Source organism: Hordeum vulgare, chromosome 7H (assembly GCF_904849725.1).
Source record: "Hordeum vulgare subsp. vulgare chromosome 7H, MorexV3_pseudomolecules_assembly, whole genome shotgun sequence".
In the NCBI taxonomy this organism is placed as follows: Eukaryota; Viridiplantae; Streptophyta; class Magnoliopsida; order Poales; family Poaceae; genus Hordeum; species Hordeum vulgare.
This window is the reverse complement of record NC_058524.1, coordinates 573,267,296-573,339,384: the sequence shown is the minus strand read 5'-3', so window position 1 is coordinate 573,339,384 and position 72,089 is coordinate 573,267,296. Positions and strand designations below refer to the sequence as shown.

The window sequence follows — 72,089 nt, the reverse complement described above, 5'->3', positions numbered from 1 at the left end:
CATTCGTCATTCCTAGTACATTACCGGTAATGCCCGAAAACCTTCCGGTAACCAAATGAAGTCATCCTATATATCAATCTTCGTTTCCGGACCATTCTGGAAACCCTCATGACGTCCGTGATCTCATCCTGGACTCCGAACAACATTCGTTAACCAACCATATAACTCAAATACGCATAAAACAACGTCGAACCTTAAGTGTGCAGACCCTACGGGTTCGAGAACTATGTAGACATGACCCGAGTGACTCCTCGGTCAATATCCAATAGCGGGACCTGGATGCCCATATTGGATCCTACATATTCTACGAAGATCTTATCGTTTGAACCTCAGTGCCAAGGATTCATATAATCCCGTATGTCATTCCCTTTGTCCTTCGGTATGTTACTTACCCGAGATTCGATCGTTAGTATCCGCATACCTATTTCAATCTCGTTTATCGGCAAGTCTCTTTACTCGTTCCGTAATACAAGATCCCGCAACTTACACTAAGTCACATTTCTTGCAAGGCTTGTGTGTGATGTTGTATTACCGAGTGGGCCCCGAGATACCTCTCCGTCACACGGAGTGACAAATCCCAGTCTCGATCCATACTAACTCAGCGAACACCTTCGGAGATACCTGTAGAGCATCTTTATAGTCACCCAGTTACGTTGCAATGTTTGATACACACAAAGCATTCCTCCGGTGTCAGTGAGTTATATGATCTCATGGTCATAGGAACAAATACTTGACACGCAGAAAAGAGTAGCAACAAAATGACACGATCAACATGCTACGTTTATTAGTTTGGGTCTAGTCCATCACATGATTCTCCTAATGATGTGATCCCGTTATCAAGTGACAACACTTGCCTATGGTCAGGAAACCTTGACCATCTTTGATCAACGAGCTAGTCAACTAGAGGCTTACTAGGGAGAGTGTTTTGTCAATGTATCCACACATGCACTGTGTTTCCAATCAATACAATTATAGAATGGATAATAAACGATTATCATGAACAAAGAAATATAATAATAACTAATTTATTATTGCCTCTAGGGCATATTTCCAACAGTCTCCCACTTACACTAGAGTCAATAATGTAGTTCACATCACCATGTGATTCCAACGAATCCAACACCCATATAGTTATGGGGTCTGATCACGTCTTGCTCGTGAGAGAGGTTTTAGTCAACGGTTCTGAAACTTTCATATCCGTGTGTTCTTTACAAATCTTTATGTCATCTTATAGATGCTGCTACTATGTGCTATTCGGAAGTACTCCAAATATATACTCTACTATACGAATCCGTTTCACTACTCATAGTTATTCGGATTAGTGTCAAAGCTTGCATCGACGTAACCCTTTACGACGAACTCTTTAACCACCTCCATAATCGAGAAAAATTCCTTAGTCCATCAGTTACTAAGGATAAATTTTGACCGCTGCTAGTGATTCAATCATGGATCACTCTCTGTACCTCTCAACAAACTTTGAGTCAAGGCACACATCAGGTGCGGTACCCAGCATGGCATACTTCAGATTCTACGGCCAAGGCATAGAAGACGACCTTCGTATATTCTCTTTATTCTGCCGGGGTCGGGTTTTGAGTCTTACTCAAATTCACACCTCACAACGCAACCAAGAACTCCTTCTTTGCTGATCTATTTTGAACTCCTTCAAAACTTGTCAAGGCATGCATCTTGTTGAAACTTCTATTAAGCGCTTTCGATCTATCTCCATAGATATTTGATGCTCAACGTTCAAGTAGCGCAATCCAGGTATTCCTTTGAAAAACTCCTTTCAAACAACCTTGTATGCTTTACAGAAATTCTACATCACTTCTGATCCACAATATGTCAACCACATATACTTATCAGAAATTCTATAGTGCTCCCACTCACTTCTTTGGAAATACAAGTTTCTCATAAACCTTGTACAAACCCAAAATCTTTGATCATCTCATCAAAGTGTATATTCCAACTCCGAGATGCTTGCACCAGTCCATTGAAGGATCGCTGGAGCTTTCATACTTGCTAGTATCTTTAGGATCGACAAAACCTCCTGGTTGTATCACATACAATGTTTGCTCAAGGAAACCGTCGAGGAAACAATGTTTTGACATCCTATGTGCAATATTTCATAAATAATGCAGCAACTACTAACATAATTCTAACCGACTTTTAGCATCGCTACGAGTGAGAAAGTCTCATCAAAGTCAACTGTTTGATCTTGTCGGAAACATCTTTGCGACAAGTCGAGCTTTTCTTAATAGTGACTTATCACCATCATCGTCTGTCTTCCTTTTAAAGATCCATCGTTACTCAATAGTCCTATGACCATCAAGTAGTTCTTCAAAAGTCTACACTTTGTTTTCATACATGGATCCTCTCTCGGATTTCATGGCCTCCAGCCATTTGTCGGAATCCGGGCCCACCATTGCTTTCTTCATAACTCGTAGGTTCACTGTTGCTCAACAACATGACCTCCAAGACATGGTTACCATACCACTCTGCAGTAGTACACGACCTTGTCAACCTACGAGGTTTGTAGTAACTTGATCCGATGCTCGATGATCACCATCATCAGCTTTCACTTCAATTGGTGTAGGCGCCACAGGAACAACTTCCTGCGCCCTGCTACACACTGGTTGAAGTGATGGTTCAATAACCTCATCAAGTTCTACCACCCTCCCACTCAATTCTTTCGATAGAAACCTTTCCTCGAGAAAGGATCCGTTTCTAGAAACAAACACTTTGCTTTCGGATCTGAGATAGGAGATGTACCCAACTGTTTTGGATAACCTATGAAGATGCATTTATCCGCTTTGGGTTCGAGCTTATCAGACTGAAACTTTTTCACATAAGTGTCGAAGCCCCAAACTTTCAAGAAACGACAGTTTAGATTTCTCTAAACCTCAGTCTATACTGTGTCATCTCAACGGAAATACGCGGTGCCCTATTTAAAGTGAATGTGGTTGTCTCTAATGCATAACCCATAAAAGATAGTGGTAATTCGATAAGAGACATCATAGCATGCACCATACCAAATAGTGTGTGGCTATGACGTTCAGACACATCATCACACTATGATGTTCCAGGTGGCATGAACTGCGAAACAATTTCCACATTGTCTTAACTGCGTACCAAAACTCGTAACTCAGATATTCATTTCTATGATCATATCGTAGATCGTTTATCCTCTTGTTACGACGAACTTCAGTGTGAAACAGAATTGAACTTTTCAATATTTCAGACTTGTGATTCATTAAGTAAATACTCTTGTATCTACTCAAATCGTCATTGAAGTAAGAACATAATGATATCCACTGCGTGCCTCAGCACCCATTGGACTGCATACATCAAAATGTATCACTTCCAACAAGTTACTATCTTGTTTCATCTCAATGAAAACAAGGCTTTGCTCATGTGGTATGATTTGCATGTTACTAGTGATTCAAAATCAAGTGAGTATAAAGATCCATCAGCATGGAGCCTCTTCATGCAATTTATACCAACATGACTCAAGCGGCAGTGCCACAAGTAAGTGGTACTATCATCATTACATCGTATCTTTTGGCACCAATATCATGAACATGTGTAACACTACAATCGAGATTCAATAAACCATTGAAGGTGATTATTCAAGCAAATAGAGTAACCATTATTCTCTTTAAATGAATAATCGTATTGCAATAAACACGATCCAATCATGTTCATGCTTAACGCAAGCACTAAATAACAATTATTTAGGTTTAACACCAATCCCGATGGTAGAGGGAGCGTGCGACGTTTGATCATATCAACCTTGGAAACACTTCCAACACGTATCGTCACCTCGCCTTTAGCTAGTCTCCGTTTATGCCGTAGCTTTCATTTCGTGTTACTAATCACTTAGCAACCGAACCGGTATCCAATACCCTCGTGCTACTAGGAGTACTAGTAAAGTACACATCAATATCATGTATATCAAATACACTTCTTTTGACTTTTTCCAGCATTCTTATCTACCAAGTATCTAGAGTTGCTCCGCCTCAGTGACTGTTCCCCTCATTACAGAAGCACTTAGTCTCGGGCTTGGGTTTAATCTGGGGTCTCTTCATTAGTGCAGCAATTGTTTTGCCGTTTCACGAAGTATCCCTTCTAGCCCTTGCATTTCTTGAAACTTAGTGGTTTTACTAACCATCAACTATTGATGCTCCTTCTTGATTTCTACTTTTGCTGTGTCAAACATCGTGAATTGCTCAAGGATCATTGTGTCTATCCTTGATATGTTATAGTTCATCACGAAGCTCTCACAGCTTGGTGGCAGTGACTTTGAAGAACCATCACTATCTCATCTGGAAGATTAACTCCCACTTGATTCAAGCGATTGTCGTACTCAGACAATGTGAGCACATGCTCAACGATTGAGCTTTTCTCCTTTACTTTGTGGACAAAGAATCTTGTCGGAGGTCTCGTACCTCTTAACAAGGGCACAAGCATGAAATCACAATTTCATCTCTTTAGAACATCACTTATGTTCCGTGACGTTTCAAAACGTCTTCGGCGCCTTGCTTCTAAGCCATTAAGCATTTTGCACTGAACTATCGTGTAGTCATCAGAAACGTGTATGTCGGATGTTCACAACATCCACAGACGACGCTCGAGGTGCAGCACACCAAGTGGTGCATTAAGGACATAAGCCTTCTGCGCAGCAACGAGGACAATCCTCTGCAAAGTTTGCTACTATCAACTTTCAACTAAATTTTCTCTAGGAACATATAAAAAACAGTAGAGCTATAGCACAATCTACATCGTAATTCGCAAAGACCATTAGACTATGTTCATGACAATTAGTTCAATTAATCATATTACTTAAGAACTCCCACTCAAAAAGTATATCTCTCTAGTCATTTGAGTGGTACATGATCCAAATCCACTATCTCAAGTCCGATCATCACGTGAGTCGAGAATAGTTTCAGTATTAAGCATCTCTATGCTAATCATATCTACTATACGATTCATGCTCGACCTTTCGGTCTCATGTGTTCTGAGGCCATGTCTGCACATGCTAGGCTCGTCAAGCTTAACCCGAGTGTTCCGCGTGTGCAACTGTTTTGCACCCATTGTATGTGAACGTTGAGTCTATCACACCCGATCATCACGTGGTGTCTCGAAACGAAGAACTATCGCAACGGTGCACAGTCGGGGAGAACACAATTTCGTCTTGAAATTTTAGTGAGAGATCACCTCATAATGCTACCGTCGTTCTAAGCAAGATAAGGTGCATAAAGGATTAACATCACATGCAATTCATAAGTGACATGATATGGCCATCATCATGTGCTTCTGGATCTCCATCACCAAAGCACCGGCACGATCTTCTTGTCACCGGCGTCACACCATGATCTCCATCATCATGATCTCCATCAACGTGTCGCCATCGGGGTTGTCGTGCTACTCATGCTATTACTACTAAAGCTACGTCCTAGCAATATAGTAAACGCATATGCAAGCACAAACGTTAGTTTAAAGACAACCCTATGGCTCCTGCCGGTTGCCGTACCATCGACGTGCAAGTCGATATTAACTATTACAACATGATCATGTCATACATCCAATATATCACATCACATCGTTGGCCATATCACATCACAAGCATACCCTGCAAAAACAAGTTAGACGTCCTCTAATTGTTGTTGCATGTTTTACGTGGTGACCATGGGTATCTAGTAGGATCGCATCTTACTTACGCAAACACCACAACGGAGATATATGAATTGCTATTTAACCTCATCCAAGGACCTCCTCGGTCAAATCCGATTCAACTAAAGTTGGAGAAACCGACACTCGCCGGTCATCTTTGAGCAACGGAGTTACTCGTAGCGACGAAACCAGTCTCTCGTAAGCGTACGAGTAATGTCGGTCTGAGCCGCTTCGATCCAACAATACCGCGGAGTCAAGAAAAGACTAAGGAGGGCAGCAAAACGCACATCACTGCCCACAAAAACTTTTGTGTTCTGCTCGAGAAGACATCTAAGCATGAACCTAGCTCATGATGCCACTGTTGGGGAACTTCGCATGGGAAACAAAAAATTTCCTACGCGCACGAAGACCTATCATGGTGATGTCCATCTACGAGAGGGGATTTTCGATCTACGTACCCTTGTAGATCGCACAGCAGAAGCGTTAGTGAACGAGGTTGATGTAGTGGAACGTCCTCACGTCCCTCGATCCGCCCCGCGAACCGTCCCACGAACCGTCCCGCGATTCGTCCCACGATCTAGTGCCGAACGGACGGCACCTCCGCGTTCAGCACACGTACAGCTCGACGATGATCTCGGCCTTCTTGATCCAGCAAGAGAGACGGAGAGGTAGATGAGTTCTCCGGCAGCGTGACGGTGCTCCGGAGGTTGGTGGTGATCTAATCTCGGCAGGGCTCCGCCTGAGCTCCGCAGAAACGCGATCTAGAGGTAAACCCGTGGAGGTATGTGGTCGGGCTGCCTTGAAAAAGTTGTCTCAAATCAGCCCTAATTGCTCCACATATATAGGAGGAGGGAGGGGAGGCTTGCCTTGAGGCTCAAGGAGCCCCAAGGGCTCCGTCACCAAGGGGAGGAGGAGTCCTCCTCCAATCCTAGTCCAACTAGGATTGGAAGGTGGAGTCCTTCTCTCTTTTCCCACCTTTCCTTTTTTTCTTTCTCTTCTTTTGGATTTTCTTTATCTTGCGCAAGACAGCCTTGGGCTGACCCCACCTACTTGGTGCGCCACCCCCAAGGTCCTTGGGCCCTCCCGGGTGGGTGGTCCCCCCTCCCGGTGAAGATCCGGAACCCATTCGTCATTCCCGGTACATTACCGGTAATGCCCGAAAACCTTCGGGTAACCAAATGAAGTCATCCTATATATCAATCTTCGTTTCCGGACCATTCCGGAAACCCTCGTGACGTCTGTGATCTCATCCGGGACTCCGAACAACATTCCGTAACCAACCATATAACTCAAATACGCATAAAACAACGTTGAACCTTAAGTGTGCAGACCCTGCGGGTTCGAGAACTATGTAGACATGACCCGAGTGACTCCTCGGTCAATATCCAATAGCGGGACCTGGATGCCCATATTGGATCCTACATATTCTACGAAGATCTTATCGTTTGAACCTCAGTGCCAAGGATTCATATAATCCCGTATGTCATTCCCTTTGTCCTTCGGTATGTTACTTGCCCGAGATTTGATCGTCAGTATCCGCATACCTATTTCAATCTCGTTTATCGGCAAGTCTCTTTACTCGTTTCGTAATACAAGATCCCGCAACTTACACTAAGTCACATTGCTTGCAAGGCTTGTGTGTGATGTTGTATTACCGAGTGGGCCCCGAGATACCTCTCCGTCACACGGAGTGACAAATCCCAGTCTCGATCCATACTAACTCAACGAACACCTTCGGAGATACCTGTAGAGCATCTTTATAGTCACCCAGTTACGTTGCGACGTTTGATACACACAAAGCATTCCTCCGGTGTCAGTGAGTTATATGATCTCATGGTCATAGGAACAAATACTTGACACGCAGAAAACAGTAGCAACAAAATGACACGATCAACATGCTACGTCTATTAGTTTGGGTCTAGTCCATCACATGATTCTCCTAATGATGTGATCCCGTTATCAAGTGACAACACTTGCCTATGGTCAGGAAACCTTGACCATCTTTGATCAACGAGCTAGTCAACTAGAGGCTTACTAGGGAGAGTGTTTTGTCTATGTATCCACACATGCACTGTGTTTCCAATCAATACAATTATAGAATGGATAATAAACGATTATCATGAACAAAGAAATATAATAATAACTAATTTATTATTGCCTCTAGGGCATATTTCCAACAGTTGTCGCCACCGTCACCATAGCTAGGTGCTCCGGTGCGCCACCGTCGTGGGCCTCCTCCTGTTGCGGTTGGCACGGTTCCCCATTCCTCCCGCGTCCCGCGCCATAGCCGCCATTCAGATTAGATTGCCGGAGCATCGCCGGAGAACCTCCCCTGTTCAGGCCGTCGTGGGTGTGTGCAGTAGGATCAGAGGGGGCTGTTCAAAAGAGCATCTCCCCCTCTATGTTAAGATTCGAATGCGTAGTGCAGTGGTTTGGGTTTGTTGTTGCATCGGGCAGGTCTGGGGTTCGAGACCCAGCGTCGCCCTTTTTAATCTAGGGTTTTCTTGTTTTAGTTTGTCTGGCAGAGACTGCATAAGAGGGTTTACCCCTGTGATAGTGCAGCTACACCGCGGTAGCCCAATGGTGCGTGTGTGGAGCAGTGCTGCAAGGGGTGTGGGTTCGAAACCCAGGGCCTCCCCTTGTATTTTATTTCATTTATGTTATTTTTTTCTTTTTCTTTTCTTTTGTTGCAAGTAATGATGTTTTGTTTCTTTTAACAAAACCAGGGGATGTTTTATTTCTTTTAGGGCCTAGAGTGCATGTGTGAGCATATGAGTGCATGTGTATGTGTATGAGAGTGTGTATGTGCATATGAGTGTGTGTATGTACATGTCAGTGTGTGTGTGTGTGTGCATGAGGTTGCACATGCACATATGCAAGAGGGCCTAGCCTCTCATGTTGCACATATTCTTGTAGTGTTTGTGTGAGTGTATGCACTTGAGTGTGTGTGAGCACATGTATGTGTGTGTCTGTGCTCATGTAGGTGTACGTGTGTGCATGGGTGCATATGCACTTGTGCATGAGGGCCTAACCCCTCATGCTTGCCACTATGAAAGTGATGTAGTTGTGTATGGTGCTTGTGTGTGTGCATGTGTAGGTGTAGATGTTGCAATATGTGCTATTTTTACATGTGATGTTATTCTTTTTTAGCTTATTGGATTCTAGGTGGTATTTTTCGAGCTAGCTTTGTGCCTTGATGTTACATGCAAGTACCCAGGTATTACATATGATTTTGGGGTAGAATCATCCGAGGAGTCCATTGGTGCAATCAGATTTCACTTTAGAGCAACTTCATAAAATTGTTATTTTCTGTCGTGATGCCATGTTTAGTGCTTTGTATTAGGTGGTGCCTTGACCCTTTGAGGATGAATCCTTGATGTGGTGGTCGTGGGTGAACCCTTCTACAACATGGGGTCTTTGTTTTGTTCTTAGGAATTTGTATGCACTATTGTGCCTTGTCAAAGTTGACACTTGGCTGAAACTTACAGATTTGTGAAACCTTGTGATTTTCACCAAGTCTGGGAATCTGATGTTATTTTCTTGTCCTGTTGTCTTGGATGAATTACCTCATGTGTTGGGAATCAGCCCATGCAACAAACTAAAGTTTGTGAGCTTTTATGTTTGTCTAGATCCCTGTTAAATTTCATGCTTTTACACTTCCTGTAGATATCATTTTGGAGGCTGCCAAAATGCTTCAGAGCATAAGCAGCTGGTGAAAATCTGTGATTTTCACTAAGTCCCAGACTCTGTGATATTTTGTCCAAGTTAGGGCCTATAGATCTGCTCATGGGTGATTACTTTGCATTAGCTTCTTGCACAGGGTTGTAGAGATTTTGGATGGCTTTTGCCTCATATCTTGATTGATTCATTTAGATGGTTGTAGCTACTTTAAATATTGTAGACAAACTGCTATGATGTTGTTGAAAACAGATTGCATGTTTATGATGATTTGAAGCTTGTGTGGGCATTGTTGATGGTGTGGTGTGTTCCCATGCACCACCCCACTTATATGTTGTTGCTTGATCATGTGGCAACCTGGTAACACCAGGGGAGTGCGATTGGAGTGTGTTTGTGGCTGATTTGAACCGTAGGTCTCCATAACTTGTTTCATAGTTTCTGGTTGATCCGTAACTCCGTTCTCTATGTTCCTTATATGTTTTTGCATCATTTTCTCGTGATGCACATGTTCATACCATATTCATGCATGTCAAGATAACTTAATATGAGGTTCTGTCCAGAATTCAATTAACTCAACTAATGCATATGGAAGTGACTAGAATAGTGATGCATGTTTCCTTCTTCACACATGCATCATATTGCTTGTTGCATCATGTTGTGTTGGTGTTCATTGGCTGTTATCTTATCTTGGGTAGCATCGGGATCGGATAGCGAGTACGTGGATTTTGGAGAGTACGTGCAGGAAGATCAAGAGCAGTTCCAAGCTGAAGACATCACAGGCAAGATGACCGTGACCTTGATACCATATCTAGCTTTGTTACGCTTAGAATCGCGTTTCCTTCGATACATGCTCGCTGCCTACCACTTGATATAAATGCCACCTGTCTTTGCCATGAACCCCAAACACCTCCCTCTCCTAGCAAATGTTGTCCGGCTAAGTAGGCTTGCTAAACCTCTAATGAGTAGCTTTGCTAGTTGCAGGTGCCAGCTGTCTCATGTGATAACATGAGTATATTGATATCATTATGTTTAAACTGTTATTTAATTAATGCACCTACATACTTGGTAAATGACGGAAGGCCTAGCCTTTTGCCGGGTGATTTGTTCCGTTGTTGCCGCCTTAGTTTCGGTTACCGGTGTTTGATTCCATAACTGATCGCTCGTAACACGGTCGGGGTTGTTATGGGGACCCCCTTGATAAATCGTGTAGTGTTAAGGCTTGTCTGGCAGGACCAAACATTGGTTTTAATCTGCTAATCACCTAATAATAATTTGCATAGGGAATAGCTACCCCAAGGATTTAATCAACAACCCGGGCCAGTGCTCCTCACGAGTGTTGGTCCAAACTAGAGCACTGTGCGGGGCCAACTCAGGGCAACTTGAGTGATTTCTATCAGGACACTGTACGCGTCGCTTATCCATCGTGTCCTGAGAACGGGATACGTGGCTCCTATCGGGTTCGTCGACACATCGGGAGGTCTTGCCAGATGTGTCTTACCTTAGCGATATATCTTGCGTATAGGGATTCCGATGAAACTTTGGGTCTCCTCAAAGTTGAGGTTTTCCTCTAAGGAATCTGGCGAGATCACGAGTTTCGTGATACAGGATGACTTTGCGGCCCGTGGCAGTTTGTGATGGACTAGTTGGAGCACCCCTGCAGGGTTAAATCTTTCGGAAAGCCGTGCCCGCGGTTAGTTGGCAAATGTGGATATTTTGTTAACATCCGGTTCTAGACAACTTGAATTAACTCTAATAAAACTGCCAACTGTGTGTAACCGTGACTGTCTCCTTCGGAGATTGCTCTTCGATCGAGAACATGGTGGGGTTATGTTTGACGTAAGTAGGTGTTCAGGATCACTTAGTGATCAATTGAGTCTTCGATCGCTTGCGTAGACCACCATATGATACTCTGATCAACGTAAGTTAGCCACCATATATGCTTAGGTTGCTGCAAACCCATACACTAAACCTTCCTCACCTAATAACTTGACTAGATTCAGTACCAAGGTCATTAGATTGATGAGTCCCTGTGGCTCACAGATTACTACAAACCCCAACAGGTACAGGTACACCCGACGCGGGAGATCCTGACGACAACCAGCTGAAGTGGGAGTTCGATGAGGACTCAGGCCGTCTGTATGTGAACTATCCGGAAGACTGAGGCCGTGGTCGTGATCGTGGGCTAGCATACGGGATGTGTTAGGTCATCTATTTTCTATTTAAGTCCGTAGCTGGACCTGCTGCTACGCTGAATAATGTGTGTCTGTAAGCTATATGATATGTTCTTAACAGATGGCAATTGTATGCCCTACTTGTTGATCTTAATTATATACTGTGATGCTTATCCCGTTTGCGAAATGCATAGATGCGCCCCTTTCCCCTTTTGAGGCCTCGCCCCCAAATAAGGAAAGGGACGCATCTTAGTTGTTACAGACTCTTTGCTTGGAACTGCACCAGCTTACCGCCCCCCGTTAAGAATAAATACGTATCCGGTTTGTGACTTAGAGTCACCCGGATCAGTGTCGAAGCTTGCATCGATGCCACCCTTTACGACGAGCTCTTCGTCACCCCCATAAACGAGAAACATTTCCTTAGTCCTTTTTAGATACTTCAGAATATTCTTGACTGCCGCCCAGTGCTCCACTCCTGGATCACTCTGAAACCTGCCTGTCGTACTTATGGCCAGGCTGACATCTGGTCTTGTGCACAACATTGCATACATGATAGACCCTATAGCTGAAGCATAGGGGACGACACTCATCTTTTCTCTATCTTCTGCAGTTACTGGACATTGAGTCTTACTCAACTTTATACCTTGTAACCCAGGTAGCGAGGCACAAGATTGGGCGGAGGGAAGGTGGCGCTGAGAGGGCGCCGATTAGAAGAGGAAGATAATGCTAACAAGTGGGAAGATCTAGAAGAAAAATGAAGACAAAGACGCGAGAGGAAGAATAGTTGGTTGCGCACTTGCCCTACATGCGTTGGATTCCGTATTGATTCAACTAAAATAGTAAAAGTAAAGAACAACTCGCCCTAATTGACGTTCAAATATACGTTTTCTATTGTTAAGTGATAATAAACCAAATAAGATAACAATCAATTATACAAAACTCTCTACTAGGTGCTCTTACAGCGGGAAAGTGGACTAGAGTCCACGAAATGATGGAGAGGAGAAGGTAACAATGTGGAAGAGTAGGAAAATAGATGGTGGGGCAAGGACGTTGAGCAGAGAAGCTCACAAGTATAACGGACGGGGAGCTAGCAGAAAGACATAGATAAAGAGGATGAGGGAAGAATAGCAGGTTACAAGGTAGCCATTTTTATAAAGGATGAATTTTATTAGCTAAAATGAAACACACACTCAGCCTATGCATGGTTAGAATGCACACAACCAACGTCAAAACACAGAGAAACACACCAACAACTAGAAAGTCATGTATAAGACCAAAGTCATGCGTAGGCAGGAAAAAAACAGGCCCAAGACGGTTAGATCTGCAGTTGGTAAAATATAGAAATGACCATATCCACGCCAACCATTTCAATTTTTTTGATAAAGAATGTATATTAATATCACGAAGATACCAATTACACCCAGCCTCTGCAACAACGCAATGCCTTAATGGCATGGGATGCACACAACCTAAAAAACGAAGAAGCTAAAAAAGAAAAGTCCCGCTACAAAGATTCAGTAGTTGCAGCAGCAGCACAACCACCACCAAGACAACACCTGACGTCCAAGTACTTCAAAAACGACGCCTCCAAGAAGAAAACAGTGCACTAGCACCGTCGTCGCCCGATCGTAAATCTTGGGCTTTCACCCTGGAGATAATCCCCACTCTCAAAACAATGTCTTCAACAAGGCCAATGCGAGACCTTAGATTTTCACCATGAAAAGTAGGACCTTGAACTTCACGAGTGATGTCGCCCCCACTTACATACCACTCTTACAAATTCCGAAACTCCAAGCAAATTCCTCAATGGCGTAGGCTACAATCACCATTACTAGTCCTTCAATCTCGTTTTTTCTGACATTCTCCGCCTTTGACATCACCATAGAGGAAAGTATCTCTTGATAGAAACAAATAGCAGAGCTTCGTGCCTCTTTCTCCTTAATGGAGAATCAATGGGCACGATCGAATTCCACCCAATCCAGCAATCTCGAGGCATAACACACACATCGCCGACGGAGAGTTCCGAAACCCGCCACTCCGGCTAGATCAGAAGTACGGGCATCTTGCAGATCTTCGTCTTGGCGCAAGAGGAACCTAGGACCTTCTTCGGTGGATAGACCTTGCGACGGATATCCCCAACCATTTCATAATAGACCACACGAACAACGACGTTCATCAACAACAACGCCTTCGGAAAAGAGATGACGTCCACGCGCCACTGTCACCAGATCCAACCATAAAGGTCGGAATCCAGATCTTACCCTGAAAAATCAGTCTAAGCATATTTCATACACTAAAAAAACATCCTCGTTGTGAGGTATAACAAACTCGAATCGGACATAGGTTCTCACCATGAAGCCCGGAACCGGGTGCCCTACGCCGTGTACATCACGCACATCCTTTCTTGAATTTTGTATTGAACCAGCTAAATTAGCGAAAGCAAAGAAAATGGCTCACCATAATTAACCTTCCTTCCAACATACGTTTTGCACTACTAAATGCTAATAAACCAGATGAGATAGCAGCACATTAACATACCCGATCAAAACCAATCGTCCAGAACCCCCATGTCATCCTTTTGTTGAAGATACAATACACAGGAGCTCAGTTTTCCTTTCACAAAAACCGGCGGCGCCAGCCCCCGTGCGCGCAGGTCAAGCACGCACGCGCACCACGACGCAGACGCACCCGCACCCGGTTCCGTTCCGCGTGCGCGCCACCACTGACCCGCGCACGGGTCGTCGCGCCACGTGGCCGCGACGGGGCTCCGCTAAAGGCCACCGCGCGCCCGACCCGCTACGGCCAGCTGCTAAATAAATGGCCTCGGATCTGACCAAATCCTCCCCGTCCGGACCGCACGCCGTCTCCTCCGTTTCCATTCCGCGTCGGGAGGAGGAAACCAGGACAAAGAAAAGAAAAGAAAGGGGTCGCCGCCGCCGCCGCCGGTCCGAGGAGGAGGAGGAGGTACGAAATGGATATGGATGCGCGCTCCGCGTGCGTGCCTTCGATTAGATAGAGGGGGGAAGCGGACGGGCTCGGAAACCTCCGTTCCCTCGATCGTTTCCTTCCCTGCCTTCGTTTCGTTTCTGTTAGTGTTAGCGTGGGGATTTTGTTTAGGAGGAGATGAGATGAGAGGGTCTCCAGCCTGCGACGTTCACCTCCTTCGATGTGGGCGCTGTCGATCGTTTGGACTTCGGATTCGTTGATTCCCCCGTCGATTTCGTTTCCCCGCCCTCCATCTGTAGCCTCCCGCTGCTAGTACATGGTTGCGTCGATGATCGTTGTAGTTCCAGAGGTTATGCATATTGTGCAGCAATCTGTGTGCGTTTATGATCCAGAAGGCAGAGGAAACTTGGTTGCTTTTGGTTTTCTCTATGTGATTTGGGTTTTCTGCAAGCATTTCTCTGTTTCTGTAAATCGATCGGCAGTTTTTTCCTGTTTGTGTATCTATCTTGGAATAAATTACTATGTGGTAGAAATGATGTTTGCGCATGATATAGTTATCCAGGACCCCCAAGTGTTTTTATATTGTATGGGTGGTCCCAAACTGTCCCTTCTTTGTTTGAAGCAGGAAATTCGGCATCACTGTATCACAATCTAAACTGTTATATGGAGCTTTCGATCAAGTCATTGTCATTCAACTGCTAATTCCAATTGGTTTCGCGATAATGAACAGATGATGGCCAAGATGCAGATAGGATAATGAACAGGGTGTCTTATTTTGTTCCAGTTCTGTTGCAAAAATCTATTGATTACGTTTTAGGAAATATTTTCCAATATATTTTTTGTGAGCTTTGCTTAAAATGAAAAAACTGAAGAGCGGCCGGTTAACTTGTAGAGCCGCTGCAACGTAGTCATTTGATGTAATTTCATAAACATAGGTGGATATAGCTTCCTTGGAGTGGAGTTAAATGTTCTTAACTAACAGTAGGTGCAAAGTTGGATTGTTTGGTGCTATTGGAGATTGGTATCATTACCTTCTTCCCGTTTTCTTGCGTGAACTGTACCATTTCTACACGCGGATTTACATATTTGAGGTTACCTTTCTGACTGTTTGTCTCAACATTAGTTCGTAACTTCCATTGCATTGTGGCTGCAGAAGTGTAACACGAGTTTTCCATGGAGGAGAACGCTAGTAGATCCACCACAACAGTTGGCCTTCTAAGAAGGGGTTCTGGTGTCTCCTTGAGAAATCAAAGCAATGAGGAGAGACCGAATCAGTTCCAGAATAAGCCAGGGAACACCACAAAGCTCAACCCCGCAAAAGCAACATGGGCTGGCAATAAGGAAAAGCCGGGATATTTGCGTGAATCTTTCAATTCATCAGGATCGAAGTCCGTATCTGCAAGCTCTTCAAAAGCTCATGTCAGAAAGAATTACGAGGAAAAGCTAAGGCGCCCATTGTCGGCACAGTTTAACAATGCTGAAAGTAGTAACAGAAGAACTGTTGTCAACCGTCTGCAGAGTAGCAAGAAAGCTATTGCTGATGAGGAGGATGGGCATCCATGTGCTCAGCAGGTTGAGTCGGAAGAATCATCGTCCACATCAACCACTGGGGATCAGCCAACAGGGCTAGATCCTGAAGTTTTAGATTCGTCTGTTTCTTCAGGGAGTTCTCCACATGCAGTTGATTCCGCGGGCAGAAATACTGCACCGAGGACTAAACCACCCAGGCAGAAGGATAAAGAGGAAATCTTTTTGGGTAAAACTCAAACTGCATCTACTTCTGTTCATCAACCTACTGGACCTCGCAATTTGGCCATTGGTGTGAAATCATCAAATGGTGCTGGTCCTGGGGTACAAAGGCGTGGTATAAAAAACCTTGGTTGCACATCAATCTCTGATGTTTTGCAGTCAGGCTGTTCTTCATCTAATTCTGTCAGTGGTAAGAGGACTGAGATTGCGAGAAAGAGGATTTCTGATGGACAGACTTCTTCAAGACCAAGCGGCTTAAGTGGGCAGTCCAGTTTAGGTCATTCACCTTCCTTGTATCCTGGCATTACTGGTCCTAGAGTCAGAGACTCTGAACAATCAGCTTCTCAACAAACAACAAGGACTAGCAACAGAACTATTCGGAATTCTGCAGATTCAGTAAGGATGAGACGTCCTTCTACTCAGCAGGCTAGGATGAGGATGCCAGATGAAACAGAGCAGGGCGTGTTTGCTATGCGTGAGACTGTTTCGGGGGCTCGTCAACCAGATTGGGCCCGATTTTCGTTGGACGAAGTTCCCCCACAGAGGTCAGCTAGGCCTTTTCCTATGGAACTTCCTCATGCAATTTACTCTTCTAGTCGTCAAGGCTCTAGTAACCGTACATCAAGGAGCAGAGCGAGTTCTCGTCCCGAGGATAGCTCATCACAAATGTTTAGAGATGTCTACAGACGCATGAACATGGACGGAATTGCAGAGGTAAAAAAAATCCATGTACTGTCTGAGTTGTTTGATTTTGTGCTTGGTTCTGTTTGGGATTAAACTGATCAAATTATCATAGTTTACAGTGCAGTGCTTTTTATTAGCTGCTAGGAAGTCTTGACATGAGAACGCAATAACAGTGCTGATATATGGAATGCTTATTGTGAACAGGTGTTGCTAGCATTGGAAAGGATCGAACAACATGATGAATTGTCTTATGAGGTCAGTCCTTTTGTCCTTGTTTGCAAGTCTAATTTTCTGTTTTCTTGCCAACCTGGCTCTGAAGCGTATTCTGTACGAAATATTGGCAGCAATTGCTGGTTCTGGAAACCAATCTATTCCTCAGTGGCCTCGGCTTGAATGATCAGCATAGAGATATGAGAATGGATATTGATGACATGTCTTATGAGGTATTACTTTCATGATAATATTGATTTTGCGTGATAGTTTGGTATATTTATCATTTTCTTTGTTAAGAATTGTTACTCTCTAACCATTCAGTTTGCGTGTACAATTCTTAAAATGTAGACATGTGCGCGTCAAGTTAAGAGGCTCCGGAGCTGATGTGTTTTGTTTTACCCAGGAACTGTTACAACTAGAAGATAGAATTGGCTCCGTAAGCACTGCCCTTTCTGAAGAGCAATTGGCAAAGTGCCTCAGTCGAGTCGTGTATAAACAAGCAAATCCAGGGCCGGAAGTGAGCAGACCTGTAGTGGATGATGTCAAATGCAGCATATGCCAGGTATTTATTTCCCAGTTCATGGCCATTATTACTGTTTCTGCCGCAAGAAACTATTGTTTGTGCACTTGTATACTGTTATTGTTTTGTGCTGGCTAGCTATGTTCTTGGCACTGACCGGGTATTTTACAGGAGGAATACACCGAAGACGAAGAGGTTGGTAGAATGAAGTGTGAGCATCAGTACCATGTGAGCTGCATCCAGGAGTGGCTCCGACAGAAGAACTGGTGTCCGATATGCAAAGCTTCAGCAGTACCTTCGTCGCCGTCGGACGCGGACGAGGGGAGCGCATGAATCCATGTCAAATAGCATGAAACTGTGCTAGAGATTGTAGGCGCTGCCTCAAGTCGTGATTCCCTCCAACTTGTGAATATATATGATATAAACTGTTTCTCTCTTGCATTGCAAAGCCCTGTTCCCTTTTTGGTTTCGTTTTCTCGTTCTCCTCGTCGTACGCCTGGCTGCTGCTCGCTAGAGAAAGGACATGGGAAAAGAAGAAGAAAGCAAAGAAGATAAAGAGGGGCATGTGATCAGCTTCAGCATCGTCTCTGCTCCCATCATTACTCGTGCTGTACAGTGTCATGATTCAAATTCGTGTCAGAAAAAGAGCGCTTAGTTGGTCATTGTGTTACTGCAAAGCAAAAGGCATAGTTGATCAAGATCGGCCATTGATGAAGTAGATCGTTCCGTGGTCTTGGACGTGCACCGACATGACGGAGAGATAGGCGTACTGGAGTCGGACAAGGTCACGACTCATAAACTCCTCACTATAGGAGCAATTCACTTTGGCTCATATAGACGTAGATGCACGCTTTGTGAAAAATATATATGTTCATGTACATCCAGACATTATATTTGCATGCACAAAGGTTCGATGAAAAAAGACATTTTTCATCGCCTGTGTAAGAAAGACAATTTTCAATCTTGATTATAACTATTCATAAGACTTTTTTATCTTTTTATTTATATATGCCACAAAAGATGTTCTTTCTTTACTATTTTTTATACAAACATAAAACGTCTGGATGTACATGTAAAATTATTGTTTAAATTTTTGTAACAATCTAAAATTTATTTATATTTTTTATGATAGGTGTATTTACACCTATGAGTCAAAACACCACCAAAATTTCAAAAAAAAAAGTTCATCGGTAACCTGATTTTGTAAACTTCCTCGTATGCACCCTTTGTGAAAAAAGAAAAGGCATCATTCATTGGATCATTGTGCTTGGCAGTTCAATTAATTTAGGTGATGCTGTCCACCATAAGTCGGGCTACACCCTCTTTTTTTCTAAAAGGAAGTTCTTCGGGTGCCTACATGAAGTAGCAACAATTTCTACAACTGGGTCGTCGGCCTGATTCGTCTTAGCACTGCTGCAACATTTGGGCTTCCTAATTTTGAGGCCCAAGAGTTCTCTATCCACAATCTAACGCAGGTCGACACCGATGCTGCTACTGTACTGGAATGCAAGCAATTATTGTTGGGCTTCATTCACGGGTGTGGAGTATTTTCACTGCCTACATGAAGCAAATGAGGTGGCTCATGCGCTAGGACAATGTTTTTTACAGATAATATTTCTATGTTTTGAGGCTCCGTCATCCTTGATTTTAGTTTCCACTACTATGTAAACGACCTTGCTATTATTTGAGGAACAAAGTGGATTATGTTTCCAAAAAAAAATGTAGCATAGGAATCGCCGACAGGCGACGTCTAGTGGATCCACCCATTAGCGTGATTTGTTTGTTGCACGCTATAGCTTCTTTCTGCTTCGGTTTTCTATCTTTTTTATTTTTATTTTCATTTGTTTTTCCTCTGGTTTTATTATTTTTCATTGGTTTTCTTAGGGTTTTTTGTATTCCTAATTTTGCAACGTTTTTCTTTATTTTCTCAATGGTTCTTTTCCTTTTTAGTTATTATTTGGTTTCTTTCCCCATTTTGTTCAGCCTTTTTGCTTTCTTTTTTGTTACTTTGTCGGCTTTTATCAGGGCTTTTTCAACACATTTCTACTTTTGTGAGCACACAATGTACATTTTAGATCAAATGTGAAACATTTTCCTAATAGACATTGGAAAATTTTCAAACACACGATGTTCTTTCTTCGTTCGGAATTAGTTGACGCTCAGACGGAGTACATTTTTTAAATACATGTTGTACATATTTAATGCCAATAAACAATTTTCTAAACTATGGAACATTTGTTTACACTGTATAAACAATTTACAAATTTCACGGACATTTTTTGAAACACGAGATTATTTCTTTAAGATGTTGTGTACATTGTCTTAACCTATGTGAACTATTTTGTACATTGTACATAACCATATTAGAATGTCAGAAACAATTTTTTAATGAGGGAATGCTTCAAAAAGTGTCACCGGCATTTTTTATGCAGAACATTTTTTTTAAGTATGCAAAAAATTTCTTACATTGTATTCCATTTTTGAAAAATTCTCATGCATTTGTTTTGTACACGGGAACATTGTCATTGGCATGACCATTTTTTTAAGTTATCATTTACTGAAATTGTGCTAACATTTTTCTTATACTAGGTTAACATTTTTCAAATTCCTGGTTTAAATTTTTCTTAACAGAACTTAAGTTTTCGAACTATATGCATTTACAATATAATAAAAAGAAACTTAGAAATTCAAGTGACATCAGCATGCCTAACTACAACCACGCGTTGTATGTGAGGCAGCCGGTTGCCTCGAAATAAGCGGCACATAACTGCACCCTCTAGTTCACCAAAAATATTCCGAAGTAGCTACAATTTCTACAACATTTGGGCCTCTTGATTTTGAGGCCCAAGAGCTCTTTGTCTACAATTCTAACGCAGGCCGACACCGGTCGTGTGAGAATCAACAGTGAATGGAATGATAATAATAACAGTGAATTTGTTCTCGCTAATAATAACAGTGAATGGAATTACGGGGATTATATGCTCTCTTTTTTTTTTTTGCGAGACAACATAGGGTTTTTATTTCATAATGATAGAGTTACAATCATCAGCGACTGAGCTCCGGATACATGGAGGTGGACGCCCCAACCAGCAGGCTGTGCTGTCGCCACCTCTACCAAAATTCCCTAAACAATGTGCAACCCTATTCTGTTCTCGGGAAATTTTGACAGGAACAAAAGCCCTAATGTTCATATACTCCCTAATATCCGCCACCAAGTGTCCATAAGCTGATCTGTTAGGGATAGCATCGTCAATCATCCTAAGTGCCTCTGCGCAGTCGGATTGAAGGATAAGTGTAGCTTGAGAATGCTCCGTAGCTAGCTGGAGTCCTTCTTTGATTGCATGCAGCTCAGCTTCGAGGGCGTCATTGAAGTGAAACGGCTTAAGGTATGAAGCAAAAATTACCGCCCCTTACTATCCCGCAAAATCACACCCGAACCAGTCGATCCATCCATAGCCAGGAATGATCCATCAACTGACAGCGCTACCTCATGTTCTGCTGGGTGTGGCCAAACCAGTTTGCACTTAGGAACATGTTGGTGAACTTGCTGATGCCCCATATCGAGCACTGGAGATTTTCCTTTCAGGATCTCGTCGACACTTAACGAAATGTGTTTGTACGTATTATAATAGTTAGATAGAAAAGACCTGGATGTATCCACCGGGGGAATGGTTTTGCCATGAACCAGTTCATTCCGAAGATGCCAGATTCGCCAAAGTACCATGATAATCCTGCTCCTGATGTCCTCCTGTGATTCAGCAAGCAAATGGAGGAGCCATTCTGATCCAGTGCAAGGGATATCTACCCGATTAGGTAGTGGCCACGAGAGCTGCATTATATCCCACATTAGAGCGGCATTTGGGCAGACCAACAGAGCATGAAATGACGATTCCTCCTCTCTATCACAGAGACTGTAGTGTCCGGAATTCCCAATGTGCCGTCTGAACTTCTCTGCATTTGTTGGTAGAGAGCCTGAGATAACCTGCCATGCAAAATGCCTCATCTTCGGGGGAGCATCAGCACTCCACACCAACTTCCAGATCGGCCGATCGCCCGTGGGTGCATTGCTTGCAGAACCGGGATTAACCTGCTCCCTTACCGGAGACATAGCAAAATGGTAGGCACTCCGGACTGTAACATTACCCGATTTATCCCAAGGCCAGGAGATAAAGTCGTCCTGTTGGTTAGAGGAGGTTCGTATCTTCAGAATAGCTTCGATATCTGATTGGCAGAAGTGCTGGTGGAGCAGGTTTAGCTGCCAATTCCCCCGTTCATCAAGGAAGTTCTGAACCCTGTTGAGACGACAGTTTCGTTTAGGCAGAATAGGAGTAAATGGAGGACCCCGAGGGATCCAAGGATCCCTCCAAACTCGAATACTTGCCCCATTGCCAACCCGCCAAAGCATTCCACGTTTAACTAATTGCAGCTCGTGCTCAATGCCCTTCCAAACTGTTGAGTTGTTACCTGGGAATACTGTATCCATAAGATTGCCATTAGGAAAATACTTTGCTCGGAGGAGTCGAGCACACAGCGAATCTGGTGATGTTAAAAGTCTCCAGGCCTGCTTTGCTAACAATGCCTGGTTATAGGCACGCATATCTCGGAAACCAATACCTCCTTGGGCTTTAGGAAGTGTCATGCGCTCCCAAGCAACCCAAGCCATTTTCTTCTTCCCATTCTCCACTCCCCACCAGTAATGTCGCATCATTCTAGTTATGTCATCACAAACCAAGAGAGGCAGCTTAAAGATGCTCATAACATAGACCGGGATAGCTTGGGCGACAACCTTTATAAGGACCTCCTTACTCGCAAAGGAAGAGTATTTTTCACTCCAATCCACCAAGCACTTACTCAATCTTGATTGCAAAGATTCAAAGCGTCCTTTATGCATTCGCCCTTCTGGTACTGGTAAACCTAAATACCTTGGCTCAAATTCCTGTTGTGTGATACCCAGGATCAACTTAATCTGCTCTGCAACTTCAGATGGACAGCCTTCGGAGAATAGGATGGAACACTTAGAGGGGTTTATAAGTTGACCCGTAGCTGAGGCATAAGTGCTCAAAACATCCGAAACTATCGATGCCGAATCAGTAGTTGCATTGAAGAAAAGCAAAGAATCATCCGCAAATAACAAGTGTGAGATAGCTGGGGCTCTTCTACATATTTTGATCGCTTCTAGGCCCCTCTCTTGGACTGCTTTATTTATCAGGGATGATAGGGAGTCAGCTACGAACAGAAAAAGAAAGGGTGATAATGGGTCACCTTGTCTTAGACCACGTGAGGGGGAGAACTGCTCCAGTAGACGTCCATTAAACTTCACTGAATACCGCACCGACCGAACACACTCCATGGTTTGCTTAACCCATCGTGGAGCAAAACCCCATCTCAAGAGTGTTTGCTCCAGAAAATCCCAATCAACTCGGTCATAAGCCTTTGATAAGTCTAGCTTAAGGGCACAAAGATCCTTGTTCCCTGGAGAGGACTGGATATGGTGGATACACTCAAAGGCAATAATGGAATTGTCTGAGATTAATCTACCTGGGATGAAAGCACTTTGATTCTCAGAAATAAGCTCTGAAAGGAACGGTCTGAGGCGATTTACCATGCATTTGGACACTATCTTGTATATCACATTGCATAAGGATATAGGGCGGAAGTCTTTTAGCGAGGCCGGGTGTTGGATCTTTGGAATCAGAACAATGCTAGTATCATTGACACCTTCTGGCATATGACTAGTGGTGAAGAACTGTCTAACCGCTGCAAAAATTTCTTCCTTGAGGCTACTCCAGTTCTTCTGATAGAAACGGGACGGAAAACCATCTGGGCATGGTGCTTCCAATGGACCAATTTGGAAGAGCGCATCGGATATCTCCTTGTCAGATAGGGGTGCAAGCAAGCTCTCATTCATTGCACCCGACACTTTATGTTCTATCACCTCAAGGGCTGCCTCCGGGACTATCGTCGGGTCCTTCGTATACACCTCTTTGAAATAAGAAGCGGCCATACGGTCCATATCGGATGGGGAGTTGCACCACGACCCATCAACCTTCTGTAGTCTCCGAATATTGTTTCTCCTAGCTCGCCACACAGCTTGTCGATGAAAGAAGTTTGTATTTCGATCTCCCTCCTTTATCCAGACGATACGGCTCCGCTGCAGCCACATCATCTCCTCCTGATATAATAGTTCGTCCATGGCTGCCATCTTCTGACGGATTAGAATACGATCCGTACTATTGAGCTGCAATGTTTCTAACTCCGTCCGCAAGTTCTTGATTTGCTTTTGCACCTGTCCAAAAGTTTCCTTACTCCACTTCCGAAGATCTGTCATGACCGTCTTCAGAGACTTGGCCACACTACCCAAATCACCCTCGGGGCGTGACCGCGACCACGCCCGCGAAACTATATCAGGGAGTGCTTTATCTCGCTCCCACATGATCTCATATTTGGAGATCCCTTGCGCCTGCGATCCTCGGTGATATCCAGGGCAAGCAATATAGGGCAGTGATCGGAGCGGGGGGAGATCAGATGTTGCACCTTTGCATACGGAAACTCCTCCCGCCATTCATCTGTTGCACATGCCCGGTCTAGCCTCACCCTGACATTACCCTGCCCAACTTGGCCATTATCGTATGTGAAAGGAGCTCCCGAAAACCCTAGGTCTATCAGCTCGCAGACAAACAAGGTGTCTCGAAAGGCTTCCATCTGGTTCTCACCTCTTGTGGTTCTCGAAAAGTGTTCGTGTTGCCACAAGGCCTCATTAAAATCTCCACAAACTACCCACGGCAGGGCTGAGATCCCCTTCAATCTGATCAAGTGTTCCCACATAAGATGGCGCCGTTCAACACGTGGTTCCCCATATACGAAGGTGGACCTCCAAGTTTTCCCAGAGCCTTGATCAACTATGCTAACATCAATGTATCTTTTGCAAGAGTCAAGAATTGTCACCTGGAGAGATTTATCCCAGAAGAGTGCCAAACCACCCCCCCCCTACCATCACAGTCCACACAAGAAAAACCTCTCAATCTTAGCTTCCACTTCATTCTCTCAACTTTCGAGCTTGGCTGTCGTGTTTCCGCAAGAAAAACCAAGCTTGGGAATGGGCTTTTACAAGAGCCCCAACTTCACGAACTGTTCGGCGGTTTCCTGACCCCCGACAGTTCCAAAATAGGTGACTCATTGGGACTGGCGGCGCTCCGCCTGGGAGCCCGCCGAAAGATTTTCAGATGTTGCTTGTTCACCAGTTAGTTTAGCTCTTTTACCCCCCGAGCTGTTACTCGGAGACGTTGCCTCGCCCGTTTCTTTGCCATCAGTGAGAAGAAGCCGTCCTCCAGCCTGGATAGATAAACCTTCTTCCTGGGGTATGACTACCCCTTCCTCCATCATCAGTCGCTTGCGGGATGTCTTGTCGAGGTCCATATCAATAGGTTGGGATGGTTTATGCGGACTAGACGCCGTGTCCTTTAACTCCCCATCACCCAGTTCTTCAGTCTTCCTTGCTGCTGGTTTGGGAGCTGGTATATCAGCATGGAACTTTTTCCCACTCCGGTTCCCTTCCCAATCCCGTCGAACACGACCCGGAGGTTCTGCATTCAGATAATCACCAAATTTGAGATCTTTCTCTTCAAAAACCCCATTGCCGCACTCCTTATGCTCATGCCCAATGATGCCACAGACGCTACAAAATCTTGCAAGCTTCTCATACCTCACCGCGTACACACTGCGGTTCTTCCCTTTAACTATGCTGACAAACCTAGTAAGGGGCCTACTGATATCATGTCGCACCCTGACCCTCACGTAATCCCCACGAGAATTACCATTGATCCTGGTTTCCAGCACCTCTCCGACAGATCGCAAGAGCTTCATGATTAGTTCGTGCCTGCAGTAACCATCTGGCAACTTGTGGATCTGGAGCCAGATTGGCATATACATTATTGGCACCTCTTCAGCTTTTGTGAATCCATCATACTGGGTTAGCAGGACCGCCATGTTGCGGAACAGCCATGGCCCTTGGTCCATGATCCGATCCCAATCACCAAGACAATACACCTGAATCACAAAAAGATTGGGGCCTATTGGCCTGAACCGAACAGCCTGAGAGCAATTCCACGCTGAGCGCATGTCTTTGTAGAAGGCCGCTTGGCTAAAGGTCTTCGTGGTTTGAACCCTAGCTAGGGCTATCCACCGAATCTCGTTTAGCAGCTCCGGGGCTTCCTCTTCGACCACAACATCCTCGGACTCCTCCTCCTGCAGATCTAACTTGTCAAAGAACTCACCCAAGTCATCATCTTTCCCTTGGGATCCACGATTTGTGGACGAGAACGCGTCTGACGCCGACGCCTTGACGAACGGCCAAGAAACTGCACCACGTGCAACCCTAAACACCGTCGGCCGGGTAACCTAGGCGACAGTAGGGGGGTTTGGGTGAAAGGGATCGGTGACGATCGATCCGTGGGACGGCAAGAATCGATGGAAAGGTGAACTTACGGCGGGGAGTCGCCGCAAGGATATAAACCCTAGCCTACGCTAGGGGAGATTTTTTAATACCACGCGTTCGGGGATTATATGATCTTGGGATTGAAAGTTTCCAAGATAAACATAGTCCAGAACACAATAGATTATGTGAACGGGCAAAAATGTGAGCGAAACCCTACAACTATGGAAAACACAAAAGAAGTACCCATCTTCGTTTTGCGCCAGTGTCAAATTTTGCGAAGCATCATGTGGCATCTTTTATGGAGGAGGACCAAAAAAATTATCACGTTTTTTGTGGCTTGCTCCAGTAGGAAGAATAATGTAGCATAACTCGGCTATGAATTAGACATGACTTACCTTTTTCTTTCCATCTACGCCAACACATCTATAGCTTAAACCATTTGCTAGTCTTTGATTCTCAATCACCTTACCAGATAACCGTTCAATCATTTTCGTGATAGACTAGCCTAAATTAATGCAAGAACTGAGAGGTACTATTCCAACCATTTATTGGAAACTTTGTACAGTCTTGTATGATCCAATCATTCATGCGTTTCCCCATCATAAAAACAGAACAATTCAAATGGACCGTTTGTTACACAGGGGACATCATGTCAATTCACTGAGAGCATCATATCATTTTCTCCGGACAATTAACAGTTTGAGGAGCCCACATCTGTATAAGCTTCAAATTATGGCACATACACTGCATTCTGATCGAGTGGTCGTATCCAGAGAATCCAAGTCGTCATTCAATAAAATTGAGTGGCATTGCCATGCAACGTATAAGACCTGGACCTACTTTTGCCTGGCCATAACAAGTAAAGTACACCATCACATGGGACTTTCATAGAGCAGCCAGCCACATATGAATATATGGACAAGACGACCTAACAAGCTTTTTCCTAGGGATGCAATCTTAGTAAGTACTGTAGGAGACAATGGCTTGCTTGCAGCTTTATGCAGAAAGAGCGAGACAAGAACAATTTGGTTTGGCCGTGCCGCATGCGGCCTGTCGCAGCCAGCCGCATCGTTTGGCTGGTTCTTGTAGATGCTTCAGAGGGGGGGGGGGGGGGGGGGGGGAGAGTTCATCCTTTTCCTTGCATCAAATCTACGTACGCATTAGGTAAGGGGATGGACACAATATGCACAGGATAAGTGTCTTCCAGATGAATTTGGCACCGATAAGCAAAGGAAAGGAAATATGGACATGGTCTGTCGGCACTCGGCACCGGTCATCTGTTATCTTTGCAAAGCTTCCCTCGAGTGTCACTCCTGTTATCTTTGTTCAGTTTCTCTTCTTTCGTTACCTTATTATTAGTTGCAATTGGCGTTTCTGAATGATACAAGTTCAGAAACAGCAACTTCGAATCCCTGCCTGACCATGGTGCATGTTCAGAAAGGAAAAAAGAAAACCCTACTTTAGCATCCGTTTCATTATCCTCTCATCGGTTAAGTTGGTTTGGAAAGTAAGGCAGGAGATAAGTCCAGAGTTGACAGCTGATTTTGCTGGAGAAAGAGACGGCGCATTCGCGCCACCGAATGCAATCCGAGGCGATGCCAATGACAGGAGTGAGCTCCTTGATTAACATGTCGACCAAGAAAAGCAGCGGCGCATGGCGGGCAATTGGAGGCATCGTATACCTGTCAACACTCAACACCACTTCTCTTTGTGCCTGTGGATTTGTGGTCTCTCCCGTATTTTCCATCCTTTTAGCTAGGCCGGCCCCGGGACCATGAGAAAGGCAGCGCGTCAACTTACAGCCAATCCTTCTGCGTACAGCTAAATTTCGTCCACAGCTCATGACAAACACAGTGCACGCTGTTTTCCTAGGCTCGCTGCACAATGACGTTGACTGCGAGATCGAGGTTTAAAGGCCATCATAATCTTTGGTAGAATGGATGAACGGATCGAACGGGACCCGAAATGGCCTGTGATCAAGACATGACACAAATGGCAGCACCAAAGTCGGTTGGGTTCTCATTTTGATCAAGGCAGGAAAGGGACCTGACTGTTGTGCGGTGCCAATACCAACGCATGAAGTCTATGCAGTCCAAGCGTGTGCTACGAAAGTACGAATGGCTTGAAACGGAGTGCTTGACCTAGAAAACAAGTGGTTATTATGGCCGGCATACTCTGGTGTTATGGAATCACATTCCAGCCTCCACTTCCTTCTCGTGTGCTACGGCTTGGGCCCTCTAGCTTCTGTTTCATGCCCATCTAATACACATCTGTTATTTAGGGGATCAAACTTAGAAAGACTTAAACGAAATCATTAATAACCGTTGATATGGTGATTTTTGACCAAAATCGCACTCTATCAAAGTTGTCATGCGTCCTTGAATAGTCATAATTTATGAAGGGCGCTCCATACAGAACCAGGCCAGTAGTGGTATAAAATATACGGCCCGCACAGCGCCTATAATTTTTAAAGGCTCAAATTTATATATACACATTATAGTATTACTCAAAAAAGAAAAATCCTAAACGTTGTATCTAGACCTGAGTTGAGGCCATCGAGCGCAGGAGGGTTAGTGCTCGATCGATATTTCTCAAAAAAAAAGGAAACAACTCGATCGATAATATGGAAACACTATCGTCAGTCAAAAAACAGGATCGCTACAAAAGTCCATCGGGAGCGTCTTGTCTCTCGATCTGGAGACCGCAACAACAGTCGCTTCTACTTTGCTATAGGAAACAAGATCGTCTTGTCAACTTTGCCTCATAAGATCGATTGGATTCAAGCCGCTGCCACTGTTGCCTTCGTAGCTTCCTCTCCCAAATTTTAGAGTCATCGCCTTGTCGGATCGATCTCTCACAGAATTTTCTAGCTAACTTTTGGTAGGGATCATTACTTCATTAGAAATCGTTTTTTACCTCCTCAGTTAAAGATTATAGTATAACAGTTCAACCGGACAGGACCAAAATTAGGTGAGTTAGACGATTTGTCTAATATCCAAACATTGACGCATGATCTTCAATTGATATATGCTACTTTATAACTTCAAATTTATTTTATTCGTTTCTTTATCTTATGTTTTAATAATACATAGTTGGGTCATCATAAAAAAACATTAGTCTGATTCGTATAATTGCTCATTAGCTTATTTTTTAGTGAGATAGGGCCTCATTTTTTTTAGTTTCGCACAGGCCCTAGATTTTGCCGGTCCGGTCAAGCTCCATATCCAGCCTATAGGCCTTCATATTTAGATGTTGTGGGCGTTGGTTTGGAGCACGCTCCATCCGCCAACCACTCGCGTGCAAGGGGAGTTTCACCTTCTTCCTAGCCTCGAGCGTGGTCCATGATAATTTGACTACCATTTTCTTTCGTTGTTCGGCGGTCGCAACTATAAAGTGCAGCATGACCTCCACTTCCCTTCTCGCCACCCACACCCTCCCCTTCCCTTCTAGCCGCCCACATCGTCCACTATCATCGTCGGTGACCTGGTGATCTTGGAGAAGGAAAACTTCTAGTAAATATTAAGCCAGTCATTTTGGGAGAAATAATGAATTTTGAAAGGATTATTGTACGTGTCTCCAAAATGGTTAGCACAAATTTTCCATTACATGAAATGAAATCAGCGACTTTACGAAGATGTGTGATGTGTGAAGGAATGAAATCGAGGTCGATGTTTCAAAATGTAAGTAGGAGTCATTGGAGATACATGGATTCTTTGCATCTCATGTTTTCATGCATAGTCGTCGAAATTGAGTTGTTGTTGCGGGAATCAGCACCCCGAAGCTGAAATTGATGTCGATGTTTGAAAATGTAAACAAGAATCAATGGAGATACATGGATTCTTTGCATCTCACGTTTTCAAGCATAGCCGTCAAAATCGACTTGTCGTTGCCGGAATTGGCACCCTGAAGCTGAAATCAATGTCGATGTTTGAAAATGTAAGCAGGAACCACTAGAGATACATGGATTCTTTACATCTCACGTTTTCAAGCATAGCCGTCGAAATTGAGTTGCCACTGCCGGAATTGGCACCCCGAAGCTGAAATTGATGTCGGTGTTTGAAAATTTAAGCAAGAATCAATGGAGATACATGGATTCTTTGCATCACACATTTTCAAGCATAACCGTCGAAATCGAGTTGGAGCTGCCGGAATCGGCACCGCGAAGCTGAAAGCGGTCCTCGAAAATGTAAGCAGGAACCAATGGAGCTACATGGATTCTTTGCATCTCACGTTTTCAAGCATAACCGTTGAAATCGAGTTGCCACTGCCGAAATCAGCACCCCGAAGCTGAAAACGATGTTTAAAAATGTAAGCAGGAATCAATGGAGATACATGGATACTTTGCATCTCACATTTTCAAGCACGTCAAAGTCGAGTTGCTGCTGCTGAAACCAGCAACCGAGGTTGAAGTCGATGTTTGAAAATGTAAGCAGGAATCAATGGAGATACATCGATTCTTTGCATCTCACGTTTTCAACCATAACCGTCAAAATCGAGTGCCGCTACCTCAATCGGCACCCCGAACATGAAATCGATGTCGATATTTGAAAATGAAAGCATGAATCAATGGATATACATTTGCATCTTACGTTTTCAAGCATAACCATCGAAATCGAGTTGTCGCTGCCGGAATCGGCACCCCCAAGGTTGAAATCGATGTCGATGTTTGAAATTGTGAGAAGCATTAGATCGGGCATCCATGTGGATGCTTCTCATAGTGCTTCTCACAATTTTGAGCATTGTCATCGGATTCAATCGTCGTTGTTGGAATCAACACTCTGAAGTTGAAATCATAGCTAGAAACGAATCGCTAATGACGAAATCATCGTTGGGATCATTGGTACGCCGTCACAATGTTCCTTGTCCTCGTTGTTGTGATCATGGTCCCTTGCCACCATACTGAAGTTTGACTGAAAACTATGCATTGGAGATTCGAGAAAAAACATGTCTTATTAACGAATTAGTCCCATTAGAGCATCCACAGCCGGGCATTGCAAATATGACCCCCTAAACGTCCGCAGACGCGTTTGGTCAGTGACCGGGCTTTTTTTCTATTTGTGCGTCCGCGCAGCCACACTCCTCATTTTCTTCTTGATATATCCGATTACTTGCAAGTTCGATGAAGAGGAAGAGAGAGAAAGAAAAGAATAAAGAAAGAAAAGAAAAATGTGGTTCGGGGTGGGGTCGCCTCATATGTGACAAACTGATCGGGCGCACCTGGGTGCGTCCACGAGCCCTCATATCGTCTTCATATTTGGAATGGATATGAGGGTTCACGGATAGCTCAGACGTATATGGATGATACGAGGAGTCCGGTTGGGTCACTTTTTTCTTTCTATCTCCTGTTGATCATTACCGGGCGCGTCCACGGGCGTATGAGGGGTCATTTGAGGGGGTCCAGCTATAGATTCTCTTATATGAAGATAGCTTTTATGGAAGTTCTATGTTTGCGCTTTGGCTCGGCAGTCTTCATCTCCATATGAAGCGCGCTCCATATATGATATGGAGGCTGCTAATGGAATCACTATCATGTGTCGAGACACCTTATTCATCTCTATGCTTGGACACCATGGGCGTGTTTGGTTCCCCGCATCGAGCCGAACCAGGCCCTCTGTTAGAGCATATATCTCCATATGTGGTTTTCGTAATTGATGACAATTCCTATGGACTAATAGTTGCCTTAAGTTTAATTTATAGGATTTGTCCATAGGCACTTCTTGAAGTCCATCTGTTGGGTTCAAGGAGTTTATATGATGACCAAGATGGTATTCAAGGTATTATCCAAAGAATGGTCATAGAGACACATGGTTGATCAAGATCTCAGACAAAGAGTAAATCAAGATGATCAACACACAAAGCTTACAAGATGTGCCGAGAGGGATCAAATGATCCCATGGTATGGTAAGCATTGTCCATTACGTGTTTGTGTACTAACCCATGGTCTTTGTGAGAGTTCTATGTGGGGGTTAGGTGTGTTTCCATGGGCTTGCGTCAAAGGGAAGATCTCATACAACCCATGAAGTATGACATCAAGTTGTGATCGTCATCAAGATTGCGATGTGCAAGTTCAAGTGGATCAGCACGAAGATATCATGCTTGAAGCTTGCCGTCCATTGTGGTGGCAATGGACTTGTGAAGATATGCTGAAGAGTGGCACACCCATAGTGAGTATGAGGGAGCAATCAACTAGTCTTCATCAAGCCAACGCAATCAAGAAAGGTGGTCCATCTTGAGGAAGCCAAGATCATCATCATCTAGCTCAAGAGGACGAGGTGCAAGGTATAGGTTTGCCCTTGATAGGTTTTCTGTTTAGGATAGATTGATGTACTATCAAGGGGGGCTCTCAAGTGAGTAGCTTGATCGTATCGTTCGTTGAGAGCTCAAATCATTTGCATCCTTGCATCATACTTCTTGGTTCTTTTTGGTGTTTCTCTTTGTGAGTTTTAGAGCTTATGGTCATCTTCGTGACAAGCTCGAGTTCATCGAAAACGGAGTCCATATGCATCTACTATGATGTTTTCGATGTTGGAGTTTTTGCCGGTTCTTCATTCATAGAGGACTTACATCTCTATATCATTGGCATTTTCATATCTGCATGGTCTTAAGATTTCCAACAAGCTGTTTGGATAGCTCTTGTCGTCCTGAATCCAACAAGCTTGGGTTTGCTCGATTCGGAGCTCGTATGCGAAAGTTATGGCAGTTTCAGTGGCGAGCGGTAGTACCGCTAGAGCTGGCGGTAGTACCGCTGTCCCAGCGGTAGTACCGCCCCTGGCCAGCGGTAGTACCGCTCCAAGTTTTTAGTACCGTCATCTTTGCAGTTGTACTGCGTCGGACATTTTTGCGAAGACTTTCTTGGCGGTGGTTGGCCCGGTAGTATCTTTGCGCTACCATGGGCTCAGCGGTAGTACCGCTGCAGCCAGCGGTAGTACCGCCGGAGGGTCAGCGGTAGTACCGCTGGGCTCGGGCTGTAAGTGGGGGTAACGGTCTGATTCCTTCCCCCACTATATAAAGGGGGTCTTCTTCCCCCTTGGCCTTATCCATCCATTGAGCTCTTGTTCTACCTCCATTGTTGACATTCTTTGAGCTTGCTTACTCTCAATCCCTCCAATGATTCTTGCTTGTTCTTGAGGGAAAAGAGAGAGGAGATCTAGATCCACATCTCCACCAATCACTTTCTCCTCTATGTGAGGGGAACCCCTTGGATCTAGATCTTGGAGTTCTTAGTGAGCTCCTTGTTCTTCCTCTCATATTTCTCCATAGCTTTCGTTGTTGTGGAGGGATTTGAGTGTGAGGGACTTGACCACTTCGTGTGTTCTTTCCATTGCATTGGTTGCATCGGTTTGAGTTCTCCACGGTGATACGTGGAAGTGAAGTTTGAGAAGCTTATTACCTTTGGTACTTAGTACCCTAGATATTGTTCTTCGTGGATGCTTTGGCGTCCTAGAAGCTTGGTGGTGTCTCGGAGCTCAATCATTGTGGTGTGAAGCTCCGGGCAAGCGTCGGGGTCTCCAATTAGGTTGTGGAGATTGCCCCGAGCAATTTGTACGGGTACCGGTAACCGCCCCAAGGGTTTCCACGTGTACGGGTTCGGTGACCGCCCCCAAGGTTTGCCATTTGTACGGGTTCGATGACCGCCCTCAAGGGTCCCTTAGTGGAATCACGACATCTTGCATTATGCGAGGGCGTGAGGAGATTACGGTGGCCTTAGTGGCATCTTGGGGAGCATTGTGCCTCCACACCGCTCCAACGGAGATTAGCATCCGCAAGGGTGTGAACTTCGGGATACATCATCGTCTCCGCGTACCTCGGTTATCTCTTACCCGAACCCTTTGCTTATGCACTTTACTTTGTGATAGCCATATTGTCTCTTGTCATATATCTTGCTATCACTTAGTTGTTTATCTTGCTTAGCATAAGTTGTTGGTGCACATAGGTGAGCCCAGTTGTTTGAGGTTTTGTGCTTGACATATTAAACGTTAGTTTTATTCCACATTTTTTCAAGCCTAAACCTTAATTATTTTAAAGCGCCTATTCACCCCCCTCTAGGCGACATCCACATCCTTTCACCCGCGCGGGAAGGAAGGGGCATATTTGGTTGCCTAGTTTCACTGTTGGGCCTACATCGCACGCTTCGCAAAGCAGCCCACAGCCTGCCTCGCTAGAAACGCTCGGATCGGCAGTTTCAAGCGAGCCAGGTTGAGTGCGGCGTGAGGTCGCATGGGCGGGTGCGACGCGAGGGCGAGAGGGGTGGCGGGAGATGGGAAATCTGGTGTGCCATCCCGACGCCAAATTAGCCTCACCCCCTTTCTACTCGATCACCCATAGCCACTTTCTTCCCTACTGTCTCACCACCGGCGGCGGCTGCCATTTCAGATCTGCACTAGAGGCGGCAGTATTTACGACGGATCTGGTGCTCCCTTTGCTGTTGGCCATGGCTCCCCCTACGTCGTCCTTGTCTCCGATGCCGGTAAGCATCACCCTCCCCCTTTGTTAGGTCGGTGGTTAAGCCGTTAGGCAAGGTGTAGGATCGATTTCCCACTAAACGAACCGTCGATGTCGACTAGGTTATGGACGCACGGGTGAGTCTGATATTTCACGCAACAGCACTGATAAGTGTGATTCAAGCATGGGTCATGTTCATGCACCAGAGATTTGTTCGTCGTGTTGGGAGACCTTTGATCCTCTATGGTTCAATGTTTATTCGGGATCAGGAGAGGATCCAAAATCTGAACTACATCTACAACTGCAATGAAGTCGAGGCTCTGTGGATGCTTCGGATGAAAAGAGCGCCCTTTGCCAGGCTTGTCGAGACCTTCAGGATCAGGGCTCTGCTACAAGATAATATCAACACCTGTGTGGAAGAGCAAGTGGCAATGTTCCTCCATGTTGTTGGCCATAACCAGAGGTCCAGGGTCATTCACGACACGTTTAGGAGATCAATGGAGACCATCTTTGGGTACTTCAAGCAGGTGTTTTTTGCTGTTGGGCAGCTTAGAGGAGAGATGATCAAGAGACCATCTGACGGACTCCACCCAAGATTCGAGGAAGCCCAAGATGGTATCCATACTTTAAGATGAGCAATTACAATATACACTTTTCATGGCTTGATATGCTTGTATTGTTCAAGTTGAGCACTAACACAGGCTTGTGATGCCATTTTCAGGATTGCATTGGGGCAATAGATGGTATTCATGTCACTGCCAGAGTTCCTAGGTCACAGTCTCCAGCATACATGGGGAGGAAGCACTACACAAGCTAGAACGGGCTTGCTGCTGTTAACTTTGATCTGAAGTTCATATATGTGCTGGCTGGCTGGGAGGGGGTCAGCGCATGATGCTAACATTCTCAATGACAGCATGACTCGACCTGATGGTATCAACATCCCTGACGACAAGTTCTACCTTGGAGATGCTCGCTATGCATGTCGGTCGGGTGTTCTTCGACCCTTTAGGAAAACCAGATACCTGTTGGGGAACGTCGCATGGGAAACAAAAAATTTCCTACGCGCACGAAGACCTATCATGGTGATGTCCATCTACGAGACGGGATTTCCGATCTACGTACCCTTGTAGATCGCATAGTAGAAGCGTTAGTGAACGCGGTTGATGTAGTGGAATGTCCTCACATCCCTCGATCCGCCCCGCGAACCGTCCCACGAACCGTCCCGCGATCCGTCCCACGATCTACTCCGATCTAGTGCCGAACGGACGGCACCTCCGCGTTCAGCACACGTACAGCTCGACGATGATCTCGGCCTTCTTGATCCAGCAAGAGAGACGGAGAGGTAGATGAGTTCTCTGGCAGCGTGACGGAGAGGTATGTGGTCGGGCTGCCGTGGCAAAGTTGTCTCAAATCATCCCTAATACCTCAGTATATATAGGAGGGAGGGAGGGGAGGAGGCAGCCTCAAACCCTCAAGGTTTGTCCGAAATTTGAGGTGGAGGAGTCCTACTCTAATCCTACTTGGAGTAGGATTCCACCTTCCCACTTGGAAACTCTTTCCACCTTGTGTTTTTCCCTTCTCAAACCTTATGGGCCTTAGTGGGAACTTATTCCAGCCCACTAGGGGCTGGTTTATCTCTTCCCATAGCCCATGAGACCCCTTGGGGCGTGACACCCCTCTCGATGGTCCCCGTCACCCCTCCCGGCACTCCTGGTACACTACCGATGAGCCCGAAACTTTTCCGGTAATGCCCGAAAACTTTCCGGTAACCAAATGAGGTCATCCTATATATCAATATTCGTTTCCGGACCATTCCGGAAACCCTCGTGACGTCTTGATCTCATCCGGGACTCCGAACAACATTCGGTAACCAACCATATAACTCAAATACGCATAAAACAACGTCGAACCTTAAGTGTGCAGACCCTGCGGGTTCGAGAACTATGTAGACATGACCCGAGTGACTCCTCGGTCAATATCCAATAGCCGGACCTGGATGCCCATATTGGATCCTACATGTTCTACGAAGATCTTATCGTTTGAACCTCAGTGTCAAGGATTCATATAATCCCGTATGTCATTCCCTTTGTCCTTCGGTATGTTACTTGCCCGAGATTCGATCGTCGGTATCCGCATACCTATTTCAATCTCGTTTACCGGCAAGTCTCTTTACTCGTTCCGTAATACAAGATCCCGTGACTTACACTAAGTCACATTGCTTGCAAGGCTTGTGTGTGATGTTGTATTACCGAGTGGGCCCCGAGATACCTCTCCGTCACACGGAGTGACAAATCCCAGTCTCGATCCATACTAAATCAACGAACACCTTCGGAGATACTTGTAGAGCATCTTTATAGTCACCCAGTTACGTTGCGACGTTTGATACACATAAAGCATTCCTCCGGTGTCCGTGAGTTATATGATCTCATGGTCATACGAACAAATACTTGACACGCAGAAAACAGTAGCAACAAAATGACACGATCAACATGCTACGTCTATTAGTTTGGGTCTAGTCCATCACATGATTCTCCTAATGATGTGATCCCGTTATCAAGTGACAACACTTGCCTATGGTCAGGAAACCTTGACCAACTTTGATCAACGAGCTAGTCAACTAGAGGCTTACTAGGGACAGTGTTTTGTCTATGTATCCACACATGCACTGTGTTTCCAATCAATACAATTATAGCATGGATAATAAACAATTATCATGAACAAAGAAATATAATAATAACTAAAAATCTTTGAACATCTCAGAAATTCTATAGTGCTCCCACTCACTTCTTTGGAAACCGTCGAGGAAACAATGTTTTGACATCCTACGTCCAATATTTCATAAATAATGCATCAACAACTAACATAATTCTAACAGACCTTTAGCATCGCTACGAGTGAGAAAGTCTCATCATAGTCAACTGTTTGATCTTGTCGAAAACATCTTTGCAACAAGTCGAGATTTTCTTAATAGTGACTTATCACCATCATCGTCTGTCTTCTTTTAAAGATCCATTTTTACTCAATAGTCCTATGACCATCAAGTAGTTCTTCCAAAGTCTACACTTTGTTTTCATACATGGATCCTCTCTCGGATTTCATGGCTTCCAGCCATTTGTCGGAATCTGGGCCCACCATCGCTTTCTCCATAACTCGTAGGTTCACTCTTGCTCAACAACATGACCTCCAAGATAGGGTTACCGTACCACTCTGTAGTAGTACGTGACCTTGTCAACCTACGAGGCTTGTAGTAACTTGATCCGATGCTTCATGATCACCATCATCAGCTTCCACTTCAATTGGTGTAGGCGCCACAGGAACAACTTCCTGCGCCCTGCTACACAATGGTTGAAGTGATGGTTCAATAACCTCATCAAGTTTTACTACCCTCCCACTCAATTCTTTCGAGAGAAACCTTTCCTCGAGAAAGGATCCGTTTCTAAAAACAAACACTTTGCTTTTGGATCTGAGATAGGAGATGTACCCCCAACTGTTTTGGATATCCTATGAAGATGCATTTATCCGCTTTGGGTTCGAGCTTATCAGACTGAAACTTTTTCACATAAGTGTCGAAGCCCCAAACTTTCAAGAAACGATAGTTTAGATTTCTCTAAACCTCAGTCTATATTGTGTCATCTCAACGGAAATATGCGGTGCCCTATTTAAAGTGAATGCGGTTGTCTTTAATGCATAACCCATAAATGATAATGGTAATTCGATAAGAGACATCATAGTATGCACTATACCAAATAGTGTGTGGCTATGACGTCCAGACACATCATCACACTATGATGTTCGAGGTGGCATGAACTGCGAAACAATTTCCACATTGTCTTAACTGTGTACCAAAACTCGTAACTCAGATATTCATTTCTATGATCACATCGTAGACCGTTTATCCTCTTGTTACGACGAACTTCACTCCGAAACAGAATTGAACTTTTCAATATTTCAGACTTGTGATTCATTAAGTAAATACTCTTGCATCTACTCAAATCGTCATTGAAGTAAGAACATAATGATATCCACTGCGTGCCTCAGCACCCATTGGACTGCATACATCAAAATGTATCACTTCCAACAAGTTACTATCTTGTTTCATCTTAATGAAAATAAGGCCTTGCTCATGTGGTATAATTTGCATGTCACTAGTAATTCAAAATCAAGTGAGTATAAAGATCCATCAGCATGGAGCCTCTTCATGCAATTTATACTAACATGACTCAAGCGGCAGTGCCAGAAGTAAGTGGTACTATCATCATTACCTCGTCTCTTTTGGCACCAATATTATGAACATGTGTAACACTACGATCGAGATTCAATAAACCACTGAAGGTGATTATTCAAGCAAATAGAGTAACCATTATTCTCTTTAAATGAATAATCATATTGCAATAAACACGATCCAATCATATTCATGCTTAACGCAAGCACCAAATAACAATTATTTCGGTTTAACACCAATCCCGATGGTAGAGGGAACGTGCGACGTTTTGATCATATCAATCTTGGAAACACTTCCAACACGTATCGTCACCTCGCCTTTAGCTAGTCTCCGTTTACGCCGTAGCTATCATTTCGTGTTACTAATCACTTAGCAACCGAACCGGTATCCAATACCCTCATGCTACTAGGAGTACTAGTAAAGTACACATCAACATCATGTATATCAAAATATACTTCTTTTGACTTTTGCCAGCCTTCTTATCTACCAAGTATCTAGAGTTGCTCCGCCTCAGTGACTGTTCCCCTCATTACAGAAGCACTTAGTCTCGGGTTTGGGTTTAATCTTGGGTCTCTTCATTAGTGCAGCAACTGTTTTGTCGTTTCACGAAGTATCCCTTCTAGCCCTTGCCTTTCTTGAAACTTAGTGGTTTTACAAACCATCAACTATTGATGCTCCTTCTTGATTTCTACTTTCGCAGTGTCAAACATCGTGAATCGCTCAAGGATCATTGTATCTATCCTTGATATGTTATAGTTCATCACGAAGCTCTCACAGCTTGGTGGCAGTGACTTTGGAGAACCATCACTATCTCATCTGAAAGATTAACTCCCACTTGATTCAAGTGATTGTCGTACTCACACAATCTGAGCACACGCTCAACGATTGAGCTTTTCTACTTTACTTTGTGGACAAAGAATCTTGTTGGAGGTCTCATACCTCTTAACAAGGGCACAAGCATGAAATCACAATTTCATCTCTTTAGAACATCACTTATGTTCCGTGACGTTTTAAAACGTTTTCGGCGCCTTGCTTCTAAGCCATCAAGTATTTTGCACTGAACTATCGTGTAGTCATCAGAAACGTGTATGTCGGATGTTCACAGCATCCACAGACGACGCTCGAGGTGCAGCACACCGAGTGGTGCATTAAGGACATAAGCCTTCTCCGTAGAAACGAGGACAATCCTCGGTTTTACAGACTTAGTCTGCAAAATTAGCTACTATCAACTTTCAACTAAATTTTCTCTAGGAACATATAAAAACAGTAGAGCTATAGCGCAAGCTACATCGTAATTCGCAAAGACCATTAGACTATGTTCATGACAATTAGTTCAATTAATCATATTACTTAAGAACTCCCACTCAAAAAGTACATCTCTCTAGTCATTTGAGTGGTACATGATCCAAATCCACTATCTCAAGTCCGATCATCACGTGAGTCGAGAATAGTTTTAGTGGTAAGCATCTCTATGCTAATCATATCAACTATACGATTCATGCTCGACCTTTCGGTCTCATGTGTTCCCAGGCCATGTCTGCACATGCTAGGCTCGTCAAGCTTAACCCGAGTGTTCTGCGTGTGCAACTGTTTTGCACCCGTTGTATGTGAACGTTGAGTCTATCACACCCGATCATCACGTGGTGTCTCGAAACGAAGAACTGTCGCAACGATGCACAGTCGGGGAGAACACAATTTCGTCTTGAAATTTTAGTGAGAGATCACCTCATAATTCTACCGTCGTTCTAAGCAAGATAAGGTGCAAAAAGGATTAACATCACATGCAATTCATAAGTGACATGATATGGCCATCATCACGTGCTTCTTGATCTCCATCACCAAAGCACCGGCACGATCTTCTTGTCACCGGCGTCACACCATGATCTCCATCAACGTGTCGCCATCGGGGTTGTCGTGCTACTCATGCTATTACTACTAAAGCTACAACCTAGCAAAATAGTAAACGCATCTGCAAGCACAAACGTTAGTTTAAAGACAACCCTATGGCTCCTGTCGGTTGTCGTACCATCGACGTGCAAGTCGATATTATCTATTACAACATGATCATCTCATACATCCAATATGTCCGATCACATCGTTGGCCATATCACATCACAAGCATACCCTGCAAAAACAAGTTAGACGTCCTCTAATTTTGTCGTTGCATGTTTTACGTGGTGACCATGGGTATCTAGTAGGATCGCATCTTACTTACGCAAACACCACAACGGAGATATATGAGTTGCTATTTAACCTCATCCAAGGACCTCCTCGGTCAAATCCGATTCAACTAAAGTTGGAGAAACTGACACCCGCCAGTCATCTTTGAGCAACGGAGTTACTCGTAGCGATGAAACCAGTCTCTCGTAAGCATACGAGTAATGTCGGTCCGAGCTGTTTCGATCCAACAATACCGCGGAATCAAGAAAAGACTAAGGAGGGCAGCAAAACGCACATCACCGCCCACAAAAACTTTTGTGTTCTACTCGAGAAGACATCTACGCATGAACCTAGCTCATGATGCCACTGTTGGGGAACGTCGCATGGGAAACAAAAATTTTCCTACGCGCACGAAGACCTATCATGGTGATGTCCATCTACGAGAGGGGATGTGTGATCTACGTACCCTTGTAGACCGTACAGTAGAAGCGTTAGTGAACGCGGTTGATGTAGTGGAACGTCCTGACGTCCCTCGATCCGCCCCGTGAACCGTCCCACGATCAGTCCCACGATCTAGTGCCGAACGGACGGCACCTCCGCGTTCAGCACACGTACAGCTCGATGATGATCTCGGCCTTCTTGATCTAGCAAGAGAGACGGAGAGGTAGATGAGTTCTCCGGCAGCGTGACGGCGCTCCAGAGGTTGGTGATGATCTTATTTCAGCAGGGCTCCGCCCGAGCTCCGTAGAAACGCGATCTAGAGGTGAAACCGTGGAGATATGTGGTCGGGCTGCCGTGGCAAAGTTGTCTCAAATCAGCCCTAAAACCTCCATATATATAGGGGGAGGAGGGGGGAGCCTTGCCTTGGGGTCCAAGGACTCCCAAGGGGGTCGGCCGAACCTAAGGGGGAAACCCTCCCCTTCCAAACCGAGTCGAACTAGGTTTGGAAGGAGGAGTCCTTCCCCCTTTCCCCACCTCCTCTTTTTTTTCTCTTTGATTTTTCTTCCTATGGCGCATAGGGCTCTCTTGGTCTGTCCCACCAGCCCACTAAGGGCTGGTGCGCCACCCCCAATGCCTATGGGCTTCCCCGGGGTGGGTTGTCCCCCCCCCCCCCCCGGTGAACTCCCGGAACCCATTCGTCATTCCCGGTACATTCCCGGTAACTCCAAAAACCTTCCGGTAATGAAATGAGGTCATCCTATATATCAATCTTCGTTTCCGGACCATTCCGGAAACCCTCGTGACATCCGTGATCTCATCCGGGACTCCAAACAACATTCGGTAACCAACCATATAACTCAAATACGCATAAAACAACGTCGAACCTTAAGTGTGCAGACCCTGCGGGTTCGAGAACTATGTAGACATGACCCGAGAGACTCCTCGGTCAATATCCAATAGCGGGACCTGGACGCCCATATTGGATCCTACATATTCTACGAAGATCTTATCGTTTGAACCTCAGTGCCAAGGATTCATATAATCCCGTATGTCATTCCCTTTGTCCTTCGGTATGTTACTTGCCCGAGATTCGATCGTCAGTATCCGCATACCTATTTCAATCTCGTTTACCGGCAAGTCTCTTTACTCGTTCTGTAACACAAGATCCAGCAACTTACACTAAGTCACATTGCTTGCAAGGCTTGTGTGTGATGTTGTATTACCGAGTGGGCCCCGAGATACCTCTCCGTCACACGGAGTGACAAATCCCAGTCTCGATCCATACTAACTCAACGAACACCTTCAGAGATACCTGCAGAGCATCTTTATAGTCACCCAGTTACGTTGCGACGTTTGATACACAAAAAGCATTCCTCCGGTGTCCGTGAGTTATATGATCTCATGGTCATAGGAACAAATACTTGACACGTAGAAAACAGTAGCAACAAAATGACACGATCAACATGCTACGTCTATTAGTTTGGGTCTAGTCCATCACATGATTCTCCTAATGATGTGATCCCGTTATCAAGTGACAACACTTGCCCATGGCCAGGAAACCTTGACCATCTTTGATCAACGAGCTAGTCAACTAGAGGCTTACTAGGGACAGTGTTTTGTCTATGTATCCACACAAGTATTGTGTTTCCAATCAATACAATTATAGCATGGATAATAAACGATTATCATGATCTAAGAAATATAATAATAACTAATTTATTATTGCCTCTAGGGCATATTTCCAACAGGAAGGTGGAATCCTACTCCAAGTAGAATTGAAGTAGGACTCCTCCACCTCCAATTTCGGCCAAACCTTGAGGGTTTGAGGCTGCCTCTTCCCTCCCCCTCCCTCCTATATATACTGAGGTATTAGGGCTGATTTGAGACAACTTTGCCACGGCAGCCCGACCACATACCTCCACGGTTTTTCCTCTAGACCGCGTTTCTGCGGAACTCGGGCAGAGCCCTGCTGAGATTAGATCACCACCAACCTCCGGAGCGCCGTCACACTATCGGAGAACTCATCTACCTCTCCGTCTCTCTTGCTGGATCAAGAAGGCCGATATCATCGTCGAGCTGTACGTGTGCTGAACGCGGAGGTGTCGTCCGTTCGGCACTAGATCGGAGCGGATCGTGGGACGGATCGCGAGATGGTTCATGGGACGGTTCGCGGGGCGGATCGATGGACGTGAGGACGTTCCACTACATCAACCACGTTCACTAACGCTTCTGCTGTGCGATCTACAAGGGTACGTAGATCGGAAATCCCTCTCATAGATGGACATCACCATGATAGGTCTTCGTGCGCGTAGGAAAATTTTTGTTTCCCATGGGACGTTCCCCAACAGTGGCATCATGAGCTAGGTTCATGCGTAGATGTAATCTCGAGTAGAACACAAAATTTTTTGTGGGCGGTGATGTGCGTTTTGCTGCCCTCCTTAGTCTTTTCTTGATTCTGCGGTATTGTTGGATCAAAGCGGCTCCGACCGACATTACTCGTACGCTTACGAGAGACTGGTTTCATCGTTACGAGTAACTCCGTTGCTCAAAGATGACCGGCGAGTGTCGGTTTCTCCAACTTTAGTTGAATCGGATTTGACCGAGGAGGTCCTTGGATGAGGTTAAATAGCAATTCATATATCTCCGTTGTGGTGTTTGCATAAGTAAGATGCGATCCTACTAGATACCCATGGTCACCACGTAAAACATGCAACAACAATTAGAGGACGTCTAACTTGTTTTTGCAGGGTATGCTTGTGATGTGATATGGCCAACGATGTGATGTGATATATTGGATGTATGAGATGATCATGTTGTAATAGTTAATATCGACTTGCACGTCGATGGTACGGCAACCGGCAGGAGCCATAGGGTTGTCTTTAAACTAACGTTTCTGCTTGCAGATGTGTTTACTATATTGCTAGGGCGTAGCCTTAGTAGTAATAGCATGAGTAGCACGACAACCCCGATGGCGACACGTTGATGGAGATCATGGTGTGACGCCGGTGACAAGAAGATCGTGCCGGTGCTTTGGTGATGGAGATCAAGAAGCACATGATGATGGCCATATCATGTCACTTTTGAATTGCATGTGATGGTAATCCTTTATGCACCTTATCTTGCTTAGAACGACGGTAGCATTATGAGGTGATCTCTCACTAAAATTTCAAGACGAAATTGTGTTCTCCCCGACTGTGCACCGTTGCGACAGTTCTTCGTTTCGAGACACCACGTGATGATCGGGTGTGATAGACTCAACGTTCACATACAACGGGTGCAAAACAGTTGCACACGCGGAACACTCGGGTTAAGCTTGACGAGCCTAGCATGTGCAGACATGGCCTCAGAACACATGAGACCGAAAGGTCAAGCATGAATCGTATAGTTCATATGATTAGCATAGAGATGCTTACCAGTGAAACTATTCTCGACTCACGTGATGATCGGACTTGAGATAGTGGATTTGGATCATGTACCACTCAAATGACTAGAGAGATGTACTTTTTGAGTGGGAGTTCTTAAGTCATATGATTAATTGAACTAATTGTCATGAATATAGTCTAATGGTCTTTGCGAATTACGATGTAGCTTGCGCTATAGCTCTACTGTTTTTATATGTTCCTAGAGAAAATTTAGTTGAAAGTTGATAGTAGCAAACTTTGCAGACTGAGTCTGTAAAGCCGAGTATTGTCCTCGTTGCTGCGCAGAAGGCTTATGTCCTTAATGCACCACTCGGTGTGCTGCACCTCGAGCGTCGTCTGTAGATGTTGTGAACATCCGACATACACGTTTCTTATGACTACACGATAGTTCAGTACAAAATACTTAATGGCTTAGAAGCAAGGCGCCGAAGACGTTTTGAAACGTCACGGAACATAAGAGATGATCTAAAGAGATGAAATTGTGACTTCATGCTTGTGCCCTTGTTAAGAGGTATGAGACCTCCGACAAGATTCTTTGTCCACGAAGTAAAGGAGAAAATCTCAATCGTTGAGCGTGTGCTCAGATTATCTGAGTACGACAATCGCTTGAATCAAGTGGGAGTTGATCTTCCAGAGAAGATAGTGATGGTTCTCCAAAGTTACTGCCACCAAGCTGTGAAAGCTTCGTGATGAACTATAACATATCAAGGATAGATACAATGATCCTTGAGCGATTCGCGATGTTTGACACTGCGAGAGTAGAAATCAAGAAGGAGCATCAATAGTTGATGGTTAGTAAAACCACTAAGTTTCGAGAAAGGCAATGGCTAGAAGGGATACTTCGAGAAACGGCAAAGCAGTTGCTGCATTAATTAAGAGACCCCAGATTAAACCCAAGCCCGGGACTAAGTGCTTCTGTTATGAGGGGAACGGTCACTGAGGCGGAGCAACTCTAGATACTTGGTAGATAAGAAGGTTGGAAAAAGTCGAAAGAAGTATATTTTATATACATGATGTTGATGTGTACTTTACTAGTACTCCTAGTAGCACGAGGGTATTGGATACCGGTTTGGTTGCTAAGTGATTAGTAACACGAAATGAAAGCTACGGCATAAACAGAGACTAGCTAAAGGCGAGGTGACGATACGTGTTGGAAGTGTTTCCAAGGTTGATATGATCAAACGTCGCATGCTCCCTCTACCATCGGGATTGGTGTTAAACCTAAATAATTGTTATTTGGTGCTTGCGTTAAGCATGAACATGATTGGATCATGTTTATTGCAATACGATTATTCATTTAAAGAGAATAATGGTTACTCTATTTGCTTGAATAATCACCTTCAATGGTTTATTGAATCTCGATCGTAGTGTTACACATGTTCACGATATTGGTGCCAAAAAGATACGAGGTAATGATGATAGTACCACTTACTTGTGGCACTGCCACTTGAGTCATGTTGGTATAAATTGCATGAAGAGGCTCCATGCTGATGGATCTTTATACTCACTTGATTTTGAATCACTAGTGACATGCAAATCATACCACATGAGCAAGGCCTTGTTTTCATTGAGATGAAACAAGATAGTAACTTGTTGGAAGTGATACATTTTGATGTATGCAGTCCAATGGGTGCTGAGGCACGTAGTGGATATCATTATGTTCTTACTTCAATGACGATTTGAGTAGATACAAGAGTATTTACTAAATGAATCACAAGTCTGAAATATTGAAAAGTTCAATTCTGTTTCAGAGTGAAGTTCGTCGTAACAAAAGGATAAACTGTCTACGATATGATCATACAAATGAATATCTAAGTTACGAGCTTTGGTACGCAGTTAAGACAATGTGGAAATTGTTTCGCAGTTCATGCCACCTGGAACATCATAGTGTGATGATGTGTGTGAACGTCATAGCCACGCACTATTTGGTATGGTGCATGCTATGATGTCTCTTATCGAATTACCACTATCGTTTATAGGTTATGCATTAGAGACAATCGCATTCACTTTAAATAGGGCACCGCGTATTTCCGTTGAGATGACACAGTATAGACTGAGGTTTAGAGAATCAAAATTGTTGTTTCTTGAAAGTTTGGGGCTTCAACACTTATGTGAAAAAGTTTCAGTCTGATAAGCTCGAACCCAAAGCGGATAAATGCATCTTCATAGGATATCCAAAACAGTTGGGTACATCTCCTATCTCAGAACCGAAAGCAAAGTGTTTGTTTCTAGAAACGGATCCTTTCGCGAGGAAAGGTTTCTCTCGAAAGAATTGAGTGGGAGGGTGGTAGAACTTGATGAGGTTATTGAACCATCACTTCAACCAGTGTGTAGCAGGGCGCAGGAAGTTGTTCCTATGGCGCCTACACCAATTGAAGTGAAAGCTGATGATGGTGATCATCGAGCATCGGATCAAGTTACTACAAGCCTCGTAGGTTGACAAGATCGCGTACTACTGTAGAGTGGTACGGTAACCCTGTCTTGGAGGTCATGTTGTTGAGGAACAGTGAACCTACGAGTTATGAAGAAAGCAATGGTGGGCCTGGATTCCGACAAATGGCTGGAGGCCATGAAATCCGAGAGAGGATCCATGTATGAAAACAAAGTGTAGACTTTGGAAGAACTACTTGATGGTCGTAGGACTATTGAGTAAAGATGGATCTTTAAAAGGAAGACAGACGATGATGGTGATAAGTCACTATTAAGAAAAGCTCGACTTGTCGCAAAGATGTTTCCGACATGATCAAACAGTTGACTATGGTGAGACTTTCTCATTCGTAGCGATGCTAAAAGTCTGTTAGAATTATGTTAGTACTTGTTGCATTATTTTTGAAATATTGCACATAGGATGTCAAAACATTGTTTCCTCGACGGTTTCCTTGAGCAAACATTGTATGAGATACAACCAGAAGGTTTTGTCGATCCTAAAGATACTAACAAGTATGCAAGCTCCAGCGATCCTTCAATGGACTGGTGCAAGCATCTCGGAGTTGGAATATACACTTTGATGAGATGATCAAAGATTTTGGGTTTGTACAAGGTTTATGAGAAACTTGTATTTCCAAAGAAGTGAGTGGGAGCACTATAGAATTTCTGATAAGTATATGTGGTTGACATATTGTGGATTAGAAGTAATGTAGAATTTTTGTAAAGCATACAAGGTTGTTTGAAAGGAGTTTTCAAAGGAATACCTGGATTGCGCTACTTGAACGTTGAGCATCAAAGATCTATGGAGATAGATCGAAAGCGCTTGATAGAAGTTTCAACAAGATACATGCCTTGACAAGTTTTTGAAGGAGTTCAAAATAGATCAGCAAAGAAGGAGTTCTTGGTTGCGTTGTGAGGTGTGAATTAGAGTAAGACTCAAAACCTGACCCCGGCAGAATAAAGAGAATAGACGAAGGTCGTCTTCTATGCCTTGGCCGTAGAATCTGAAGTATGCCATGCTGGGTACCGCACCTAATGTGTGCCTTGACTCAAAGTCTATTGAGAGGTACAGAGAGTGATCCATGATTGAATCACTAGCAGCGGTCAAAATTTATCCTTAGTAACTGATGGACTAAGGAATTTTTCTCGATTATGGAGGTGGTTAAAAAGTTCGTCGTAAAGGGTTACGTCGATGCAAGCTTTGACACTAATCCGAATAACTATGAGTAGTGAAACGGATTCGTATAGTAGAGTAGATATTTGGAGTATTTCCGAATAACACATAGTAGCAGCATCTATAAGATGACATAAAGATTTGTAAAGAACGCACGGATCTGAAAGTTTCAGAACCGTTGACTAAAACCTCTTTCACGAGCAAGACGTGATCAGACCCCATAACTATATGGGTGTTGGATTCGTTGGAATCACATGGTGATGTGAACTAGATTATTGACTCTAGTGCAAGTGGGAGACTGTTGGAAATATGCCCTAGAGGCAATAATAAATTAGGTATTATTATATTTCTTTGTTCATGATAATCGTTTATTATCCATGCTATAATTGTATTGATTGGAAACACAGTGCATGTGTGGATACATAGACAAAACACTGTCCCTAGTAGGCCTCTAGTTGACTAGCTCGTTGATCAAAGATGGTCAAGATTTCCTGACCATAGGCAAGTGTTGTCACTTGATAACGGGATCACATCATTAGCAGAATCATGTGATGGACTAGACCCAAACTAATAGACGTAGCATGTTGATCGTGTCATTTTGTTGCTACAGTTTTCTGCGTGTCAAGTATTTGTTCCTATGACCATGAGATCATATAACTGACGGACACCGGAGGAATGCTTTGTGTGTATCAAACGTCGCAACGTAACTTGGTGACTATAAAGATGCTCTACAGGTATCTCCGAAGGTGTTCGTTGAGTTAGTATGGATCGAGACTGGGATTTGTCACTCTGTGTGACGGAGAGGTATCTCGGGCCCACTCGGTAATACAACATCACACACAAGCCTTGCAAGCAATGTGACTTAGTGTAAGTTGCGGGATCTTGTATTACGGAATGAGTAAAGAGACTTGCCGGTAAACGAGATTGAAATAGGTATGCGGATACTGACGATCGAATCTCGGGCAAGTAACATACCGAAGGACAAAGGGAATGACATACAGGATTATATGAATCCTTGACACTGAGGTTCAACCGATAAGATCTTCGGAGAATATGTAGGATCCAATATGGGCATCCAGGTCCCGCTATTGGATATTGACCGAGGAGTCACTCGGGTCATGTCTACATAGTTCTCGAACCCGCAGGGTCTGCACACTTAAGGTTCAACGTTGTTTTATGCGTATTTGAGTTATATGGTTGGTTACCGAATGTTGTTCAGAGTCCCGGATGAGATCCAGGACGTCGCGAGGAGCTCCGGAATGGTCCGGAGGTAAAGATTTATATATAGGAAGTCCTGTTTTGGTCACCGAAAAAGTTCCGGGCTCATCGGTAGTGTACCAGGAGTGCCGGGAGGGGTGCCGGGGACCATCGGGAGGGGTGTCACGCCCCAAGGGGTCTCATGGGCTATGGGAAGAGATAAACCAGCCCCTATTGGGCTGGAATAAGTTTCCACTAAGGCCCATAAGGTTTGAGAAGGAAAAAACACAAGGTGGAAAGAGTTTCCAAGTGGGAAGGTGGAATCCTACTCCAAGTAGGATTGGAGTAGGACTCCTCCACCTCCAATTTCGGCCAAACCTTGAGGGTTTGAGGCTGCCTCTTCCCTCCCCCTCCCTCCTATATATACTGAGGTATTAGGGCTGATTTGAGACAACTTTGCCACGGCAGCCCGACCACATACCTCCACGGTTTTTCCTCTAGATCGCGTTTCTGCGGAGCTCGGGCAGAGCCCTGCTGAGATTAGATCACCACCAACCTCCGGAGCGCCGTCACGCTGTCGAAGAACTCATCTACCTCTCCGTCTCTCTTGCTGGATCAAGAAGGCCGAGATCATCGTCGAGCTGTACGTGTGCTGAACGCGGAGGTGCCGTCCGTTCGGCACTAGATCGGAGCGGATCGTGGGACGGATCGCGAGATGGTTCGTGGGACGGTTCGCGGGGCGGATCGATGGACGTGAGGACGTTCCACTACATCAACCACGTTCACTAACGCTTCTGTTGTGCGATCTACAAGGGTACGTAGATCGGAAATCCCTCTCGTAGATGGACATCACCATGATAGGTCTTCGTGCGCGTAGGAAATTTTTTGTTTCCCGTGCGACGTTCCCCAACAGGAACAGCTTCCTGCGCCCTTCTACACATTGGTTGAAGTGATGGTTCAATAACCTCATCAAGTTCTACCATCCTCCCACTCAATTCTTTCGAGAGAAACCTTTCCTCGAGAAAGGATCCGTTTCTAGAAACAAACACTTTGCTTTCAGATCTGAGATAGGAGATGTACCCAACTATTTTGGGTATCCTATGAAGATGCATTTATCCGCTTTGGGTTTGAGCTTATCAGACTGAAACTTTTTCACATAAGTGTCGAAGCCCCAAACTTTCAAGAAACGACAGTTTAGATTTCTCTAAACCTGAGTCTATACTGTGTCATCTCAACGGAAATACGCGGTGCCCTATTTAAAGTGAATGCGGTTGTCTCTAATGCATAACCCATAAACGATAGTGGTAATTCGATAAGAGACATCATAGCATGTACCATACCAAATAGTGCGTGGCTATGACGTTCAGACACATCATCACACTATGATGTTTCAGGTGGCATGAACTGCGAAACAATTTCCACATTGTCTTAACTGTGTGCCAAAAACTCGTAACTCAGATATCTCTCTAATAATAAAGAGGCTATCGCTTCCGTCGGAAAACCCACCGAGATGATTTTACAAAAAAGCCCTTACTATTTATATGACATTAAACTCGTAGTATATATTATGTTTTTTTAAATACTCATATCTTTTAAACCGTAACTCCAAATTTAACATATTATACATGGAATTTGATTAGAAAAATATGTAGAATTTAAATATGATATTATTTTATCTGTTAAACGTTTAATAAAAATACTATCTAGGGTGCAATCTTAATAAATAAGTCATTATTCGTCTTTCTTTCATACCGGTACTCATCCGGATTGGGGATGAACACGTCAACAAAATCAGGATTAAAGATGAAACTGAAGGTCACTTGACTGATTCTTTGTACGTATTAAATCTACATGCAAGCCGTGTTAAAATAGAAGACCTGTGAAATTTTGAACTGCATTTTTGTAGGATAAGACCATCTTTATTTGTATCGTAACTATAAATTCTCAAATTATAGACTTTTTTATAAATTAAGAGCGTGTGCCGTGTGGTATTTCTTTCTCCCATTGCAACGCATGGGCCCTTTTGCTAGTAATAATAAAGAGGCTATCACTTCCGTCGGAAAACCCACCGAGATGATTTTACAAAAAAGCCCTTACTGTTTATATGACATTAAACTCGTAGTATATATTAAATGTTTTTTAAAATACTCATATCTTATAAACCGTAACTCCAAATTTAACATATTATACATGGAATTGGATTAGAAAAATATGTAGAATGTAAATATGATATTATTTTATCTGTTAAACGTTTAATAAAAATACTATCTAGGGTGCAATCTTAATAAATAAGTCATTATTCGTCTTTCTTTCATACCGGTACTCATCCGGGTTGGGATGAACACGTCAACAAAATCAGGATTAGAGATGAAACTAAAGGTCACTTGACTGATTCTTTGTACGTATTAAATCTACATGCAAGCCGTGTTAAAATAGAAGACCTGTGAAATTTTAAACTGCATTTTATACGATAAGACAATCTTTATTTGTGTCGTAACTACAAATTCTCAGATTATAGACCATTTTTTATAAAATAAGAGCGTGTGGTATTTCTTTCTCCCGTTGCAACGCATGGGTCCTTTTGCTAGTTTATTTCTATGATCATATCGTAGACAGTTTATCCTCTTGTTACGAAGAACTTCACTCCGAAACAGAATTGAACTTTTCAATATTTCAGACTTGTGATTCATTAAGTAAATACTCGTGTATCTACTCAAATCATCATTGAAGTAAGAACATAATGATATCCACTGCGTGCCTCAGCACCCATTGGACTGCATACATCAAAATGTATCACTTCCAACAAGTTACTATCTTGTTTCATCTCAGTGAAAACAAGGCCTTGCTCATGTGGTATGATTTGCATGTCACTAGTGATTCAAAATCAAGTGAGTATAAAGATCCATCAGCATGGAGCCTCTTCATGCAACTTATACCAACATGACTCAATCGGCAGTGCCACAAGTAAGTGGTACTATCATCATTACCTCGCATCTTTTGGCATCAATATCATGAACATGTGTAACACTACGATCGATATTCAATAAACCATTGAAGGTGATTATTCAAGCAAATAGAGTAACCATTATTCTCTTTAAATGAATAATCGTATTGCAATAAACACGATCCAATGATGTTCATGCTTAACGCAAGCACCAAATAACAATTATTTAGGTTTAACACCAATCCCGATGGTAGAGGGAGCGTGCGACGTTTGATCATATCAACCTTGGAAACACTTCCAACAGGTATCGTCACCTCGCGTTTAGCTAGTCTCCGTTTATGTCATAGCTTTCATTTCGTGTTACTAATCACTTAGCAACCGAACCGGTATCCAATACCCTCGTGCTACTAGGAGTACTAGTAAAGTACACATCAACATCATATATATCAAATATACTTTTTTCGACTTTTGCCAGCCTTCTTATCTACCAAGTATCTAGCGTTGCTCCGCCTCAGTGACTGTTCCCCTCATTACAGAAGCACTTAGTCTCGGGTTTGGGTTTAATCTTGGGTCTCTTCATTAGTGCAGCAACTGTTTTGCCGTTTCACGAAGTATCCCTCCAAGCCCTTGCCTTTCTTGAAACTTAGTGGTTTTACAAACCATCAACTATTGATGCTCCTTCTTGATTTCTACTTTCGTAGTGTCAAACATCGCGAATCGTTCAAGGATCATTGTATCTATCCTTGATATGTTATAGTTCATCACGAAGCTCTCACGGCTTGGTGGCAGTGACTTTGGAGAACTATCACTATCTCATCTTGAAGATTAACTCCCACTTGATTCAAGCGATTGTCGTACTCAGACAATCTGAGCACACTCTCAACGATTGAGCTTTTCTCCTTTACTTTGTGGACAAAGAATATTGTTGGAGGTCTCGTACCTCTTAACAAGGGCACAAGCATGAAATCACAATTTCATCTCTTTAGAACATCACTTATGTTCCGTGACGTTTCAAAACGTCTTCGGCGCCTTGCTTCTAAGCCATTAAGTATTTTGCACTGAACTATCGTGTAGTCATCAGAAACGTGTATGTCGGATGTTCACAACATCTATAGACGACGCTCGAGGTGCAGCACACCGAGTGGTGCATTAAGGACATAAGCTTTATGCGCAGCAACGAGGACAATCCTCGGTTTTACAGACTCAGTCTGCAAAGTTTGCTACTATCAACTTTCAACTAAATTTTCTCTAGGAACATATAAAAACAGTAGAGCTATGGCGTAAGCTACATCGTAATTCGCAAAGACCATTAGACTATGTTCATGACAATTAGTTCAATTAATCATATTACTTAAGAACTCCCACTCAAAAAGTACATCTCTCTAGTCATTTGAGTGCTACATGATCCAAATCCACTATCTCAAGTCCGATCATCACGTGAGTCGAGAATAGTTTTAGTGGTAAGCATCTCTATGCTAATCGTATCAACTATACGATTCATGCTCGACCTTTCGGTCTCATGTGTTCCGAGGCCATGTCTGCACATGCTAGGCTCGTCATGCTTAACCCGAGTGTTCCGCGTGTGCAACTGTTTTCCACCCGTTGTATGTGAACGTTGAGTCTATCACACCCGATCATCACGTGGTGTCTCGAAACGAAGAACTGTCGCAACGGTGCACAGTCGGGGAGAACACAATTTCATCTTGAAATTTTAGTGAGAGATCACCTCATAATGCTACAGTCGTTCTAAGCAAGATAAGGTGCATAAAGGATTAACATCACATGCAATTCATAAGTGACATGATATGGCCATCATCATGTGCTTCTTGATCTCCATCACCAAAGCACCGGCACGATCTTCTTGTCACCGGCGCCACACCATGATCTCCATCAACGTGTCGCTATCGGGGTTGTCGTGCTACTCATGCTATTACTACTAAAGCTACATCCTAGCAAAATGGTAAACGCATCTGCAAGCACAAACGTTACTTTAAAGACAACCCTATGGCTCGTGCCGGTTGCCGTACCATCAACGTGCAAGTCGATATTATCTATTACAACATGATCATCTCATACATCCAATATATCACATCACATCGTTGGCCATATCACATCACAAGCATACCCTGCAAAAACAAGTTAGACGTCCTCTAATTTTGTTGTTGCATGTTTTATGTGGTGACCATGGGTATCTGGTAGGATCGCATCTTACTTACGCAAACACCACAACGGAGATATATGAATTGCTATTTAACCTTATACAAGGACCTCATCGGTCAAATCCGATTCAACTAAAGTTGGAGAAACTGACACTTGCCAGTCATCTTTGAGCAACGGGGTCACTCGTAGCGATGAAACCAGTCTCTCGTAAGCGTACGAGTAATGTCGGTCCAAGCCGCTTCAATCCAACAATACCGCGGAATCAAGAAAAGACTAAGGAGGGCAGCAAAACGCACATCACCGCCCACAAAAACTTTTGTGTTCTACTCGAGAAGACATCTACGCATGAACCTAGCTCTGATACCACTGTTGGCGAACGTCGCATGGGAAACAAAAAATTTCCTACGCGCACGAAGAACTATCATGGTGATGTCCATCTACGAGAGGGGATTTCCGATCTACGTACCCTTGTAGATCGCACAGCAGAAGTGTTAGTGAATGCGGTTGATGTAGTGGAACGTCCTCACGTCCCTCGATCCGCCCCTCGAACCGTCCCACGAACCGTCCCGCGATCCGTCCCACGATCTACTCTGATCTAGTGCCGAACGGACGGCACCTCCGCGTTCAGCACACGTACAGCTCGACGATGATCTCGGCCTTCTTGATCCAGAAAGAGAGACGGGGAGGTAGATGAGTTCTGTGGCAGCGTGACGGCGCTCCGGAGGTTGGTGGTGATCTAATCTGAGCAGGGCTCCGCCCGAGCTCCGGAGAAACGCGATCTAGAGGAAAAACCGTGGAGGTATGTGATCGGGCTGCCGTGGCAAAGTTGTCTCAAATCAGCCCTAATACCTCAGTATATATAGGAGGGAGGGAGGGGAGGAGGCAGCCTCAAACCCTCAAGGTTTGGCCGAAATTTGAGGTGGAGGAGTCCTACTCTAATCCTACTTGGAGTAGGATTCCACCTTCCCACTTGGAAACTCTTTCCACCTTGTGTTTTTCCCTTCTCAAACCTTATGGGCCTTAGTGGGAACTTATTCCAGCCCACTAGGGGCTGGTTTATCTCTTCCCATAGCCCATGAGACCCCTTGGGGCGTGACACCCCTCTCGATGGTCCCCGTCACCCCTCCCGGCACTCCCGGTACACTACCGATGAGCCCGAAACTTTTCCGGTAATGCCCGAAAACTTTCCGGTAACCAAATGAGGTCATCCTATATATCAATCTTCGTTTCCGGACCATTCCGAAAACCTTCGTGACGTCCGTGATCTCATCCGGGACTCCGAACAACATTCGGTAACCAACCATATAACTCAAATAGGCATAAAACAACGTCGAACCTTAAGTGTGCAGACCCTGCGGGTTCGAGAACTATATAGACATGACCCGAGTGACTCCTCGGTCAATATCCAATAGCGGGACCTGGATGCCCATATTGGATCCTACATATTCTACGAAGATCTTATCGTTTGAACCTCAGTGCCAAGGATTCATATAATCTCGTATGTCATTCCCTTTGTCCTTCGGTATGTTACTTGCCCGAGATTCGATCGTCGGTATCCGCATACCTATTTCAATCTCGTTTAGCGGCAAGTCTCTTTACTCGTTCCGTAATACAAGATCCCGTGAGTTACACTAAGTCACATTGCTTGCAAGGCTTGTGTGTGATGTTGTATTACCGAGTGGGCCCCGAGATACCTCTCCGTCACACGGAGTGACAAATCCCAGTCTCGATCTATACTAACTCAACGAACACCTTCGGAGATACCTGAAGAGCATCTTTATAGTCACCTAGTTACGTTGCGACGTTTGATACACACAAAGCATTTCTCCGGTGTCATTGAGTTATATGATCTCATGGTCATAGGAACAAATACTTGACACGCAAAAAACAGTAGCAACAAAATGACACGATCAACATGCTACGTCTATTAGTTTGGGTCTAGTCCATCACATGATTCTCCTAATGATGTGATCCCGTTATCAAGTGACAACACTTGCCTATGGTCAGGAAACCTTGACCATCTTTGATCAACGAGCTAGTCAACTAGAGGCTTACTAGGGACAGTGTTTTGTCTATGTATCCACACATGCACTGTGTTTCCAATCAATACAATTATAGCATGGATAATAAACGATTATCATGAACAAAGAAATATAATAATAACTAATTTATTATTGCCTGTAGGGCATATTTCCAACAATACCATCTCAACGAGTTCAGTGGTAGGAATTATCCTAGGACTGTATAGGAGTTGTTTAATCTCACACACTCCAGCCTTAGAGTAACTGTTGAGAGGGCATTTGGAGCTCTGAAGAATAGGTTTAAGATCCTGGATCACAAGCTATTCCACCCATACCCCACTCAGGTTTAGCTTGTTCTTGCTTGTTGCATTCTGCATAACTGGATCCTCAAGTGGGGCTTTGAAGAACACGTGCTTCAGGAGAAAGAGGTCGAGCCTGATCATGTTGTTAGCTCCGACCATGGTGTGAAGGCATTTGACAATGACGCTTGGAAGAACAAAAGGTTGAAATGGGCAGAGGCAATGTGGCTTAACATAGGTCAGTGCATGATTTGAAGAAGAAGAAGAAGAAGAAGAAGAAGAAGAAACAAAAGCACAAGAAGAGAAAGATGAAGAGGAAGATCTGATAGCAGCAACATCGATAAACTATCCCCAATTTAGCCAATGGATGTTAATAATTTGTTCTATCATTTGATAGTAGTTAGGATGAATTGTCATTTGTTTAACTAGCTGGCACTACATATTCAGATTGTGTGCGGTAAGCTCGCCACTAGTTAGAAGTGATGACAACAACTTATGCAGGTTGCAACCAAACACCATGTCATATGTGCGCCTAATGCAATGCAGGCAACCAAACCCGGGTCAAAAATGGTTGTCTCATGCAACTAAGATAAATGCAGACAACCAGACTATGTGCATCTGGGGTCTTTTTACCTGCATCCTCTCAAACCGGCGCTTAGAGCCAGGCTAGTCGGGCTAGACTCGATTGCCAATGTAACCAAACACACCCCATACTGTTGTTCCTTATCATTTCCTGGGTGTATTGAGGTGTACTTGGAGCCTTGGATGTTTGACTGCAAACATCACATGGTTCCTTGCAGCTGTTCACAGCTCACCTTGGCCGTAGTTATGAGAAACTTGGACCATCCATGCACGTTGCATCCTCTGTCACCAGCTGGCTGGAGCCACCATGCCATACAGTTCAGTGCACAGACCATTCAAGTTCACATACTAGTTAGTACATCCTCTGTACTGTACTACGTTCAGTACTAGTAAAATGTTCTTGCATCAAAGAATAACTTGATATTCATTCATAGTATGGGATATACCTGTTGATTAACCGGACCAAACCGTAACATTTACATCGACGCAACTTCGCCTCCTATCCCATGGCATCTACATGCTTTATTACATGGTGAAGAAAAGAATCGGGCTGGAACAAATCGGCTATGACAATATGATCGATCGACATGTGTGAGCATATGGAATTGATTGGCCCGTCCATCCATTTACGCTCTCTACTGAATGTACGTGTGATGCTACTACCATGGCAGCTGCAGCTACCATGATATATTGATATTAGTTGACCTTGGTGCAGACCCGCCGGATCTCGCCGTCGGAGCCGGCGGTCTTGACCCCGATGCGGCCGAGCTTGGCCATGGCGGCGACGAAGGCGTCGAAGAAGGCGGTCTGGTTGGCGGCGAAGTGGTTGACGGTGGCCCGGGAGCGGCGGTCGGCGAAGAGCACCTGGTCGGACGACAGCAGGCCCTTCTGCTGCTGCAGCGTCTGGTAGTAGCCGTTGTCGAACTTGAGCGGCGTGACGGCGTCGAGCATGGCGACGGTGGCCGGGCTGTAGTTGAGCGGGCACGTCCCCCGCATCTGCCGCAGGAAGGCCAGGTTCATCGGCGGGCTGTACTGCGGCCTCGCCCCCTTGAACGTGTACAGCCGCCTCACGAACTTGTCGCAGTGCGTCACCCCGATCGTGTGCCCCCCTGTAAACATTCGTTGCCTTTTCACGTCAGTAAACTGTAGTAGTAACTTTTCACGTCAGTAAGTGGTACGATTGGGGCATTGTCCTGGTGATAGGGATTGTAGTAGGGAAGTGATGAGCGCCCTCATGGCGCCGCTTCCAGCCATCCGGCTGGGCACTCTCGTTGGGTGGGCATGGGACTTGCTAACCACCGTTCCAACTAGAGTATCTGTCCATGTATGTATCTATGTTGAGCGGCTAATAATTCAGAGGGAATGTTTCGGCGTGATGCCTGTTGCCGGAGCGAGCGAGGGGATTATCAATCAATCAAGCAAGCAAGGAAGCAAACCGTACTGCTAGTACTGACCTGAGAGGGCGATCATGTCGGTCTGGGTGAGGCCGTTGACGGCGAAGAGCTTGTTGAGCTGGTCCAGCGTGAAGCCGGCGCCGGGGAGGCTGTGCTTCACCACGGCCCGCGTGCCCACCTTGCCGTCCAGCCGCCCCAGCTCCACCGGGTACGACGGCCCTCCCGCCTGCGAACAAGAATCGCCATTAATTTGCAGCACAAAACCAAACAGTCAGATTATTACAGCACAGTACGAGACCACGGCTCGCAATAATTGACGGGGTTAATTCCGCAGCAGCTCTGCCGCTGCCGCCACAGTGGTCATGCGTACTCCTACGTACGTACGCGGTTCATTTACGCGGCCAAACCGTGTGTACGCGCCACGCTTTTCTTCACGACGTGCGTGCGTGCCCTCTGGACTATGGAAGAAGACTGCTGCAGGGCTGCTACTGGATGGGATGGACTAATGAATAAATACGACAGCGGAGTTCCGACCAGCTTCGCTCCCACGGCCGGGACCACGACCCAAGTTTTAGCGCCAAAACATCCGAACTTTTCGGGCTTTTTACCCGAAACAATCTACAATCTAGTCGAACAACCGAGAATGTTGCAACCGATGCTAAGATCGATATAGCAAGTGGCATGTATGTATCGGTAGTTTTAATCCAGCGGTCGTACTACACTACTACTATAGCACTAATCTAGGAGTACTGGTGGTACTTAATCGAGTGGCTTGGAGTGTACTGTACGAGTAGTTGTTTGTTGGGCAGCGCCACTTACTCCGATGTTCGATCCTGGCTAGCTACTGTGTGCCGGTGGCCGGCCATGGTTTCGGCACCACCGAGGTTGCGGCGCGCGCACACAAAGTCCAGAGCGGGCATGGCGCGTGGGCGCGTACGTACGTGTTCCCGGCACAGGGGGAGGCATAATGGCGTCGTCACTGACATACAGCTAGGAGAGAGAGAGAGAGACAAGGCTCGTCGCTGCGGCTGCAGAGACAGAGAGCTCTGGAGCGCCAGTGCGCAGCCCCGTCGCCCATCATGGCTGTCCGCCGACGGGCAGGCGCGGCGCGGTTAGCACTAATATAAGACACGGAGAGCTCAATAGGCTAAGTGAGGGTTTAGGAGCACGCTCTGTTAATTGATGCCGCGCGTCGCCGTCGACCAGGGAAAGCGGCGGCACCCGAACGGCGCTCCGCCGCGCTTTTTCAGGCCGAAAGCGGCGGCGCGGGGAGAGAGAGGCTGGGTTTGCTGTGCGCGTCGTACCTGCTGGACGACGTCGCGGGTGGCGAGGGCGAGGATGTCGGCGCAGGAGACCTTGTTGGAGCAGCTGGCGTCGGCGTCGACGGCGGCCTTGGCGCGGGTGATGAGGTCCAGCGCGTCCGGCGACAGCGTCGTGTCCGCGCCCGCGCTGTGCTCGTCGCCCGGCCCGGAGATGAGCACCGACGCGTCGCACCCCTGCACGCGCCCATCACACCAACCATTCCATCAATCGACGCAGAGCAGCAGTCGAACACCACAGTCGTCGAAGAAGCAGCGACGGCGTACGTACCCTGACGAAGCAGTCGTGGAAGAAGAGGCGGAGGGTGCCGGGCGCGGCGTTGAAGGTCTCCTGCAGCTTCTGGGTGACGGCGCCGCGGACCAGCGCCTCCACGTTGGGGCAAGTCTTGGCGTAGTAGTTCTGGCTCAGCCCCGCCGCCGCTGCGACCTGCGGCGCCGCCGTCGCCAGCAGCAGCAGCAACACGCCGACGAGGACGCTCTGGCTCTGGCTCTGGCTCTGCTGCCGCCGCGGCCGCATCTGCAACCCCCTCGACCTCATTGCCATCCACTACAATAGGAGCTGCGTGTCTCCCTCCCTCCCTTGGACTCTTAACTATGGGTCTCCTTGCTTTGCTTATCCCTCTCTCCCTGGCTCCCTGCTCTGCCTGACCTTAATTGATGCTCGCACTTGCCGCTGCCCTCACACACTTACTATCTGTGTACTGCTAGCTAACACTCGGCGTGCCTTAAGTGGGGAGAGAGGCGGGCTTATATAGATGGGGAAGATGATGATATGATGAGATGAGATGAGCTGGGCTCGCCCCGCCGGCGAAGGAGCTCAGCTGGCTAGAGGAGTAGACTGGAGACGAGCGATGGAGTGTTACGAGCTGCAATGATGTGGACGAGGGAAGGAGTGAGAATATCAAGGCCCAGGCGTCGGCATGGGGACAAGCCCTGCTCGGCTCCGCGCTAAACAAAAGGCCAGCGCCAGCCAGCCAACGGCTGTGATCCTCTACTCCTCGCATTCATAAACATACGAGCGACCCAAATGTACGCATGCTTTATCGTATTTTATTGAATAATGATACATCTATAAAGGTTTAATTAAAGATTTTACGTATAAACTAATGTATAGAATTGTGATTGGTAATTGGGGATGAGAAGCATCATCCTCACCGAAAATCAGGGAAGAGAAGAATTAGTTTGGAAGGTTAAGTAAACCTTTGTAAGTCTTTGTAGGTCTAACATTATTGCATTTTATTCGTTTTAATTGGTTTGTTAGTCTTTTTTATAAATAGATTAATCATGCGTTTAACACGATGATCCATTTTTCATCCACACGACAGATTTGCGGTTATTTTTTTATCGCTTTGATAAATATTTTAAATATTTTAAATTAATAAATATTGAATACAAAACATTGCACAATTTAAGAATTACAAAAATATCTCATAGTAGATACAATTAAAAGAAAAGGTTGTCGATACAACTACTGGTTGCTGATATAAATTCACATATGCTCAACCAAATCATTTTGCAGCTGCATGTGAGTATTCTAATCACACATCTTATGATGAAACTCGACGAACTGTGCAAACGTTGTCTCTTCTTCATGCTTAGGTACAAAATTATCACCCTGAAACTCAAATCCTTGATCAGAAAGATGTTCTGAACGTTCATCGTCTACGATCATGTTGTGTATGATCACACAAGCTGTCATTACCTCCCACAATTTATACGTACTTCATGTTCTAGCAGGATATCGAACGATGCCCGTCTAGATTGAAGAACGCCAAAGGCACGTCCTACATCTTTTCAAACACTCTTTTGCTCTTGGGGCAAATCTCTTTCTTTTCTCTCCTACAGGATTGGAGATTGTCTTCACAAGAGTAGACCACTTTAATAGAAACCGTCACCTAGATAGTACCCATTGGTATATTGGTGGCCATTGATCTCCACATTGACCTGCGGCCAATTGCCTTCTACCAGCCTAGCAAACATTGATATCGTTGTGAGATCCGGCCATGCCGAAGAAAGCGTGCCAAATCCAGAGATCTAGGGCAGGCTGCCCGGTCATAAAAAACCGATCCATACGGACCTCTCAAACCGGCCTCAAACACCCGGGCTGACCGACACCCCCTATTTCCAGCCCAAATATGAGGCGGATATGGAGAAGCCCGGGTGCGTCCAGGCACGCCCGCCTAGCCCGCACTGGCCCGCGCTGGACCTCATCTACCCCACATATATTCGTCCCCATCCGCTCGCCAGACCAAACCCTAGCCACTTCACTCCACTCTCATTCGCCACCCAAGCTCACATCCGGCATGGCTGACATCGGATTTGAGTCATTCACATCCAGATCCGTCGACCACGAGCTTGTCCCACACGGTCGCGAGGAGGAAATGGTCGTCCGGCTTCCGCTCTGCCGCTCCCAAGAGGCGGCCGCACGACGGCAGCGCGTGGACTCGCAATGCCGGGAATCCATTGCTTCCGCACAACCGGTGCATGGGTCTGGCGTTGTTGCCTCACCGGAGGTGGTGCGATCCGTCTGGCGTGCGAACACCGTGGCGGAAGCGCGACCCCTCCATTGGCGCGCCGAGCATGAAGCATGGCCGACCTCAGACGAGGTCATGGCACGGCGTGCCCGTGTGGCGAAGCAGCGGTCACGGGATGCGACGGAGGCCCTCGCGATGACGGATGTTGGAGAGGCGGAATCACACTCTCTGGCGCCCCGTAGGGTGGAGTAGTGTGCTCGACGCAACCGCGTCGCGGTGGACGTCGGCTCCCCCAGAAAGGATCCATCATCGACCTCACGTCAACTGTCACCGTCCGGGTTACGAGCTCCGACGAGGAAGAGTAGGGCATGGAAGACGGGCGGGAACTTGACACGCGTGAGCCGGCTAGTGCCCCATGTCCTCGTCGGCGATCGCACCGACAGTGAGAGGCGCAGCCAGCCATGAGACATGAATATGACAGAGCCGGATGAGCTCGGTTTAATATTGGGTTTACGTTGCATGTAATAGTATGGATTTGAAATTTTTAATTTGAAGTATTCGAATATATAATGTATTATTTGAGACGTGTCACGTTTGATGTAATAGTATGGATTTGAAAATTTTAATTTGAAGGGTCCGGCTGTAGATGCAGATGCTCTAAGCAACCACAGTCCAGATTACCGTAATTTAATAGTACGGGTTTGCAGTACGCAGCGTACAGGCACTCGCTGAAACCTGTGATCCCTTTGATTAAACTACTGGTGGCTCGACGATCCCAGCGGCCAACTTGACCACTGTTCGTTTCCGCGGCAGCTCGTGTGCTTTGCTCGTCGCGCACGCCAGATGGTGTGTCGCGTCGCAGCTGTATCCGTATCCGGCCCATGCATTTCGGCGCGGCGGATAGGCTTTAGTATTCCAAGTACCCAAGCCCGGAGCCGTCTCACCTCTCACGGGAAGGTTACCGGTCCGGCGGAAAGGGTTCACGGGCTCCGCCACGACGCCCGCCGGTACTCGCCGCGCCCGCCCCCGCCCGGGAACGGTGGCGGGGGAGATGGGGGTAACGTGTACGTGCTCGCTGATCAGGCCATGTGCCGGGTTAGCAGCGCCACTGCACAATTGTTGGTTAGCTGTATCACGTCAAGAACATTAGTTAGCTGTATCACGTCAAGAGCGTATGTAGAGAAGTCTCGGAAAAACAAACCCAGAGCTGTGCAAAAAGATGTTGCGTCTGGAACTCTAGATACGCCGCCGCGGCCTCGAGCCGAGGCCCACGCGTGACACATGCGTGCGCGCACGGGTGCCGCGGGAAGAAGGGTAGCCAGAGGAGCGGCGAGGAGGAATAATAGAAGCCGACGAGAAAGGGAGGGAAGCCGAGTCCAAAAGGCCGGCTGGCCGGCGGGCGGGCGTGTTCTTCTTTTCTTGCTTGCGCATTTTTTTTCTTCCAAAACGAAGGTGAAGATTGGCTCATCCATTAATATAAGCAAAAAGAATCGTCTAGTTAATTATAGAAAATTGGATAAAAACAGTTAAAATCATTGAACGGCACACATAAAAAAGCTCAGGCACACTACTTCAAAAAGGGTCTCGACGAGACAGCACGCACGCGTCATCATCGTCACTCCTCCCCTAAGGCGTCATCGCCATCCCTACACTCTGAGCAAACGACTTCGACTCCACCATAGGCAATCATCGACTCAACTCATCCTGAAGAGGACACATGAACCTACGGCCAGACGACGTAACTCCGACTTTGACGAAGAACTGTGAAGGACAAAACTAGGCACAGCTGGCGCCATGGGATATCACCGAACGGGCTACCTCCAGCCAGTCATCGTATACCAGAGGGCCCCGTCGTCGCAGCTTCGACTCCGTAGCAACAAACAAACCGAGGCAAAAACCATGGACCGCGTCGCCGACATCGCACCCACCATCATCATTGCCACAGAAGCCTGGACGCCACACCCACTTCCAACCTCCATCCAACGGCCCTGCTCGTCGATACCAAGCTCCCAAGATGAAGCCTCCAAGAGGGAATACGACATCAAGGCGCCGCCATCGTCCGATCATAGATCGGGGTTTCCCCCGGAGAGGCCAAAATGACCGGATCCGTGAAGGGGGGTGGGAGAACACATCAACGATGCCTCCAAAAAGGTCAACGACACCCACAGCCGCCACCATCGCTCGTCACGGCACTAGGCCAAGACATGGTTTTCACCAACCTCCACACCGCCACAACCGCACATCATCCCGCAATGGCATCGGTAAGCCCACCCAACAACACCACCGTTGAAGCTGCCCATCGACAAAGAAGCCCAAGATCCGCCGCAGCCAACCGCACCTCGTGGAGGCCACGACGGCCGGACACGGGAGCGCACTTTCTCGTAGCCAAGGACCTCCAATTCGCGCACATCTAGGGGCGTCAACGTTGTGCCGGACCGCGCAGACATCCACAAGCCATGCCCTTCGCGGCCGAAGCCGCTGCTCGAGCATCGTACAGGCCGCTCAAGCCCCTCCACCATGGGCTCCACGCCAGATTAGCCGCACACCACACCCAGCGCATCCTTGCGCGTCCGCGCGTCGACTCCAGAGGAGCAATGCCCGTAGCGCATGCCTTCCCCCACGTCACCCAGCTTGCCCCGCTGCCGTGGCCCGCGAGCAGCCGGCCGTAGGTGAGATAGATCCGGATCTTGATCGAGATCGAGAGGCCCAACCCTGCCACCCCGCACGTCGGCATGCACCACTGTTGGAAATATGCCCTAGAGGCAATAATAAATTAGTTATTATTGTATTTCTTCGTTCATGATAATCGTTTATTATCCATGCTATAATTGTATTGATTGGAAACATAGTGCATGTATGGATACATAGACAAAACACTGTCCCTAGTAAGCCTCTAGTTGAATAGCTCGTTGATCAAAGATGGTCAAGGTTTCCTGACCATAGGCAAGTGTTGTCACTTGATAACGGGGTCACGTCATTAGGAGAATCATGTGAAGGACTAGACCCAAACTAATAGACGTAGCATGTTGATCGTGTCATTTTGTTGCTACTGTTTTCTGCGTGTCAAATATTTGTTCCTATGACCATGAGATCATATAACTCACTGACACCGGAGGAATGCTTTGTGTGTATCAAACGTCGCAACGTAACTGGGTGACTATAAAGATGCTCTACAGGTATCTCCGAAGGTGTTCGTTGAGGTAGTATGGATCGAGACTGGGATTTGTCACTCCGTGTGACGGAGATGTATCTCGGGGCCCACTCGGTAATACAACATCACACACAAGCCTTGCAAGCAATGTGACTTAGTGTAAGTTGCAGGATCTTGTATTACGGAACGAGTAAAGAGACTTGCCGGTAAACGAGATTGAAATAGGTATGCGGATACTGACGATCGAATCTCGGGCAAGTAACATACCGAAGGACAAAGGGAATGACATACGGGATTATATGAATCCTTGGCACTGAGGTTCAAACGATAAGATCTTCGTAGAATATGTGGGATCCAATATGGGCATCCAGGTCCCGCTATTGGATATTGACCGAGGAGTCACTCGGGTCATGTCTACATAGTTCTCGAACCCGCACGGTCTGCACACTTAAGGTTCGACGTTGTTTTATGCGTATTTGAGTTATATGGTTGGTTACCGAATGTTGTTCGGAGTCCCGGATGAGATCACGGACGTCACGAGGGTTTCCGGAATATAGGATGACCTCATTTGATTACCGGAAGGTTTTCGGAGTTACCGGGAATGACGAATGGGTTCCGGATCTTCACCGGGAGGGGGGACCACCCACCCGGGAGGGCCCAAGGACCTTGGGGGTGGCGCACCAAGTAGGTGGGGTCAGCCCAAGGCTGTCTTGCGCAAGAGAAAGAAAAAACCAAAAGAAGAGAAAAAAAAGGGAAAGGTGGGAAAAGAGAGAAGGACTCCACCTTCCAATCCTAGTTGGACTAGGATTGGAGGAGGACTCCTCCTCCCCTTGGTGGCGCAGCCCTTGGGGCTCCTTGAGCCTCAAGGCAAGCCTCCCCTCCCTCCTCCTATATATATGGAGCAATTAGGGCTGATTTGAGACAACTTTTTCAAGGCAGCCCGACCACATACCTCAACGGTTTTACCTCTAGATCGCGTCTCTGCGGAGCTCGGGCGGAGCCCTGCCGAGATTAGATCATCACCAACCTCCGGAGCGCCGTCACGCTGCCGGAGAACTCATCTACCTCTCCGTCTCTCTTGCTGGATCAAGAAGGCCGAGATCATCGTCGAGCTGTACGTGTGCTGAACGCGGAGGTGCCGTCCGTTCGGCACTAGATCGTGGGACGGATCGCGGGACGGTTCGTGGGACGGTTCGCGGGGCGGATCGAGGGATGTGAGGACGTTCCACTACATCAACCGCGTTCACTAACGCTTCTGCTGTGCGATCTACAAGGGTACGTAGATCGGAAATCCCCTCTCGTAGATGGACATCACCATGATAGGTCTTCGTGCGCGTAGGAAATTTTTTGTTTCCCATGCGACGTTCCCCAACAACCACCTGCCCACACAGCCACCGCCACAAGCATGCCTACGCCGCCAACGCAGCCGCACGCCTCGCCGTCGTCGTGCCTCGTGCGGAGCACGACGCCCCCGTCAGCCACCGCGTCCCACGCCGTGAGTCGCCGAGCGAGGAGGAAGGGGATCCCCGCTGCCGATGACGCGTACCAGGCTTTGCCCGGTAGCGCCCTCTGGCGGTGGCAGGGAGAGGTAGAGGCGGGAGGCGGACTAGGGCCGGCGGTGCTTAGGGCTCTACACGCGCTGTACACTAACGAAGCGAAGGGAGGAAATAGCTTGCGCATATATTCATTTGTAGTAGACCTGTATAAAACCATGATCTACAAAATAACCGTCAAAATAAAGGTTGGCGTGAAAAATGTTGCCCGATCAGACCCCGCAAACGCGTTTGACCCGTTAATATTTTTGAAGGACGCGGTAAAATCTCATCCCCGATCGTGAAAACGCAGGTTTCCACCTCGCCCCTACGGTGCCCCGTATCATAGGAAAGCGGTTGGCAGTAGGGACATTTCATCCCGCCGAAGAGCCACCGTCCCTGAGCGGCTGGTGAATTTGTACTTGTGCTTGTGCCGAGGGTATGCGTAGTTGGTTAATGCGGCGCGCGTACTTGTGAATTTAGATGGAATTGAGCCCGTGCGAGAAGTTTTTGCTCGACAATTCGTCCGATTTGGACGACTCGGATGTTGAGACGCTGCTTGTCAACTATCGCAAGCACACGTTGATGATGGCCCTTGTCGTGAAGGAGCACGAAAACAAGAACTGAAAGAGGCGGCGAGGATCGACTGTCCGGTGTCTTTGCATTCCTCGAAATCCAACATATCTACCGCACCTCTTCCGAGGAAGGTATCGAATGCGCCGATTCTTCTTTGTGAAATTTTTTCAAGCTTGCGGGGCCAATTGTTCGAAAAGGCATTGAAAGATCATCCAGGTTTTTGCAATCTAGGTTTGCCACTATTCACGGTACTGCTCGTTTTTGGGGCAAACGATCCTTGAAAAACATCATTGACATGATGTGTTATTCTTTACAATATGACTATCGACGATGAGAGAGACATGAATTTGAAGTTCTTCTACGACAATGTGGGTAGCCGTATCAAACCAGCTAGAGACCCTAACCGCATTCGAGCTTTTCTTCACACCTAAAAGAAGATTGAAAATGCAAACAACCACTTTCAGCTTCACGAGGATCAACATCGTTGGCAAAGGGCTCGGTACTAACACATACAATTTTTTCATTCATTTTCATTTAATTCATGTGTGATTTGTATTTGAGACAAGTTTGTATTGAATTATTTAGTTTGCTTTGATAATTTGAATAACTATTGTAATTTAGATGATCGCGAACTATGTTTTATTGTTTTAATTTGAACTCATTTGTCAGAATCATTGTCAAATTCGTCTATTGGGGTTTTTCTGTTCGCGGGCCGATGCTAAGATGCCCGAGCAGATCCCGTGTACCGATCCGTAAAAAAACAACTTCTGTGAATATCATTTTTTACGGGCCGTTTTGCGGGGTATGACTTTGCCCTCGTGCATGTCGATCCGTAAAACCGTTTTTTCGCGAACTGTAAACACGTTTTGCGAGTCGACGTTATACGGGTCTACTAGAGATGCTCTACAGCCATAGTTAATCAGTTTTTACCATTAAATCGACTACGACGTGGGTGGTAGTGTGGTACTGCCCGTTATAGTGCACGAGACATCCTCTGCCTATGTTCGTTGAGGGTGGTACTGGTAACCGTCGCTCCCGAGGGAATCCGTGAGGCTGACATGCGTGAAAGTGGGCATAAAAAATACCTGAGGAGTAGTGCTAACAAAGGGTAGGTACGTACGAGTGATGAGTTGGTATCTTTTGTTTACTGGAGCGAACAGATCCGGCCTGTTGGGACGCGGCTGCTGTGGTATACGACAAACCTTTGCGGAAACCAGGTGCAGAGATGTGCATTTTCTTTACTCGGAATGATGCACACAGATGTGTCTGCTGTTTTCTTCAGATTAGTATAAGTATACAAGCGTTATTGCAGATGCGCTACTGCTACAGCAAAGTTAGTACAGCTTTGTCCGTAGCAAATGTGACGTGTTATACACTCGTATAAGTCTTTTAGGAGATTTCACTAGAGGTCTACATACGAAACAAAAATGGATGAATCTGTACTTTAAACTATGATTATATACATCCGTATGTAGTCTTCTACTAGAATCTACTTATATTTAGGAACGAAGGGCGTATTTGGAAAGTAACTAATTGGGGAAACTTAATCACCAAGAAGCTCCTATCGTTGAATGGTTAGAAAAGGCGATCAGAGTTTAAATCATGATACTCACATTTATTTTTTAAATTTATTTTAGAATTTTCAGTCATCCTCTTTCAAGAAAAGGAAGCCTTTATTTTGTAAATTTTAAAATGATATGCGAACTCAGTATTTCGGAGGATAGAATATGCGTGTGTACATTCGTAAGAATGAGTGTATACACGTGTATATTAACGCTTGCGTCTGTATGAGATCAGCCGGTCATCCAACATTGTCTGCGTACATTTGAAAACGGGTTACTTAGTAATCTCAAGATGATATACCGATTCAGACTCTCGAAGGTGCTCATAAGTGTACAATGCGCGTGTGTGCATTCATAAAGATGAGTGTATGCACATGTATATTAGCGCTTGCGTCTCTATTATGTTTAAAAAAATTAAAGGGAAACTTAATCCCGAAAAAGCTATTGCACATTTCTGACTCTGTCTAACGAGACCAGCCGGTCATTCAACATTCTCCGCATACATTTTAAAGCGGGTTTTGACTTAGAGCATCTACACCGAACCTGCAAATCCTTCCCCTCTCCCCATGGACAAGCACTGACCGAGCGCGCCTCATATTTGATACTCTGCCCTCACGTATCCTATACGGCAGATCCTATATCTATACTATACATGGAACGTTAAACTATTCCACGTGATCAAATATCAGACAACGAATTTGAAAGCAAACGAACATAAGATCGACTGCAAACACACATTAAACATCACCTAAAAAATCATCTTAAGTTCACCGACATAGTTCATAGATTTCAAACAACTAAGTCCTATATAAAAAATACTGGGGGTTCGGTCACCGGCCTAGCTATTGCCGTCCGCGGCTGTGGGAGGGTCTTGATCGTCGTCGTCGTCATCGTGGGTGCAGCTGCCGCCCTCTTCGTTAAAGAAGTCAGAGTGGACGATGAGCCCCTTCATCCGACGGACCACCCTGTCCTGCTCCCGCTTCAACTTGACGAGCCGAGCCTTCTCCTTCGATGCCTCTGTCGCCTCGCGCTTCGACTGCTCAATAGCAAGCCGGAGCGCCTTGGCGTTCTTCCGTCGAAGGCGCCTAGCGTCCGTCTCCACCGTCGCGAGGGACCGACGATCGTCCTCGTCGGGCTCCGCCAGCATCCCGCAACGGCGGCGCGCGGACTGCTCCGCCTCTTCCCTCTCCCTTGCCCATTGCCTCTCATGGCGAGCGACGCGCGCCTCCGATTCTGGAGTGAGTATGCAGGCCGACGGCGCGGACACTAGCACCCATCGCTACCCGCATGGAGGAGCAGCGGACAGGGGAAGAAGACGACGCGAGGCCGATGCAGACTATGCACCCCTGGAGGAGCTACGCGCTTTCCGGGAGGGTCTAGCTCCTGCGTCCTACGCTGCGCCGGTCCGGGAGCTACGACGATGGTCCAGATCTGGAGTTGTCGCCCGTGTCCACCTTGGACCGCTCCAAGGCGACGCAGTGGGCCAGCTCGTTGTCGTAGTCGACGTCGGAGCCGGAGCGTTTGTCCGAGCTAGACATCGGAGTTTATGGGATCGGAATCAAAGAGGGAGAGGAGAGGACGGAATGAGAGAGAGTGAGCTAGGCTTCTGAGTGAAGCGCCCGGGGTGGGATTTTTGTGGGACAACGGTGGGGTTGGTGGTGGGCCGGACTTGTCACTAGGACATGGCGGACGCGCCCGGGCATGAATAGGCTGAATATGAGGGGTGTCTGTCAACACACGCGTTTGAGGCGGATTGAAGAGGTATGGTTGTGTTGGGGAACGTCACATGGGAAACAAAAATTTTCCTACGCGCACGAAGACCTATCATGGTGATGTCCATCTACGAGAGGGGATGAGTGATCTACGTACCCTTGTAGACCGTACAACAGAAGCATTAGTGAACGCGGTTGATGTAGTGGAACGTCCTCACATCCCTCGATCCGCCCCGCGAACAATCCCGCGATCAGTCCCACGATCTAGTATCGAACGGACGGCACCTCCGCGTTCAGCACACGTACAGCTCGACGATGATCTCGGCCTTCTTGATCCAGCAAGAGAGACGGAGAGGTAGAAGAGTTCTCCGGTAGTGTGACGGCGCACCGGAGGTTGGTGATGACCTTGTCTCAGCAGGGCTCCGCCCGAGCTCCGCAGAAACGCGATCTAGAGGAAAAACCGTGGAGGTATGTGGTCGGGCTGCCGTGGAAAAGTCGTCTCAAATCAGCCATAAAACCTCCGTATATATAGGTGGGAGAGGGGGGCCTTGCCTTGGGGCTCAAGGAGCCCCAAGGGGGTCGGCCGAGCCAAGGGGGGAAGGTCTCCCCCCCCCCCAAACCGAGTTGGACTTGGTTTGGTGGGTGGGAGTCCTTCCTTCCCTTCCCACCTCCTCCTTTTTATTTCTTTCTCTTTCATTTTTCTTCCAATGCGCATAGGGCCCTAGGGCTGGTGCGCCACCCTCAAGGACTATTGGCTTCCCCGGGGTGGGTTCCCCCCCCCCCCGGTGAACTCCCGGAACCCATTCGTCATTT

At 45.8% G+C, this 72,089-nt stretch overlaps 2 protein-coding genes and 1 pseudogene across 2 annotated transcripts; 2 read left to right on the top strand and 1 right to left on the bottom strand.

Annotated features, from left to right (window-relative positions):
- The first annotated feature begins 14,362 nt into the window (after positions 1–14,362).
- On the top strand, positions 14,363–18,079 carry LOC123411230 (E3 ubiquitin-protein ligase RLIM-like). The gene is made up of 6 exons (XM_045104168.1): positions 14,363–14,483; positions 15,619–16,928; positions 17,103–17,153; positions 17,243–17,341; positions 17,515–17,673; positions 17,803–18,079. The coding sequence occupies exons 2-6, from the start codon at positions 15,639–15,641 to the stop codon at positions 17,962–17,964; spliced, it is 1,761 nt and encodes a 586-aa protein (XP_044960103.1). The 5' UTR covers positions 14,363–14,483; positions 15,619–15,638; the 3' UTR covers positions 17,965–18,079.
- A 16,553-nt stretch (positions 18,080–34,632) lies between these two features.
- LOC123409338 lies at positions 34,633–57,800 on the top strand (annotated as a pseudogene).
- Positions 57,801–57,956: 156 nt separating this feature from the next.
- LOC123410381 (peroxidase 16-like) lies at positions 57,957–61,226 on the bottom strand. Its single transcript, XM_045103321.1, has 4 exons — positions 60,541–61,226; positions 60,255–60,446; positions 59,011–59,176; positions 57,957–58,665 (listed from the first exon to the last, which is right to left on the bottom strand). Exons 1-4 carry the CDS (start codon positions 60,811–60,813, stop codon positions 58,253–58,255), a joined length of 1,044 nt encoding a protein of 347 aa, XP_044959256.1. The 5' UTR covers positions 60,814–61,226; the 3' UTR covers positions 57,957–58,252.
- Positions 61,227–72,089: the final 10,863 nt, after the last annotated feature.

Excerpts from the sequence above, each read along its gene's own strand:
- LOC123411230 (XM_045104168.1), top strand. The coding sequence starts at position 15,639 with ATGGAGGAGAACGCTAGTAGATCCACCACAACAGTTGGCCTTCTAAGA. Across the intron at positions 16,929-17,102 it reads ACATGGACGGAATTGCAGAG|GTGTTGCTAGCATTGGAAAG; the intron begins GTAAAAAAAATC and ends TATTGTGAACAG. Across the intron at positions 17,154-17,242 it reads ATGATGAATTGTCTTATGAG|CAATTGCTGGTTCTGGAAAC; the intron begins GTCAGTCCTTTT and ends AAATATTGGCAG.
- LOC123410381 (XM_045103321.1), bottom strand. The coding sequence starts at position 60,813 with ATGGCAATGAGGTCGAGGGGGTTGCAGATGCGGCCGCGGCGGCAGCAG. Across the intron at positions 60,447-60,540 it reads TCCACGACTGCTTCGTCAGG|GGGTGCGACGCGTCGGTGCT; the intron begins GTACGTACGCCG and ends GGGCGCGTGCAG. Across the intron at positions 58,666-59,010 it reads CGACATGATCGCCCTCTCAG|GGGGGCACACGATCGGGGTG; the intron begins GTCAGTACTAGC and ends GAATGTTTACAG.